The 72,089-nt window shown below is 35.4% G+C and overlaps 1 long non-coding RNA gene across 2 annotated transcripts; it reads left to right on the forward strand.

Moving 5' to 3' along the window:
• Positions 1–6,781: 6,781 nt before the first annotated feature.
• LOC107200970 lies at positions 6,782–34,890 on the forward strand. 2 transcript variants are annotated; one of them, XR_004495794.1, is made up of 4 exons: positions 6,782–7,054; positions 17,026–17,205; positions 32,646–32,800; positions 34,366–34,890. It is a non-coding gene; the product is annotated as an uncharacterized LOC107200970 (long non-coding RNA). The 2 variants fall into 2 exon arrangements; XR_004495793.1 differs by lacking the exon at positions 34,366–34,890 and adding an exon at positions 33,459–33,557 and having other exon boundaries at positions 6,783–7,054.
• Positions 34,891–72,089: the final 37,199 nt, after the last annotated feature.

Here is a 72,089-nt window from a genome sequence, read left to right on the forward strand (position 1 = left end):
ATTTTTCCTGTGTACACTTGCAGCAGATTCCATCTGACAGTTCATCTGAGAAAATTGGGCCTAATAAGAAGGGCAGAGGTCCTCAGCTAATGAGCAAGTAGAGGTTCTGATCTATTAGGTTAGATAGAAACTACCCTGTCTTTGAGACTTAAAATATGGGCTTTGGCCTTGTTTTGAAACATTCATGAATCAGTACCTTAATCCTGCAGGACTGTCCACCTGAAATCAGTGGAACTATTCACAGAAGTAAAAGATGTACTATTGGACCACAGCAGTATGTTCCCCATGACATCATTAAGTCATTTGCCACCTCTCAGCCCCACTTCCTCAGCATGCTGGCTCATCATCTGGGGAGGATGAGTTAGTCTTGCTTAGCCCTTGCTTAATTTGAAAGAAATGTGCTGAGTGAAGGTTGATTCTTTATAGTGGCAATCCCTGACTGATAGAAAATCCACCTTTATCTTTCTAACAAAAAGTTCTGTTCTAAGTAAAGTCATAGCTCAACATGCTTCATATGTTTAGGTGAGTTTTTTGCCAGAAAAGTCAATATTATTGAGTTTATAAATTCCATTTCCAGAAAATATTAATGAGAATGCCTGTGAAAATTATAATTATTATTATGGGAAAGCAGGCACACTCAAAGGAAAAAACTCCAGAAAGTTAAGTATATTTTGCAGACTTCAGTAACCATGTACAAAAATTAAATAGTGAATTAAAACTGCAGAAAATTTTTACTATGTGTAACAGCTGCTAAGAGAATTTCGGCCCTGTGCTGCAGTCACATTATCCTGGAGCTGCACTGTTCACCTATTTTGTTCTCTGTGTTGTTATCATTTCATAATATGTACTGACCATGAAAAAAACATGTTAAAATCTCACAGGCACTTACCTCCACTTAATCTCTCAGAAGCACAGCCACCAAAACAGTAAGTATTTACGTTTTGTATTATGTGAATGCCAGAATTTTGTGCTATCAGTTTCTTGAATGAGACTTGGTGATTTATTCTTATAATCTGTCACTCTCCTAGAAAGGTGGTTGATGTCATTAAAGTTATCAGTATTTCAAGGGGAGGAATGTAAAGAAAATGCAAATGGAGCAAGGCTGTTAGTGGTATCACTGACAGAGTGATGGTAGGCCCATTGTAATGAAAGACTCCAAAAGTACCAGCTGAACTGAAGACACAAACAATGTGCTTATAAAGGCTTTTACAGACATCTCTTTCTTGAGTCAGGCCAGGAGGAATAATGTGAAGGATACTGTTGGTATGTCACCTGCAACTGCTTCCCCATCACTAAACATGCTTGGACCTCCACTGGTTGCACTGCTACACTGAGCCCTTTGGTTAGGGAAGAACATGAGATATTACTGATATTGCAGGTAGCAGATGTTCCCATAAGAAATGATTATATGTTCTGTAATTATTTTAAAGACCAGTTGTAAACAAATTCGGCATTTTTTTTCCATTGTGGATTCTCATGCATTTTTGTGTTGTATAGCCCTGCACAAAAAGTAACCATTCAGCTGCATTAACTTCCACTGCCAGTATAGTTCTTCATGGCACTCATTTGGGTGGACATTCTTGGCCTTTAATCTAAGATTTAACTGGTACAAGAAGGATCTGGCTGGAAGAATGATGCAGACATAGTTTCCTCAGAGGAGTACAATTTCTATCTCCAGACAGAATTTTATTTGTACAGTTCATGTTGATATAATATGTAAACCACAAACAGCATAGCATATTTTTTCAGTGTAACCATCTAATTATGGTGTTTGCTACATAAAAAAATGGTACAGATCCAAACTGAAAGTTTTGACTGTCATCCTAGCTCCTGGATTAACAGAATTATTTACTGCTGGCCTGACTTGTTATCATTAATATATACTATGATGATTTTATGGGTTACCGGTAAGCAGCATAGCAGTAACTCCTGTATTCCTTGGATGGCACATAATTTTACAAATTATACAAATGCATGCTCAGGGCAAGTGAAAATAGCTAATGTGCTGACAGAAGATTTTATTTTCTATTGCACAGCTTGAATTCTTTCCTGTTCAATGTGTGACAAAAGAAATCCTATTTTGTGGCTTTTAAGTCCAAGAAGTGCAAATTTTGTTTTCAGTTAATTTATTAAGCAACTCTGATCTTACAGTGTAAGATCATGCTATTACAGCTGACTCTATAAAAAGTACCATGTATTTTTCATCTTGTCATCTTTACCAACGTGTAAGAATTTTTGTTCAATCCTAGATCATATGGACTCTCTTTTCTGAACCTGCTGACTGACATCTACAGCAGCCTTGCTAAGGCAAAGTAAATGTCATGAGATGTTTTGTTCTACCGCAGACACTGGCAAATAATTGGCATCTGTTTTTTGTTGTCTAGCTGCTACTCTGTTTTCTAAAACAGAAACTTCTATTTCTTGTCTAATTCTTTGATGAATTCAGTCTCTTAGGAGACTGAAAAAATTGCAAGGAAAAAACGTGAAATATTTTGTTAAAGGAAACCTAAATAGTTTCATAGTGACTTCTGTGTAATAATTATCCAAACTGGTTGGAACTTCTTAAAATAAACCAAATGAAAACTCAAGAATGTTTATCTTGACAACTGGAAAATTCTTCAGCTGAATAATATTTCTGTGTTTGTCTGGATATTTTTGATTTCTGTTGGAATTCAGTTACTTTTTTCATGAGCCTTACAGTTTTACCAAAATACAGCATAATTTCTGTGTACACAGTAGGAGATTTTTCAATTGTATCCAACTTTGGCTAACAAGATATAAAATACTTATCAAAATACATATTCAGCTCCTTATTACTAAAGCTTAAAGCAGATAAAATAGCACTCTGACTTCAGGAATTCTTTTGGCTAAGGATATGACATTAATACTCATTAATATGGTTCCAAATGTATTGCCAGAGTAGTAATAAAATTAACACCTAATTTTTTCATGGAAACTAAGCCAAAGTGCATTTGATCTTCTGACTACTTAGCAGTGTGCATGATATGTAAAATATCAATATAAATACTGAATAAAAATATTAGCTCTTTATTTAGTGAAGACAAGTTGCATCTTATGTTGTGACCTGATATTGCTCAGCTGTATAAGAAAAATGTGTGATTAAGGGCTAAACAGCAGGATAAGAGAAGAGATCAGCTTTTGTTTTCACACTGAAGTGTTTCCATAGTTTATCATAAGATACCAAGTAACACACAGAAAATTAATTCCAGTTTTTATATTTACTGTTTGCCACTAAGGTGAAGTCTCACTTTGGTCTCTCTCTTTGAATTTTATGGGCAATATTTACTAAGAGTAATACAAAAATCAGATGCATCTTCTGCATTATTTACACCAACAGTGGAATCTCCTCTCAGCAGACTTCTTTTCAGTAAAATTACAACTCTTGAATTCTAAGCCCCAGTTTTACAAAATAATTTATAAATTTAATCATTGCTGTGAAATGAAGATACAGTTTTAGATGTGGTTCTTTGATTGTTTATAAACAATATAAATTAAATATATAAATATTTTGAGGATAAAAATATCTATATGTACACAGATATTTGCTTCCAGCATCCCAGATCTCCAAGCTTGTTTATATGGAATAAGCTTGAATTTTTTTGTGGAATCACTCTCCTTTCACATATAGTATACGTGATATATTTCTCTCTCAATCCCATGCCATGGCCTGTGTGTATTTACTGGGTTTTTTTACTGTCTAGAACTGATTTTACTGATTTAGAACCCAAACAGCTGCATATCTTTATCAAGATACTTTACTGCAAAATTGAGGTCTGGGGCAATGACATGTTGGAAAAAAGCACAGTCATTCTGTTAGTCATAGAGCTATGCAGCTAGCAGAAAAATGTGGAGAAGTTTTCGGATTTAGAACCTTTATTAACTGCATCATTTATGACACAAAAAGGAAATAATTTCATTTACAGCACTGTGAATGTGTATCACTGAAATAATAAAGTCTTGCTGAATTCATTCCCAGTCTCTCCCAAACCTCATTATTATGATTTTGGTCAAGAACGACTGGATGAGGTTTCATTTCAACTTCATAGTTGAAAGCATTTTTAGATTCCACCTTCTTCATCAGACTTAGTCACTGTACTTAGTTTTGCTGTATGCTGTGCTTACCTCTCATCCTGTTTTACTTCCTTCTTTGTTAAAAAATGCATTAGAAAATTATTATGTACTGTGCCAAATAAATTCTTGTGAAATGTTCTCCATTGTAATTTCAACTCTTCTAATATCAGAACATGGCCTACAGAATTTCAAACTGATTTGATATTTTGAGACTTTTCTGTGTGTTTTACTATTCTGGTTCTTTATAAGAAGAATAGAGAAGGAAACTAAAACAAATTTGTTCTGAAGGAAGAACAAGTGCATCTCATCATTTTTATAGAAACTTTTGAATATATTATGACTTGTTGTTTCTGTATGACACCTGAAGAAGAGTTAGTCTATGTTATATCTCAACTTTAGAAACTGATCTACAAAAAAAAGCTTGATGACCCTTTAACATTCATTGGTGCAACACCACTTCCACTGTGATAGTGACATCCCACTGTGATTTAGAGTAAACAGTGTTTGAACTTTTATCAAAGCATAAACATACTGCTACCATGCTCTCATGGAAACAGGTCCAACCAAGCATTGTCCAGTTATGGGGCACCTACGTAAGGATGCAGATCTGTTGAAGTGAGTCCAGAGGAGGACCATGAAGGTGATGAGAGGACTGAAGCACCTCTCCTATGAAGACAGGCTGAGAGAGCTGGAGTTGCTCAATCTGGTGACGAGAATGGTCTGGCACCTTCCAGTGCCTAAAGGGGATCTACGAGAAAGCTGGAGAGGTATTTGTTACATTTAATTATTGGACAAGGGATAATGGCCTTAAATTGAAGGAGGGATGGTTTAGATTAGACATGAGGAAGAAATTCTTCACTTATGAGGATGCTGAAGCACCAGAACAGGTTGCCCAGAGAAGTGGTGAATAGCCACCCCTGGAACTGCTCGACGCTGAGCTACATGGGACTTTGAGCAACCTGGTCTGGTGGAATATGTTCCTGCCCATGGCAGGAAGGTTGGAATTTGTGATATTTATGGTCCATTTGAACCTCACCCATTCTCTGATTCTATGACCATTGAAAAGTTTCACCTGTAGTACAATTTTCCTCTATGTGAATGCTCTGACCAACTGAAGTTTACTCATTCACATTTTTCTATGAAGTACAAATCATGAAAGGACACCATTGCTGCGCTGCAACAAAGTAATTATTAAGCAGCAGTGTACATTTAAAGAGGTACAGTGGAATAGCACAATTCAGTGAAAAGGCAGAAGGTTTCCACGTTTCTTCTAGTTTAATGTAGTAGAACTGATTCTATTGAATTTTGGGGTGTTGCCACTTAATTTTTTTTTGTAAACAATTTTTGGGAAGTTATTTTTATAATACAGGACCTAGAATTTCTTGCATATATTTTGTTGCAGTGTATGAGATGTATATTGCAATTCTAGCATTTTTTTTCTCCACTGCAAATATTGTAATCCTACAGTATCTAAGAAATTAATACCCCTAAAAATTCCTTTTTTTTAATGAACTCAGTGAAACTGTTATATACCATGGTCTACACACCATGTTATATAGCATGGTCTTATAAGGTGTCTCTCCTCGGAGGATGAGGACATCTAAATCTTATGGCTGTATTTCTTCCTCAGCAGTGAGTTTATATGTGGTTCATATGAAATAGTAAAATCATCAGGATCAAGAGCAAGAATTTTCACAAGAAGTGTGCAGTTATGAGGAAATGTATCTTTAACATTTATAAATGTTCTAATAACTCTTACAACAATTACAATATTAGAACAATATAATGTAATAGAACACATATATATAATGTATATAATATTATATAATATAATATTATATAATACATATTATATAATATATATAATATAATAGAACAATAATTCTAACAAGTTTAGAATTTAACAATTCTAAACTTGAATTTAAAGTTCAATTTATCTTGAACTGAAATAGTTCAACACAAAGTGTATTTGGTGATTTTGAGAAATCCGGAAACAAAAAATTCTGCAATTTCACTCCCCAAAATTGAAGTGATCTGTTTTATTTTCAAGTTTTCTCTGCTTCATTTGAGTTGTTTTGACTTATTATTATTTTATTATTTGACATGTTACTATTTCTTTCTACCAAGTGAAATGACTGATTTTTGCCCCGAGGTAAATTGCTTCATTTTCTGATGTCTTTTTTTTTGTAGATCAGAGTTCCAATATGGCCATGCTCTTGAAAGGGAAGCACCTAATACACAGCTCATTTATCAAGGCAAAAGTGTTTAACTATGACCCTAAGCACATGCTGCTGCTTGTTAGTTTAACTGAAGCTACACAAACATGATAAAAGGTAACTGACCTTTATTCTGTGCTCTTGGTACCTGTTTGATGATGGTCTCACTTTGTCCAGAGGTTTAACAAGTGTTTACTTTTTAACTAACTCTCTGATTACATGATCCTCTTTTCCCTGACTCTCTTCCTTCATCATATGATACAGCTTTTTCTTAAGTCTCTGACATTTCAAGTGAGGGTCACTGTATTTATGCAGTGCCAAGAACTAGGAACAGTCTTATGTGCTGAGTGTGCTCTTCCCCGTTGTTCTGCAAATTAGTCAACATGAAACCAAATAGTGATAATGTGTTGTTATGATTAAGGTTAATAAGCTACTGATTATCTCCATAGACTACAGTTCCAGACACATTATTTAAATGGAATGCTTTTTTGAACTAGCTGATAAAAGATCCAAATTTCCCCCTGTTGTGATAAAAGATGTTCTAAGCCTTTAGAGAGATAGGGAAACATTACACAACAGGAACAATTTACTGTGTTCAATACATTACAGATATATCTTACGGTGACGGTAGCATTCTATAGCTCCAGAAAACATTGTCTGGTAACAAAAGGATGTTCCTCTGTGTCTCTGAGACTAAGCCTCCTGAAAAAACCAGTTGAGTTAAGAAACCAGTTCTTACCCTTTTGGTGAGTACAGCAAATTTAACATATTATTGCATTCAGTTAACCTTGTTTTGTAAGCTTGATCAACTTACAAGGCCACTAGTTTAATGTCATTTAATCTTCACTAGCATTAACAATCCTTCAATAAAACCACTGAAGACAGGACAGTTTAAAAGTATTAAAAAAAAAAAAAAAAGTCCCAAACCCAGCCAACAAACCTAACCATAATTTTGGCTGAATTTTTATCAAAACTGCCAGTGTGACAAAACTTTTTAACCTTCAAAATTAACAAAAGTTTTTAATACACAAAGTTAAATAAAAACCCTTGTAACTTATATGTTCATAAGACACAAAAATCTCAGACCAGATATAAATTTCCATTTTAAATGATTATTTTTTTTTTTGGCCCACTAGTACTTACACAGCTCATTTCAGATCATTTGCATGCTCAGAAAGATTTAAAAGAATAACTTTTCCTTCTCTAGTTCCTGAAGAAGATACTTTCCTTTGATTACCTCAGTCAAATCTAGACTTCTCTTAATGGCAATGGTTTCTGCTGCATTTTTCAGTAGACCCAGTGTTGTAGTTCATTTATTTAATTTTGTTAAAGGATTGTTAAAGCTTGTTGGTGTGTTATTGTTTCCCCCTATTGATTGTATTGGTTTGGCCCCAGTTGTCAGTTATGTAAACCCCTCCTATTTTTCCGGAATGTTCCCTGGCAGTCACCTTAGCCCTGCCCCTACTCCCTATCAATCATTGTAAACCCCACCCCTTCTTCCAGACCCTTCTGTGTCAATCATTTTTCCCTCGAGGCCCCACTGGTTAGTGTATCTTGCTCCCTCCCTCTGCGTATTCCTATTGGCCCTGAATTTGTGATCTCCTCCCCTTATTCCTCCCCTCGAGATTCCCCATTGGTCCATGGTTTGTACCCGCCCCTGGAGGTCGGGCTGTACTTAACTCCCTGCATGGCAGTGTTTGGGGTTGTCTCGGGCCTGACCCCTTCCAGAGTGGGTCCCTTGTTTTCCCCGGCCTGATAAAACCATTGCTGGGAACTTCAGTCTAAGAGAGACTCCTCTACTTTCTTGCCTCCACCCCTGATGCCGTGCACCGCAGAGTTTGGGTCGGCCCAAGACTCTGGAGGTTTCGCTGAGAGAAAAGGCTGATCCCCAGTGATTCCCCACTCTTGGTTCTTGCCTGTGCCAGAGTGCAAAAGAACACCGTAGAGCTAGAGCTAGCCGGAGCTCAGGTGCAGTGCCGTGTCAACCCAGGGGAAAAAAATAAATCCAAAAAACACCACAAAAGAACAGCACAAGAATTTGAAAAGCTTTCTCTGACTTTTAAGCCAAGTGTTCTGATGGCTACCAAGTAGGTCATTACTGACAAGCTTGATTTTTATGCTTTATCATGCCAGTTGACACTCACATACCCCCAAGAAGAATAGCTGAACATTGAGCTAAGAAAGGGCGCTTGTTCTGCCATAAAAAGCAAGGTGCATGGTGCAAAAGTGCTTTGACAATCAATTATTAAGAATCCAGAGATGACAACTCCTATACACATATGTAAGTCAATAACCTTTGAGCAGTTAATCCCCAGGGATCACAGCAGACAGTGGCAGAAAGGATCAAGGTCAGTGATAATGATGTCAAAGTGATGGTGAAGACCAAACACAATCTAGTCTATCCCTAAGAAAAGAAAGCTTGCAGTGACTTTGTTAAACTCTGTAGCGACACACATGATAAGAGGCAAGCTAAATTTCCAAGTTAATTTCTTGCCTTAGCTTAGAGAAGTCCATCTTGCTTCCTTTTTGTTAGAGAAAAAGAAAGCAGACATGTCAATTACTAAGCTCTCAAGTTCCAACTGTTTATATTTCAAATGTCTCTCACTTGTCCTCTTTATCCTTGACCAGCACCATAAGACATACATATGAAGTCATTCAAAAACCCAGGAAAAATTGGAAGTCTCATATTTACCTGTCAAACTGGGGTTTCTAAGCATAGAAGAAAATCCTGGCTGCATACTTATATCACAGGTTGTTTGTGTGAGAGGGAATTAAAAAGATATTAGTTATCCTGTGCATTTTTAAAGGTGGGTTGAAAATTTTCTTTACCTTGAGTTATATTGGAAATTAAATATTTTACTGTTAGTAGTGGAATGCAAAGTTAAAATTCAAAAGCTGGTACTGCAAATATTCAGTTCTTCATCTGCAAGATAGGCACTTCAATAAAAAATATCACACAATATGTACCTCAGCATGTCTCCCCTATTTAGGCAATTTATTAAACCTATATATATATTTACTTATACAGAATAATTAGCCCAACCATCCACTCTGATGACTGAAATTATCCCTATTACAGTTAAGATCAAGAAATATCCTTTCTAAAACGTCAGTCCAAAATTCATAGGTGAAAATTAGGGCTGCAAAGTTCACATATTGACAAGAATTCTGGAAATTATATGCAATCTGAATTTTCATTCACATTAGTTTTTAAAATATCTAGTCCATTAAAATTCCATGAGCTAGATTAGGTGTAAAATCAGGTCTTAAAATCTATCAGATACAAACAATCTACCATTTTCATTAAGATAATTCTTTCATTTCCTCTAAAAAAAAATAATTTCATATAACAAATCTGAAAACTTGTTTAAAACCTCAAATTAAAGTGGGGGAATTTTTTTTGCAATTTAGAAAATACAAAGAAAATGACATTGTTTACGAGGAGCCAAGAAGTGTGATATCACTGCAAGAAGATTAAAGAAGACACTTGGTGTTGTGTGACCTATGCATTTACAGTGTTGAAATGTACATACATTAAATGGAATGTAAATACATTAAATACAAATGTATGAACTCAGAATTTTCTGTAAACTGCTTTGGGCTAGGAGGAAAATTTGGAGATGTATCATTACATGTTTATTATGTGTTTACATTTTTTTTCTAAAACGGCAGGCAATATTAGTCACTGACACGGTTGAAAGATTGGACTACACAGCTCCCTTTGAGTTCGTGATTGACTACAGCCTTTTAGGCCTTCTCTTGTCACAGGCCTTAGCACAAATGGGATTTGGAGACACTGAAGAGACAAGACACTTTGTTTGCATTGGCAGATTTTGAGTGTAGTTGTGGTGGGAATAGAAGGGCCTCCTCCCTTGACAGCCCTCTTTCTCTAAGGAGTGGAAAGAGAACGGAAAAAGACAAGCCTACTGCTTGGACACACTGGGGATATAAACTTCTCCTGAAGTATTTCAGAGTTGCTCCCTGGAACAAAAGGGGAGCAGGGAAAGGATGTCTCTCGGGAGTCATAATTCATGTTCCAGTATGCTTATTGAATGGGGCAGGTCCTTGAAAGATTAATAGATTTTAAGGTCATTTATGATTGTCTTGCCTGGCTTGTGTGACACAAGCCATAGAATTTCATCCCTTCAGTGTTGCTTTCCAACCCATTAGGATTATATATTACTCCAAGTATATATATACTTAATGATTCTCCAGTAATAAAAGAAATAAAAATTTAATGGCCATAAACACAGCAACTTTTCTAGGGCTACTAAAGACCAGATAGTGTAGCATCGCTTGTCAAGTTTTAAATCATTTGAGAGAAAAAATACATACCTAAAAATACTCTCAAGGCTCCTGGTAGGCTTTCTTTGTGTAAATTGAAGGCAGTGAAGGGAAACAAAGCAGCCTGTCCTATTATCTCTCTATTTGGGGAAGAGTATGGATACTCTTCCCCAAATAGAGAGATGGGATTTCCCCATCTGTGCTGGCAGTGCCCTTTGCCGAGTTACTGCCACAGATGTAGGCAAAGGGGGCACTGAGAAGGAGTAGAAGTAGCAGTATTATCATTGTAGAAGATGAATGTAGTGGCACTTCTAATTTATTTAGTATTCAGGATTTCAACTTTAATTAGGATTCTTTTGTCACATCATTCATCAAATGCACTTGAAAGAGATGGAAATTAACACCAAAGTTTCTGTTGCCTCAGGCATGCTTTTAGTACTTCTATTCGTTTTGGTTTATTGTTGTTCAGTTCAGTGAAATAGTTTAGTTGTGATAGTTCACTTAGCTGTAACTGGGTTTCAAAAGAGATTGAATGAATAAATGCTCTTAAAAAGTGCTGGTTTGTGAAGTCCCTGTAGCTCCTAACACCCTTTTCATTAATAATAATAATAATAAAAAATAATCTCTCACTCACTTTCTCTTTTTTTGATATGACTTTTTAAGTTGTTAATGTAACACTGTATACCAAGTTTTATCCTAAGAAGTAATTTTTTGATACATTTGTTGCTAGAATGCTAGTAAATCGCAGACTTAAAAATTACAAGTGTTTAGATGAAATAACTTGCTGAAATCATTTCAGTTGGGATGAAGCTCAGCATAGCTACAAAAATATGGTCTGCATGGGGAAAAGTTTGTATTACTTATTACTCCAGCTACATGCCTGCGAAATTTACACTGTTCTGGCATAACAGGAGCTGTGTTGATATATGAGTGCTCCTTACACCCAGAGCCTCCAGCTCATGTAGCAGAGGTCCAGCCAGACACTTGAGTGAAAAGAATGTGAACCTATATTAAAGTCTGAGACTATGCAACACACCAGGAAGGTTATTGCTGTCAGCACAAAAATTGTTAGCCTGTGTCCAAAACTCATGCTTAGTTGAAAATCAAAAGGTTTATTAAGCAAGTATTTCCAGGAGCTCTGTGATTAACGAATCCTTGTTTATGCTGCTTGTGAAGATGAACTGCATAATCTAAGCAAGTGCAAATTCTGACTATAGGTTTTCCTATAGTTTTGGATTTTGAAAATTTCTTACTGCATTCTCTGGTGTCAAGTAATGTGTAGTTCTGTGTAGCTTTTCCATAAGTAGCATCTCTCTCTCGCCCTCTCTCCCTCCTTCCTGGTTGCTGAAGTTAAAAAAAAATCAGTAGCAAAATTCAATGAACTTCGCCCTTTTTTGTGCCGTCTTCTTAATATGTACCTGAAAGTTAAATGGATAAAGGAGTAGAAACGCTTACAGATATCCATTACTACACAGTATTTAATGGGAAATGTTGCTAATACACAGCTGGTAATATTTTGGGGGTACTTAAAACTGGCATTCTTATTAGCAAGCCTTTAAAATAGGTCTGCAAAGTCTTTCCAGGTTTTCATCTGCATTATATGAGCTAGAAATTACATTTCAATAGGGCAGACATTCTATTAGAAAACATTTGATGGTACATGTTGGATGTGTACTGAAGAGTTATAACAATCACAAGCCTAAAACACAGTCAGTGCTGTGAAATTAAAGATATGTTTCTACTCCACAAAATGTTTAGCTCCTTCTTAAAGGAGCCATAAAGTGATAAATAAGAAACATTTGAGAAAATTAGAATTACCTATAAGCTCATCCACCTCCTGGCTGAATCAGGTAAACATTTCATCTAACATAAGTGGGAGCAAGATCAATCTCCTTTTAGATTATATTGTACATTATATTATATTATAGATATATGAGGATTTTGAATGCTGCCAAAAAATCCAGACACTTTGTACACCGTCATTCAAATACAAGAAACTAATGAGTTTCAGTGCCGTTTCTTTGCCCTCACTGATTTCTGAAGTATATAAACCCTGAAGTATAATACAGTATTTCTAAGAACTCTAAATGTACATTTTAATTATAATGCTGCTAAAAATAATAGTCTACATGTTTAAGAAAATTCAGCTAGTTACAGATTGTTTCAAATAACTGGTACACTGAAACACAAATATTTTGGTGAAAAAATCATGGAGATCAGTTTAGTCTTAAGGAAAAACCTTGGCAACAGGAATTGGTGGCTAAAAGATCTCCATTATAATAGGACATCACAAATGCACATTTTGTGGGTGCCTAAAGCCAGTTCTGAGTATAAATAAACTGTAGCTCTGAGAATATTATCTTTGCCTTGTACTTCAGAGCTGTCAGTCAGTATTTTTGATCATTAGCCATCTGTGATTATCTTAATTTTTGCCAGCAGGAGAAGGAACTCTTTTCCACCAGGGAGCTCTGTTATTACAATATAATTTATATGTAAAGAGCTCATTTCATTAGAGGGAAAAAACCACCAACTTTTTACATAGGTTCGGTGGAGTTTTTTTAGTTTAAAAGAAACTTTTAGCATTAATTATTTTGCTTTCTTGATTTTTGTTTTTGTTTTTTTTAAATTTAGCATCCTTGGCATGGTCCATGTAAAAACAACTAGCATGATATTAGTGGATTTACAATAATTCAGTCTCTATTTTAGTCATTGTTTAACATCCATTATGGAAGATTAAGAAACTGAGCCAAACACAGACCTGAAGCATTTAACTGGAGAAATTTCTACTTTTCAGTTTCACTCAAAATTACTGTACTTGAGAATCTAACTATGTCTTTACCACATGCCAGTTAAAATCCTTAAAGGGTCATCTTAGATTTGCCTCCCATCTGTCTGTTCAAAGAGTGATTTTATAGTGACCTTGTTTTTAGAATGAGTTGCTGAAGTGAAAATGCCGCACCTCCCTGATTTACTAAAATGAAACTCAGCCCATTGTTGTAGTATAAACCTCTATTTTTATTGGTGGTGTAAATGCTGACATTATAAGCTGACTAAATTGGTTCATAAGGACAGTAATATAAAATAAATCCCTTTATAAACTTGGCTAATTCTGGCTTTTTTACAAACCATCCGTTTGTCAATGGTGCTAAGAACCTCTTGTCACTATTTTCACAAAGCCTCGGGTCTTTGTTCTCTTAAAATTGGAAAGTGTTCAGGTGAACTTCAAAATAAAATCAGAGTCAGTATGACTGTCTACACATGATGCCTGTGTTTAACATCCTCAAAAGACAATGGGGGCCTGTGTACACCAAGAGGACACTGTGGTTTCATAAGTGTACACACAAAATTTCTGCTTCATGCACCTAACTGTGCTACAGATGATGTCTGTAGTTTTAGTTTTCCTCTCACAAATCTGCAAGCTAGTTCTAATAGCAATGAAAATTGACTACTGAAATTGAATTGTCTTTTTTTTGATATAAGTAAACTTTGAGGCTGTGTCTACATTACATTGTCAAACTTAGGTTATGTTTTTGACTTCTGAATTTGAATCAATTCCTTGATCTATCATATAAGGTCAGATGAATAGTCTCAGTCAGTTATACACAAACTTCAGCAGTAGCAGAGCATTGCTGGTCTACTCTATCTGATCATATGGATTTATGACATAGAACTATGCTGCAGATAACAGCTCATCCAACATCTTTAATCAGTAGAATGAGGTGAATTTTAGTAAAAAGTGTGAGAATTAGTTATAAAATCTTTCTAATTAAAAGACAAATGCTCACATTTTGAGAGCATAACTTTTTTCTTTACAGTTACATTAAGAGGCAAACTGCAAGGAGGAAAAAGATATATGTAAAAAGAAAGAAAAATATTGATGCAAAATTTAATTACTGGTGCTAACATTTACAGCTGGACTTAAGTCTTGCATTCCCAGCTACCTGGGGTTTGCACATTCAGATCACCTCACTATTGTACCAACTGATTCTTCACAAGCAGATCTCACATCAAAGTAAAGAGGAGCAGCTGGGACATTCACCTCAGAAGTGCAGGGAAGCTCTAATATAAAACACTAATATAGACAAACACCTTCACTGAAATTGACCCATGAGTATATTGGCATAAGGATAGGAATAGTTAATATTCATTTATGTTACAAGTATATTATAACATAAAAAGTTACACTTAAAAGGTTTAATTAAAGTAATATTACATAAGCACCTCTGAACATATGATAAGCTTTTGATAAAATACCTTTTGAAAATTGTAATTTTCAAAATTAAATAAATTGTAGCATGTGAATTGTATAGCTAACAGAGTAACAGAAGAATTGAATAGTACAAGGTTTTCTACATTTTTAAAATAAAACTACCTTCATAAACTGTCCTGGTTCAGTTAAACAACTTGGGGCAAGCTGAAAGTAATTCACTTCTTACATCTTTATTGCCAAACTTGATTTGATTTGATTGAATCTATATTTATCCTCATGTGGCTCCTGGAGCACTCGTGAACTTTCATAATTCCAGTCTATCAGGATAAATCTGCAAGTAAAAAAACTCACTTTTATCAGCAGGTATTCAATGAATGGCAGGTGGCAAATAAAGCACTTAGAGAATTGTTTTAATTGCATTTCTCTCCCATATCCCAGAACTTGAGAAAGTTTTAGAAAGCTGGAGAGGAGCAGGATGGGTTTGTTTGCTGCTTTGATTTTGTTCCAACACTGCATGATTTCAGAAAAAAAATTTGCTGAGAGAATTTCACTGCCTTTCATGTATGGGTGATATTTAAACTGGCACAATAAAGGGCATATTGTAATGCAGCAGAGACGTACATCACAACAAATATGATAGAAAATAGTTAAATTTGCTTCATCAAGTATATAAAGAGGCTTTTAACCTGAGACAGTTGGCAAGGAGTGAGAAAAAAATCATTTTGTCTTGGAAGTTAAATGGAAATTTAAGAGGTTTAGCTGTAGCTATGTTTTCTCCAATTAATTTATTTCATAAAATTTAGCTAGTACTGTGCTACAAGAAAAGAATTAACCGAAAAGTTCAGTGTTCAGCTCAAAATGTTTTTTTTCTTTACACTGTTTTCTTACATGTTCCTTGTTTTGTGTGACAAAGAGAGCACAAAAGAGAACACCTACCCTGCATTAATGAGTATTTGGGGTTGGGCTGGAGATTCCAGATCAGAGCAAACATTCTTCAGTGAATGAAACTGCTGAAATTTCCCAACATAATCTTTGTCTATGAGTGCAGCAATTTTGAAAGCCACCTAATTTAAAAATAACCACGCTTAATATCTTTATTTTCAAGGATTTTGATTGAGATGTCTAGATTTAACAAATCTAGCCAGTGAAATACCAGCTGTTTTTACAGGAACATGTGAAGGAATGTTTTGGTGTATATTTATAGCAAGGAGCTTTATTGTGTAACAATTTTGTGCTGATGAAGCATCTCTATAGAGACATAAAGAGAGAGTACAGTCTGGAGGTATGAGCAAACTGAGGATCAAGGGTTAATAGTGCACCAGCCTTGTTTAAGCTTCTTTGCAAAGTGAGGCGAGTGATACTTGGTTGTTCTTAAGAATACAATGCAAAGCCTTCGGCAGGGAGGTTAATTGTGATGCAGGAAAATTAAAGGAAAATATATGGATAAACGAGCAACTAAAAAGAGGTGAAACTAGAGTTCTCTCAAGTTCATAGTTCACATGGAGACAGTGAGACTGAGGCCTGTTTCACGTTTTGAGTTTTAATTGTCCAATACTGAAAAGCATGAATTTTTGCAATGAGCAGTTGGTGTTAGAGGGCATTTGAAAGAGCTTAAAGAGTATTCACCCTCTACAAGGTGTGCTATCCAATACCAAACAACAAAAAATGGTTATCTGAGAATAGTTTTCTAAAATCAGGAACCATCATTTCAGGCCAACACTTCAGGGCAACTTGGAGATTTTCCATGAAGATGAGATAGGTATTGGCTCTAGTCTTCTCTGTTTTCTTCCCTCTGCCTCCACCCAGCCTTATAAAATTCTGCATGTCTCTTACTCCATGGAGTATGTAGGTATACTGTGTCTTCTGTGGGGAGAAGTACTCCATTTGAGTTTTCTGAAGTGATGTTAATATTTTATGCATTTGTTTAAGATCTAGCCATTAAATTTCCTTGCCTTTAGGCTTTAAAATTAGATTAAAAGCCTTAGAAAAATTATTTTGCTACAACTTAACTTGGCCATCCAATGTTCATTTGCTTGCTATGTCTCAGTTAACTGATAGGCACTTAGGAAAGATCTGGGATTCTATATCCCACAAAAAAAAATCACAAGAGACAATTTCCTTGAGAAAGCTTGATGATGGTGTCCTTTTCCTCAGGTTCTGAGTGGTAAAAGATGAGTGAAGAGATGAGGACTAGTATATTTTCCTTTCCATTTTCATTTACAGGTATAGCCCCTGAAGATGGAGGTGGGTTTCTCCTGTGGTTCAAGTGCTAACCTAGGACTCAGAAGAGAAGTGTTCAATGTCCTGCTGTGCTACAGACTTCTGGAAGAAGAAGTGTGATATTTCATTTCACCACCTCTGACAAAGGCATTATTTCATCCCTATTCTAGGGATTTTATTCAGGTAAACAAATGTAAACATTAATGTCCTTAAGAAGATTGCATTTAAGGTATACTTATGTAAGAATTCATCAACATGCTTCTATATTTAATAATTTTAGATAAAGACTGTAGCTTTTATTCAAGTTTACAGTTTTCACTATATTAGGAATTTTCCTTGACTATGGATGAAAAAAAATAATTATTACCCTGGAACTTAACAAGATGCATTTATTCCTATGTTATGGTAAAGGAGGAAGTTCAGTTCCAAGGCCAGTAGCAAGCAAATGTATTATTTAAAAAGGAAAGAAAATACAGCCTTCTGGGCATTCATTTGCTTAGAGGAGTCCTTTGTATTTACAGTTCTAGAAAAAATATTTCCTTGTAAAACATTCAGTAAATACTTAAAAGCATACAACATTCCTGCTTACTGAAGGGAGGCAACAGAGATTACTCAAAGGAGAACTGAAACCAGAAATAATAACATATAATGGGGAAAATTCCTGCCACTGTAGTTCAAGAGAAAATAGTCAACCTTCAAAAGATAATTAAGAACTTTGGGGGACAGCAATCACCTTCAAGGGACACTCTGGGATATTTGGTTTCTCAATTTGAGTATCTCAATTAGGTATGTAAAGTTCAGTCATTATGATTTTGCCCATTTCCCTCCCACCTCTCTTTTATTCTACCATTGTCTGAAAAATTTATCCAGTATGATAAACTGCATTATCTGTGACTCTCTTTTATCTCCAAAATCTTCATGCTCTCCTCCTCCAAATTTGTTGCTAACAGTTCCACTAATGAGTCACTGTGAAATCATTTCACAGACGTATTATGAAATGCTCAGCATACTCAAGAGCAGAATTATACACATTTTATGGCACTGTGGGAAGTTTTTAAAGGATTTGAATTATTTCTTACTTCTGTCTTTTTCTTACCTTAATGAGAAGAAGTAAGAAAAAACCAAACAAAACAACCACCCTCTTTCCCACATTCTCCCTTTCAATTTCTCCTCAGCAAGACTACAATTCTCCAGAGCTGATTTTCCTAATAGAGTCCTCCCTGACTATGTTGGACAAATGTCATGTCCCCTGGCTCTCTCCATCTTGTAATGAAAATAGACCTATTGCCAGCTACACCTTGCTGATTGCTTCCTACCTGCTGCTAAGGATAATTTGTGCAGTGTAAATGAAGGCTTCAGTAGTTGCTGTAGGGAAAAAAAGCTACAAAAAGGGACTGCTATTCAGCACTCACAGAAAATAGCCAATAAAGAAACAGTTCTGATTAGCTGAAAATGTTTAAAGTGTATAAAGTATATAAAAGATCTTCAAATTTTCACAGTCTTAATTATATCAGACATCATACAGAAATGTTTTGCCCTGGAAAATGCATTACATACATTTGCATCTTTTAATTTGCCTAATTCTATGTCGAGAATTTTTGTGTATTTGTTTTCTTCATTGTTCTGTCAAATATTTCCTACAGGATTGCTTCCTATTGTTTGGAAGTAAGCAATAAAAGGAGTTCACCAATAGTACTGTACAGAATATTGTGACCATTTGGAATGCAGGTGTTCATGTTTGCTATTTTCCCCCAAATATTCTTTTAGATAACCTCTTACCTCTGAAAGAATGAAAGAGACAGAAGCATTATATGTGCATTACAGAAAATGGTGAGTTGGAGACTGAAATAGTGGCAGTTCCAGACAGCAAAGCTGTCTGCTGTGTGTGACCTCAGATCCACCTGGTTTGGCCCATCTCTGCTGTGCAACAGCTCGTGCTGCCTTCTGTTTGTCCCACGCTATGAGAACAACACAATGCCTATGTTGATGCAAGAGCCTTTATCATATATTTTGGCCCATTCAGTGTGTGTAGATAAAGGCAAGAATACTATTTCTAGCCATTGAATGACTGCTGTTTCATTTTCTTAACACTGCCTGGGATTTAATTGAAAGGTACAGGCTGCAGAGGGGGAAAAAGTCACTAAAAACTAGATACCACTAAGGAAATTCATTGTCCTCCTACTGAAAACCAGATGACATTTCCTAGATTAGACACTCAGTGCATTTCCTAGACCAGGAATTCAGGTGTGTTTGGATAATTACATAACCTTTTACCTGCAAAGACTCATACAGCTTTCATTTCTGTCTTCTGCAAAGAGAGAAGAAAAGAACTGCATCGATAATCAGTGTGTTTTATATTCCCTATCGCTCTATCCCTTTCTTATTCTCATAAGTTGGGGTTATCTCCACACACATTTTCCTCTTGTCTGTGCAGAGTAATACTTGAAGCATCTGCTAGCACTAGTTTAAAATACTTTCTGCTTCCTGACAGCTAGTATTTCATCTTGATCCTCTCTAATTATCCTTCCAAATTTGTCTCTTTTCACAGTTTTCACCAGCCTCCTCAACAAATTGTTTAGACATTGTAAAATGCTGGTCCTGCTTCCAAGTGAGACTGCTCTTTAACATGCCTAGATTCCTTCTCCTTCAATTGCTTTAGCTCTTTTCACCTATAAAACTATAATAGTCCAATTCATAATGTTTTTTTCTGAGTTTCAGAAAAAGACCTCTTTACATATACCACTGGCCAAACTGTAAACCTTTCACTCATAGCAGCAGCTCACCAAAATGAAAACAAAGCCACAAGGCAGTGGAAAATCCCCAAACCTTCACACCCACAACTGCAATCCTTCAGGGAGAGAAATCAAGCAAATCTTTCCAGTTTTACTGAGCTCCCAGAGGACTTGCAAGGTCCTGGAAGATTTGAAAAACACTAGTGTCTTTTGGGAATTGATCAACTTTCTTGCTTTTTAGGCTTCAGTCTAGTAATCCAACAATGTTGGAAGACCTGTGGGAGAGTAAGACCCTCAGCTCCATCCTTCGTTCATACTCTGGCAGGCCAAGCAGTGCTTGTGGGGTTTCCCAGTTAACTCCTGACTTTTCAACATGGCACAATTCATCAAGGGTTACGGAAAAAAATTGTTTTATCAAAATAAGGGAACTTTTTACATTTGTTGTTCAGTGTTTGATAAGTTCTAAAAAGGAAACAAAAAACAAAGTAATTTGTTTCATGTCTCTACCAATGAGCAGTGCCTGGGAAGGACATCACTTCTGAAGCAGAGCTGTAATCAGCATTGCTCCTGCCTTGAATAGTGTGGAGTGGTTCATCTTTGGTTTTGAGGGTCTTCTGAAGTTTCCATAGTCCAGAAGGCTTGAAGTGTCATTTCAAGCACGGGATGTACATTTCTACGTAATTACATTTCTGGGAAGCTCTGGGACCCAGCAGAGTGGAATTTTGCTTCCATTTCCAGACATTCTTGCTAATGAGAAAATTTTTGTTTACCTGCTGTTGGCAGAATGGAAAATTCAAAACAGTAGTTGTTTTTGTTTGGGATTTACAGCAGTTCTGTCCATCTCTCAAAGATTAAGATAGGGAGACATTTTTAAAAGGTAGTTATAGTAGCAGTGGTAGTAATGATAATAGTAATAATAATAATGATAATAAAAATAATAAAACCAATAATAACATCAGCAATAACAAATAATAATAATGAAATTAAGCCAGTGAGTTTTGCATGCATTGAGAGGAAAAGAACAGCAGCTGTCAATGCTGTTAAGAATAATTTATATATTGTCTATTGTCTGGTTTCTCCTTCTGGGTTTATAAGTGTTGACAAGTTAACATCAGGGCAAAGGTACATTGGGCTGTCAGGTTTCTATTTTCTGCTTCTTGCTCTTCCACAAAGTGCTACAGAGATTGATTGATTTGATTTTAAAGAGTTCAGTTACATCACAGTGACACAGTCTTCAATATGAATTAAAAGAATAAAATTGTTTGTTTAACTTGTTTTTGTGTTGACAGGATCTTTGCACTCCAGGCAATCACTTTGTTTTCCTTACATCTTTGTTCTTTAGCCACCCAAATGTGGAATGTCACTCAACCTTGTCATATGTTTTTTTCTTGATGCTCCTTATTAGTCCCTACCATTCTTTTCAGGAATCTAACAATTGTGGATACCCTTTGTCAGTCAGTTGCTCAGGTTTTTTTGCCATTTTAAGCTTCCTCTCCTTATTTTAACAGTTTCTTAGTGGACATCAGCTTTACTTCATAAGGTACCAGTTAAGCCTTTGAGTGATCACTAGTGTGATCATCTAATGAAATTTCTCTAGACATCCCAAATGAAAATTGCACATTTGAACCCACAGTTCACCACCACCCACAGTTTAATTTTAACACAGCTCTAAATTTTTTGAGGGAATTAGGAAGTGATAATACCATTAGGGATCTTGCTGAGCTTCAGCTAATTCTGAAAATGAGATCTAAGTGTTTTCAGAATAAAATTTAGCTAATCATCCAAAATTTTGAGCATCTTTCACACACTGAACTCTCCCACTGAACCTTTCCAGTCTCATCTCTTGCACATACATTTTTAATCTCTGTTTTACTACACCTTCTATACTCATTTTAGTATGGCATTCAAATTCGTATGTGTATTGGCTGTTATTTTAATATATACAGAGAGCTGAGATGAAATATCAAAAGGAGCACACAAATAAATGGATATAATCCAGAACTGAAGACATCATAAACCGAAGGTTTTCAGGCAAATTATGTATGATATAGGAAGACTCAGACATGATGTGATGAACTAGATTAGATTTCTGAAAATGGTCTGGAAAAAGTTTTGTGGAAGCAAAAATTAACAGGGTTACTTAGAAACAGAAATATTAAACAAGTATTGCTGTTTTGGTTTGTTTAGTATTTTTTTCTCTTGAACTGAAAGGCTGCTCATATGTAAAAGAAAATGGATTGTGAAGTCATTAGAATAAAAATGTGTAAAAATCTATTGTATGCATATATGGGCCCTTATTCATGTATTTATTTAACTATTAGTTAATAACTCATAATTATTAACCATTAGTTAATAACAAACTATTTAGTTGAATCTCAGTGATGTAAGTTAGTTTTATCAATTACTTAAGCATCAAAGTAGTGTAGACTGGCTAGTAGTGGAAATGCAGCTAATCGTTGCCTTTTCTCAAGAATGGGACCTTGAAAGGCTAGGCTTTTTCAAAATGACAGAGTTGAAAAGACATTTTAATCCTAGCAAAACTCTACTGTTTGCAGCTGCATTTTTGCTGATTCTCTGAAGTCAGAGTTAATTGATAGACAATTTGGCCTGTAGACTTTAAATAACATACTGAAAATCTCTGTTTTGGGGAGAGGCGGGTTTAAAGTTAATTATTCCCCCAAATGACTTTTTCCAACTGAGTAATAGTGCTGGCAAGAACATTGCCATTAAGTCCTTATTTCTGTGGATTTCTTTTTTTTTTTTTTTTTTTCCCCTTTAGTGTCTAAGGCACTGAAACTTAAAATCCTTCTCCTGGGATGGGATATGCTTCTTGTCCATAATGAAATATACGTGACTGATTAGCTCATTCTTTTTATTTTGGCTACCTGAACTTCTCCAGTTCACTTTTCAAAGACAGATTAGAAATCTGGGTTAAGTAGGCACAATTCCTAAATAGGAATAGCTAATTATGGGATTCCGGTTTTGGTTCCAGACTTTTTAGGCTCTTCAGCATTTCTGATCTGTAGTTTTATATTTGAGTGTAAACAGCTTTTTCATTCTTCATGTCTGTGACTTTCTTTCCTCTCCTTTAAACCAGACTCCCTCTGAGCTGGAAGGCAGATTTCATTGAACACCTGAGACTCTTCACTCTGGCCTTCTAGTTAATCTTCTAATGTTTTTTTCCCCATAGTGTCAGCATTTATCTCTGATAGCTTGCAGTTTTGCTCATTTATTTTGTTTTTCTGACATTTAAAATAATAATTCAATAATATTATGAACCAGATTAGAATCTATTTTCTTCACATCTTTGCTTCTTACGGTAAATTATTTCCATATTTCTGAGTAACAGCTGTTTCTTGCTTCAAAGCAAGATTCGATTTCTATGGCACATACCACAGCTTCAAGGAATGTTTTTTGCCTTTTTTTTTTTCCTTTGCACTAAGCTTAAACTGAAAATACACGTCAGTTTTAAGGCATGCCCTGTATATAAACCTCTGTAGAATTTTCTAGTTCATCTGAGGTTCCCTCTTTTTCCCCTCAACTCTGATCATCAGAAGGATATAAATTCTGCAACATGCTTTCTCTGAGTTGCTAAACCCTAGACTCTTTTGATTTTTGCCATTTATGTGTCCTCTGAAGTTGTATTCATGTTTCATTTGCTTGAAAACTAAGTGGGAAATTTACAAATAGATATTCATGTGGCTGTCTTAAAAGAAAGGTGGTGGTTAAGACAATACATTTTAAGATGCTTTAACAGAAGTTAAATATTAATTATCTAGTCTAATTTAGTCTGATGAAGACATAACCCTAAATTTAAAACATGCACCTATTGAAATATGTATGGGCCTACTTCAATATGCTTAGTGTTTTAGCATGAAATGGGAATTAATTAAATAATTCACATGTCAGATGTTTAGAGATAACAGTTATCTATCATACTCTTACCTATTGCAAATTTGTTCAAATTATGAATGACAAGGCATAAATGTTAACTCTTTTAGGAGAGGTATAATAATATTTTCTAATTATTTGTTATTGTCTATATATTATAGATACAGATGTACATATATATATATGAGACATATGTATAGTTTCATGTTTGCTATTGATTGATTGCATTAAATTACAACTTCTGAAAGTCAGGTTTTGTTATCAAATAACTAGATGATTGTATTTACAGCTATTCACAGGGGATAAAACCCACTCAATAGCATCATTTCCAAAGAAGTCAACACTATTCAGATTCAAAAACCTCTATTTTCTTTGTCCACCCACTTCTGAAAATAGGCAAAAGTCTGATACTTGTCTGCAGCAGTTTTGGTTTCAGTATACGTTAAAAAGTAGCAGTTCTAAATTGAGTATATGTTATGAGTTTTATGTTTCTTATTTAAGCCTCCTCAAATTTGTGTAATTTTTAGCCAATACCGATAATTTAAGGCCTAACCTGTGACTTTTAATTTATCAGGAAGCCTGAGTTTCCCAGATCAGGTCAGTGTTTGGTAAAAAAACAAACATTTTGCTTTTCTTATTTGCATTCATTTGCATTGCACCATATTTGCAATTTGTAATTAATTTTGTAGTCTATCTTTTTCCTGGAGTACTTCTCAGTTTATTATTATTATTATTATTTAATATAGCCTGTGGAACACTGAACACTGATTAAGTGTTGTATGCTCTCTGTTATCTCTGAAGCATAACCGATGAAGTATTGTGAATTTGGCACTGTGTAATGTAGCATTTTGCTTGCTGTGCAGCACTAACAAACAACACATCAGTAGTCATGCCTGTCTCTCATTTAAATGCAACCTCAGAGTCACACTGCGTGTTACAAATATCTGGGAGCTGTGTGATTAGTTAACATCTTTTGCATAACCTTAAAATTATAGCAAGTTCTCAGGAGATAATTAGCTTTCTGGATACCTTTAGTGAAATGAACTGTGCCTTAGCAATGACGGGTACTATGTGTTCTACTACTCCAAGGAAGGGTGGCACAAATATCCCCTTAAAAATAGGCTTTCTTCTCCATTAAAAAATAAAGTAAAATGAAAGCTAGAGATAAAGAATTCCTAGCTTATTTATTTCTTGCTATCAGGATTGCTTTTGCTCCGTATCTTTTACATTCTTTCCTCTTTTGGCAACTCTTCTGGTATAAAAAAGGGTGTTCAGCAGGCACCAGGCTCCCTTACTGAAATCTGCTCACTTCTGTCCAGAGTTCATGTCTCATATGCTAGGTGGGAGTAAACAGACAAAATACATCACAATGAAATAATCAGGAGGATGTGATACGATATTTTTCCTTAGCAAAAGCTTGAGTCTTCAGTTCTTTGTATAGATTTATGGAAAGCAATGTTTTCCAAACATTCTCCAAATGTTTTTTGTCTCTTGAAATAATTCCCTAGCCGTATCCATGTGCAACATTTTAAAGCTTTTGATCCTGCTTTGAAAAGGCTATTCTAAGCCTTCAGTGTTTACAATATTCTCTTTTAGCACTGGAAGTATCTGTATAATAACCTCAAAATTAAAATGTTTTGGAAGCTTCTAAATATAAGTTATAACTGCAGCTGTCAGGAAACAGGATTTTGACAAAATTGAACTTGTTAAAGGAAAGTATCAATTTTGATTAAATTTGCTTGAAAGGTGTTTTCTAATTTGAAACAAAACATTTCAATAGGCTAACAGCTTTCTCTACATTTATTGGAATATAATGTTGCTGTTGGTTTCAAAATTATTTTTCATTTTGAGGTTTACTGGTAACTATGATATAATTTAAACCAAAGAACTGAAGTCTTGAAACACTTTAACCTTATTTCTCTTGAACTTTAAATGCATTCCCCTCACCAAAGAAGAGTTTTGTAAGAACCTTCAAATTTTATTTTGATTCTATGTGGTGAAATGTTTTTCTGAAAGGCCAATTTTAAAATTAAATTCTAGATTTCATAAATTCTCTTAATACTTTTTCTGAAATATAAACAGTTGGTTTAGCTACACTGATTGTGCAAAGATGTAAGCCTGCACATATCTTTAACCATATTGATCAAATTGAGAAGCTCTCACCAGTTTGGTGGATTTTTTAATGCAGTTATCTTTGCCAGGGATTGTATTGCCCATCTGATTTGGTTGTCAGTCGATAGATTTACTAGCCACCATTGCTCAAAAGGACTTTTGTTAGGTTTCTGAAAGTCTAGTGAGGAAACAATGAAGACATATAGATAGGCCCAAAAATCATTGAAAATTCAAGGTATACCATTAGAGGAACTGAAAAAGAATGGTCTGTAAGTGACAGAGGGAAGGTACACATAATCAATTTCTTGGAGCGACAAAGTAATAATACTCTGGTGAATAGCCTACTTTTCCAAAACAAACAAGCAAAGGAATTATTTAATAATATCCAGATGCTTGACTGAGGATCCTACAGGCATTCCTAGGATCACTCTCTTGAAGCAAGGAATACGCAGCTTTTCAGTTTTCCCCTCTCTACAAATAAGTATAAAGCCAAATTTGCCTCCCCATGGCAGAATCCCTGGTTAGGCAGTCAGGTTCCTTCCACAAGGTACAGCAGGAGTGAGACATCCCAGAAATTGAAATAGGTTGTAAGATGTGTGAGGCTGCCTGCAGCTGAGGAATTAATGAGTGGACAGGACAAATCACCAAAGTCTACAGAGCTTCATGACTTCTTCTGAGGCTCAGAATTCCCTCATATAAATAATTTAAAGCCTATTGCAAGGTACCTGATATGTGCTCACTTAGGCCTGTAAAAATGCAACAAGAAGGAAGAGCAGAGCTGCCCCATGTATGTGTAATTCTCAAGTGAATAGTTAATTAAATTGTGAACAGAGGACTGGCCCAAGACTTCCAAGTTCAGCTTACCCAGGTCCTAGGATGGTATTCTTTACCAGGATCTTCTTCAGAGTGCTTTCAAATATTACTCTTAAAGCTCAAATGTTCTGCAGAAGACAATTGAAGATTTTCTGAGTATGAAAGAAAGGGAAGAAAGAAATGGTCTTAACTCTGTAGCTGAGCACCAGCTTGTAAAGTAGATCTGGTTTCAAGCCTTTTCCCTCAAAATAGTTTCTGTGTTTTGTAGGAGGGACACAATACCATTAATGAGAACTGCATTCCAGAAGTCTCTCTATCGCTGCTATTCTCTTTTTGCATTTGTGTAGCCTACATATATTATATATTAATTTGATTTAAAAAAAAAAAAAAGAAAAAAACCCAAAAGCAAAAAAACCCAACAGAAAACCCTACGTAAATCCCATATTTGATATTTAAATGTCTACTGGGCCTGAACCTGAGGGTATCAGCTATTGAAAGTTTCCTGTTAAAATCGCTAGGCCAATCATCTCTAGTTTTCAGAACATTTACTTTTTCTACCTTATGTCCTTATGTGTGAAATGGGAATAAAAGAACACCCTTTCCTTTTTTTTTTTTTTTGAGCTGGAGTTTGTGTTAACTGTGGTAATTGAAGGTTCCTAAAATCATTTTACTCATATTCTTCACCGAGGTCAGCAAGCAAGTGCTAAGTGCAAAAATAATTCTCTACTTTCCAAGCTGGAACTGACTTGCTAAACTGAAGGACACATGCTCTAGTCCATTACCCATTACCTCCATAGTCCTCCATATTTTACATTCTTGTCAATAAAAAATAATGTTCAGTCAGAGTGTGAAATTTTCTTCTGTATGAAAGCCCAACAAAAGGCTCATGCCTCACCAGCCTTCCAGGAGAGAGTGACACCTCAACAGAGCACTCTGTGCTAATGGTTAAAAAACGAGACATTCAGAGCCTATGTGTCAAATATGCAGGGCAAAATTCTTGACCCTGACTGTCAGTCTTGCCTGGCTGAAGAGGGCACACAGGGCAGAAAGCTGCTTTTGGCTGAGGCAGGCGAAGATGAATTCTGCTTGAAGAGATGGCAGAGTTGATAAAGAGGTTGTTTACCCAGCCTGGAGGACCTTCCATTAAGATATTGAGAAACCATGATTTTGTATTTATTTATTTTGTTTTACCTTCAAAGTATCCTCCTCTGTGCAGTGTACTTTCATATTCTCTCTAATCAAATTTAAAACATTCATTGCCTTCACTGTAAAATATATTCCAGTGTTTCTGTAAACTACACACACAAGAATGGTTTGGGTTCCCACAGAGTGCTCTCCAATATAAGGTTAGTCAGAAATTATTTTTCTCAAACAATTACCTAATTTTTAAGATGATCACAAAATAGAACACTTTTCCAGTTCCCCTCTTCATTGTTAAGGTCAAATTTGTGACACTTTTTGGTGAGAGTGAAGCAGAAAAAGTCTCACTTTTTGTAGCACATGTGTAGGACATTTCTGTCTGAAACTGGACAAGTAACGCTAATTCATGTAATTCCTTCTGTCCTAATTCTTAAGGATCAAATGAAAGAAAGGAATCAGTAAAAGTAGCTTGATACAGGTGTGTTACCTTAATATTCATAGTGTCCTAAAGAACTTAGGCAACTTAGGCAGTTGTCACATTTTATATTTTAGTTTCCTTCTTGCTTGGACTGGATTTTTGAATGAAAGTTGAGTTAACTGGTGGTTAAGTTTCATGGTTGTTGCTCATTTCATGTGTGAGATGTAATTTCAGTAGACTTTGTCTGAGATTTAAAAATGTTTAGCCCTTCTTCATAACTTTATTCAAACTCTCTAGTAGGTATTAGGTGAAATTTGTATTATGAGTGAGTCAGTTATGTTAAGAGGGGAAAAAAAAAAGTGAGTAGTAGAGTCCCAGATTAGCAATACCACCATGCTTTAACCTGGATCTTAAGGGAGTTTCTTTGGAACAGTTCTGACTGCAACAGGGTGTCCTGTCTTGAAGCAAAAATAGTAGTGTCACATGTAGGCTAACCTGGTCACCAACTGCTCTTCCTGAATGCCACTTCTGCTGTTGCAATGGAGATGTTGTTTTGGCCACGTGGGGAGAAGATGATTCACTGCAAAATGCCATTTGTGGCTAATGATCACCTGCAGTGTTACAGGGTTTTCACAAAGGTAAAGCAAAGAGAAAAAAGCCACGGCCCAATTAAGATCTCCCTGGTTTTTGATCTTAAATTGGTAGTTCAAGTTTTTGAGTTTTGTTAAATGATCCATCCGACTGCACAAAAAAAAAAAGTCACAATTGGTTCAACTTGCTGAAGGAGTTTTTTTAATAGAATGTCATTAGTTTTTAAACTGATCTTCCCCTTGCTAATTTCAGCTGTTTGAAAACTGGGCCCTAAGTTGTCTATTCAAAATGCTCTTGTTTTTGCAAAATAATGATCTAAATGATTTATTATTCAGTTTTTAGACTGCTGTTTTATTTCTGTTGATCTTTGTTTTTCTGCTTAATTTCTATAAATTACTGTACAGTTTCCCATAAGGTATAATTAAACAGAATTGCTAAAGTTTTAATTATTGTGTATTATAGATGTTGAAAGCAACATTAGCACTTAGCTTTTAAAAATGTGATAGTATATTTATAAGAGAGCATTTATAAACACATTTACATATAGTTAAGATGAAAAAGGTGTTTGAATTGTAGTCATTAGCATTTCTTCAAACATATGGCATACCAGCAGAAGCCATGGGCCATGCCTTCATTAACTGAACACTGTTTCATCAGTATCTCAGCTTCCTGCTGTGCCACCCTGTAGCGTACCCTTCTGTCCCTGAGGTTTCAGTGACAAGGGACAATATGTCCCCAAGGTGAAAATCTGGGAAATAACGCAGATTAGCCCTTAGAGGAGTTCTTATGATTATTTAATCACACTTAGGAAAGAAGTACACTGTACTACAAAAGAAAAGCATTAAAAATCCTACCAGCCTACAATTTTCCATGTTGCAGCATATGATGGGTCTCTTCAGTGCACCATCAATATAGCTGCAGTGGAACACAACAGCTTTATCCTGCTTTATTATAAGGCCAGCCTTTTCAAAATTTGTTCATATAATGGGTAAAACCTGTGTTGGTGCTAATAGGTACCATAGGTCAATTATCATTCATTGTTCATAATGTTCAGGTGATAGATCAAGATTTAACTTCTTTTAACCATGGTACATGCAGCCATTTTATTTCCTAATAAAAAAATGGAAAAGGAATAAAAATACACATATAAATGTCATGGTCATATTTTATTTGTGTATTTCTTAGGTATATAAAGATAGGTTAATATGACAAAGAGAGACATTTGTCTTAAGTCATTAAATTGTCTCATATACTACCTCTTACATGATATTCTTTGCTAAAAAAGTATATATTTTGGAAAGCTCTTAGTAGAAATTTAAAAAAAAACATATTTCAATTGACAAGATGCCACTTTTGAAAGTAATGTTAGATTTTGGGCCTGAGGGTGGGTTGGTCTTGTTTGTTAAGATGCTTTTTTTCATTACCTTGCAGTCACTCTTTTCTCTCTCATTGTGACAGAGAAAAGTTATGGAGTGGAAAATAATTGTCAAAAATATTTTCTCAGTTTCTTATGGACATTGGTCTGCTTTCTTGCATTTGTATCTCTGTTCTGCAGGAAGAGCTTTATGGAAGTTAGCCCTCTGTCTTTGAAATCCAGTCAGTAAAATCTGATTTGGTGAGAGTGAAGAAAAAAAAGTCTTCCACTAAAAGTGTAGGGAATAGATATCAACTGGAGACAACATATTTAAAACTTATGTATTAAATCAGCTATTGAAAGAATTATATTCTAATATGCAAACATATGCTACAATATATTCTATTATTCTGCCTTCAGAAAGTGTACTCTTCAGCATGCATTTAGGAGAGGAATTTAAAATCTGTTACAGTTTAACCTAGATAGATAAAGTGTGGATTTAAAAAGCATGAGATTTAAAAGCATCTGATACAATTAAAATATTTTTATATAATTTCTCACAGTTTCTCTCAGGCCTACATGTCATTATGACAGGTTTAGAAACATTTTGGTAGGTAGTCAAAGTAAAACTGTTTAAATTGGCATAATTTTTACCTTTATTGTTTTTTATGGGAAGAATCTGAAAATCTCTTGTGACAATATCCACCATTAATCAATGGTGCAATGGAAAGCTCTCATTAACTTTAACCCTCCGACCCTGACATTATTCTACTCATCACAGCAGTCATTAGCAAAATGAAAAACAATCAACCAGCGTATCTACATTCTACTAATATTAATGCTTTCACTCTATTACACATGAATGTCAAATGTGACAAAAATCACTGAACTTCAAATATATACATAGCAGATTCTGATATATATAAATCACCAGTTTTTGTTATTCTCACTCAACAGCAAAATCAAAGTTACAGTGCCAAGGGGGCCCATACCATTTGCAATCTGTAGCATTTCCAATGTATTTTCAGCAATATTGTAAATATTTATGGAGTTTATAAAGACTCTATGCTTCCTTCTGTTTGTGATGCATCAACAAGACACAGTAGGATATCATAGGCAGATATTTACTTCTGGGAATTCCCTTTTGGACTCTTTTTGGTTGAAAATGATTCCATGACATACAGTACCACAAATCCCCAGAAATGTACCATGCTATTATTGCCAGCTGAGTTCTTCCAAGTAAAGATGACATCAGCCATCTGTCATGCTATACTAATCCTAGGAAAGAAAGCCAACTGAAGAGAAAATAAATACCTTTTATATCTATTAGCCAAATATTTATATTAAAAAATAAAACTCTTTAATTCTTATTAGCAAAGTTAATTCTTGTCAGTGAATGACCTTTTCTGAGTAAACAACGTATCTAAAATGTCTTTGTCTTTTTATCTACCTAAACTAAGTTATGTCATGAGCATATGTTTGAGATTCTGGTCTTTTGCTACATATTGGTAGATAAGAAAATATGATTCCAAGCAGTGATTTTCCTCCAGACCTTCTAGATGAACTCTGCCAGCTACCACGTAGCTGCGTCAATGTTCTGTACTGCTCTGCTGAGGTAAATGGAAGTTTCCCAGAATCTAACAGTGCAGGAATTACACTCTCCATCACAAGAAATGCTGCCAATCAATAAGGAATGTGTCTAAATTAAAGGCAACATCATAATAAAATGTTTAAAAAGCCCAAAGTGTGTCAGGTATCTGCTTCCCCACAGTGCAGGGAAGTTGTCAGTGAGGAAATCTTTTGGATAAGCTGCAAAACTATTTTACACAGAGGCTAATCCTGTCCATTTATGTGTTATTTCTTTGTCACTCAACAACATATACTTGAATTTCAAACTAATGTCGTCTTCAAAAGCTCATATAAGAATAAAATTAAAGCTAGAAAAATAAATTTCAAAAAATTAAAAAAAAATTAACAGCCACCTAGGCCATTCCCTGATAAGAATGTAGTATGGTGCTGTTGTAAAAACCACCCAAAAGTACATGCATGATTATTAAGTGCTATTGTCATTAATGTTTTTCACATTGTAAATGTTCCTTTTGCTCTTTTAAAGCTGTAGAAGAAGCAAGATAGAACTGAGCATTCCCACACAGCACTACAAACACAAATAAATATCTCACATCTCTCCACACTCTCACATTCAAAAAAAAAAACCAAAAAGTTTTTTTTCTTATCTGCCATTCAATATTGTAAGCATTCCTTTTAAGTCAATAGTGCATTTTGGGATGTGAATTCATACAAAATGGAAAATTAAAACAGTAGAAGTTTTAGAATTAAAGGTGTGTTTCTTGGGCTGTAAGCCTTTTGACTACATAGTTTAGAATAATGTGATAGATGGAATGAAATTCTTGTTAGATAATATATAATATAGGTCAAAAAATTACTATACAAAAATTTTCTTACAAGTTCTGCTTCCTGATTTTCTTAATTGGTTGGCTCTTATAATGGCTCCAGTTGATTTTTGCAGAGACTATGAGTATTTTAAACCAGTGAATTTCTTATCTCTTTGCAGGTTAAGGAATTACTTAACAGTAACAGCATGACTGTGTTTTGATTTATTTTTTCTAAAATATTGAAACAGAAAAATAAGAGAAAGGAGGACGTTGCTTTTGTATTAATAGTTCCTCAAGATCTTAAAAAGGAACATCTGATCTTGGGAAACAAGAGGTAAGTAGAAAAAAAAAGTCAGTAATTGAATGTATAGATTACATATATGCCTTGACACCCAAAAAGGCAGAACATTCTTTAATGTCTTCTGTAGAAAACAAGGGCAAGTTACAATTCTGCATGGTAGTTATAGCAAATGAAATTACATAACTTTTGGACTGATTACTTGAACTAATCAATTTTTTGGAGGATGAACTTCAGCCTGGATTACCACCACTCTCTCTCCAATTAAAACACTGTTGAAAAATAAGATGGATTTTTAAAATAACATTTTTGCGACTTCAGCTTATTTACTGAGTCAAGAAACCAAAATGTCTTTAGTTATCACCTGTCTCAATAAGAGATCTTCTCAATAAGAGCATGTCTGCTTTAAAACCTGGTAAGAGCTGAAATTAAAAAAAAATAAATTATTATCTTGCACTGTAAGTCTTAGCAGTAAGCCACTTCTGAACCCAGAAGACTTTTAAGGCTCATTTCTGCAATGTAATGTTTATTTATTCAGTGGAGAAACTGGGAAAAACCTCTGAACTTTTATTAAAAATAAATCACAAGAAGTAAGTTTAGTCATTCTTTGATTTCCAAATAAAATGTATGCCATATTTTAAGTAAAACATTTTTTGTTAAAAGAAATTTTATTTCCTTTGCATTTTTGATTTAGGCATCTGTACTTGCTAATGAGAAACAGGTAAGAAAAAGATGTCACCACTCCCTTTCTCCTGGGAAATAAAAAACAAGGAACGGAAACTTGGAATTTAAGGAGGAGTAAAAGAATGATTTTTTTTCTGAAATAATAACAAAATAAAGAAAATACTTATTTTTCTCAAACAAATCTTTGCATTATTATTTTTAACCTTGCCCAAAAAAAGACAAGTCTCTAGTTTTAAATTGATTCTTCTCCATTTTTGGGTGCTATGATCTTTAGATTCTGGTTTCCATTTGAACTGCTGAATTTTAATCTATTTCAGTAAAATGCAAAGTCTAAGTTGTGAAGAGGGCAGCAACAGTCTAAGAAGCCTATCAGTATATGAAATTTATACCATCATGAAAATGACTGGTTTTAAAAGGAAAGAAAAATGATATTTCTGGTTTCTTTTTTACATTTCCCTGGAAAGTAGCTAAAATGAAGACTAAGTGGGTAAGAAGAATGTGTAAGTGAATTTATTTAGAACGAGAGTGAAAAAAAGAATTGTTGGGTGGATGCAGAAAGAGGGAAAAGAAGAGAAGATTACATCAACTGTTAAGTAGAAGGAAAGATATACCATCACCCTGGTGTGATTTTGGTTATTTTTTCATTAGGAGGCACTCATATACTAAAAAACCTCACTAGACAGATAAATAGCAATGTGCAAATATATACTTCTACATAAATTTAGGAGGAAAAAAGGCATTACTGAAACCTGAATTTCTTTATTGAATAATTTACTTTGTCATCATAAATGTATTTCTATATTGCCTTGCAGTATAACTTCTGGAGAGATGTGTTGGTAAAGCCAAGTCCCAAGAGGGATGGCTGAAGAATGATCAAAAGCTTGGATTAATTCTTTTTTTTTTTTTTTTTTACTTAGGTTGTTTTTATCATTTTGTTTTGGTTCCTGGAATTTCTTATTAATTTTACAAGTCCTGTTATAGACTGGTTTTTTTGAACTTCCTTCCTGCTCATTTAATTTAATGGATGAATAAAACTTTTCCACAGAAATTACAATAGCAGGAAAAGTTTATAAGACCATATGCAGCAGACTTTGAGAACATCCATGCCTCTAATAGGTCTTTGATAAATTCTGACAGTTGTCAGTCTTCTAATGCAGAAGTCATTTGACACTCTTATTCTGTATTGAGACCATTACATATCAGAAATAACAAGTGACTACTGAATCTCGATTTGATGGTGTCCAAGAGCACTCCTGTGAACTTATGAACTAAAGCACAAAAAAAATCACTGGAGAAAAGACATCTGGGGGAAAAGTAAAACTTCTTTGTGTTTGGTGAGTATCCAGGACTCAGCTTTCTGTGTTGTTAATATATTCATAAAAAATTGGAAGCTTTGTTCACTGATTTACCTGAGTGATAAGATTTTAATGCTGATTGTACTCTACTTGTGCCAGTATACGGTAAAATAATAAAACCACTTTCGATTCCTACACTCCAGAGAAAAATTCTAAGACTAAAAGACTGTACTTATAATTAATCTGATTTCAGCAAAATGGGATGACAGTAATATGGTGATGGCAAATCCACCATGATGCAAAGATAACCTAAAAGGATAACCGCAAAGAGTAAGGTTAAAAAAGATGTAATGCAAAGTCTTACCACAATTAGCCTGGCATGAATTGGTCATAACTGATAACACAGACTAAAGCACATATTGTGAACCAGTTTGGAAATATTTGTTCTCAGTCTGGCAGAAGTTAAGATGGCTGCCTCACAGAACTGAGATTTAATAAAAGTATTTCCTCACCATAATCTGCATGCCAGTTCCTTTGCTATCATGGGTACTTGACTAATTTCACATAATCTCTTGTATGGCAGTGTGAATATGTTATTTTATAGTCAAATATTGATGTATGCATATAAAACAATGACAAAAATTATCTCTGTGATTCAGAAAGGATGACAATTTTTATTTCAGATAGAAATGGCAGTCCACTACACTTCACCACCATCCAGGTGCAAAGCATCCCACAAAAGATTGATTGTACAAGTAATGTCTGAGAAACTGTAAAAGATGATAACATTTTTTGGGTGAGTGGGGAGTTGCATCATGATTACCTTTCCCATAATGCCATTTAATGGGGTTTTTGTGTGTTGCAGTGATTTCCAGATTACTAATATTTCATCATATATGAAAATTATCCAATACCTCAAATGTATGGGCTGTTTAATTAAAAACTGTGAGCAGGATTACCCTAATTGAAGGGACAGAGAAGATTTGATTTCATTCTCAGTTAAAAAGAGTATTTTCCTCAATTGTTAAACAAAGTGGTGTACTAAATATGAGAGGGGCCATTTTTCAAAGTCTTTCACCTAAACTTGTATTCATTGGTTTCCCTCAGGTAAAATCATATTAGATGCAATAATATTGCACAGTTAGCTGCAAAATATATGTTTTAATTTTCCCAAAAGAAAGAAAACTTGATGAGGATTGCTTTTGATAAATGCAGCATATTTGCATATTGTAAAATAAAATATGCTTCTTTGCATGGGATCATATAACAGCATATATTAAAAATTGTATTTCTTGGGAGCAAAGGAAAAAAAAAATCCCTGAACTTATCTGCATATTTTAATAAATAGACAGAGGTGCTCTATTTTCTTTAAGCATCTGAGGGAGCTGCCTTTATGAAGGTCATTCTCTTGTAAGGATTTTTAAAAAAACCAACTTTTTACCTCTTGCATATATGAACAAAAGGATTTAAATATATATATAGCAACTTTAATATAGGGAAGTGTATGAGAGTTTGCAACTGAGAATGGTAGAACAGTGCAATAACCATTGCAGAAAACATTTCAAAAGTGCTTTCATTCTAACCTTGAGTTTTCACTCTTAACTTTGTGTAGTCTTTAACTTAGAGGAGATGTTTTTAGATGTAATCTCCCTGCACCCTTGCTGTTTACTTTCTGTATAATACTTCGTTTTAATTTTGTTATTGTATACATTTAATGTTGCTAGATTTTATTTGGGACAGTTTGAGGGAAAAATCACTGTCTTTAGACTGATAAAGTAATCATGCAGCATTGTTTTCCTAAGCATGGAAAACTGATAGTGACAGAAATTGAAATGCATTATGTTATTGCAAAGAGAAGTACCTTGGAGTGGTCTGATGAGTGAACTGATGTTGATTTGACAGAGTTCTCAGCTATTCAAAGCTGCATTCCCCATCTGAACGGTGTGGTTTTTTACAAGAGTGTTCAGCTTTGTTCATATTTTCTTTGCAATGGAAATTTAATTGCTTGCTATTTCGGTTGTAATAACACTGGGTTAGCACTGAGCATTTTGGAAAGAACTTCACTGTTAGAGTGGGTTATAGAGATGCATCCTATGGGTTATCTGGAGTTATCAGCAGGCAGTGCCTTTTGCAGTTAATGATGTGCCTTTCCTGTATGTCCGTGCCAGGATTTGGTGATTCAGTGGAATATATATTTGGAGAAGTGGATTTCTGCTCCAAGAACCAGGTGAACCCTTTCAGGCCTGACTTATCATAGGCAAGATTGCTTCAGAGAGAGAGCAAAGAGTGTGTTCATATTTGATATCTATTCCCAAAGAGTTCTATAGAGTAGGAATAAGCAGGCCAGGGACATTGCTATAGAGGTTGTAATTAAGACCAGCCCTCCTGTGTGAGTGTGGAACTCAGTAGAAATATCTAGCATAGAGGGGAAGTAGAACTTTAATGTAGGAATAAGCATTTTAGGAAAAGGATGCTGATTTATATTGCTCTGGTCTGATAGTGACATACACTAACTAAGTAGCTAGTGAGCCTCCTAATGTTTCTCCCTTTCATGGTGCTGGAACGATCAAACCCTGTTAACAGTCTGAGTGCATCTTCAGTTAAACCTTATAAAACTAGTAAGTATGATTTGAGGATTCATAGTCCACTCGCACCCAGTTTGATATCTAGAGAGTAAAAGGAAAAGCAAATAAAACCATATTCCTTTAATTTGCTTATGTAGAAGCAATTTTAAGTAAAAGCTGACAGAACTGAGAACTGCTGTATGAAAATTTGAAAGGCATTTTACTTGGAATGTTTGCTATATCCTGTTTCTGAGGAAAATCAATTCTACGTATATGTTGTAAACATTAACAGATTATCAACAGAAGAACATCCGTTCAAAGCAACAAATGGCTTCAATTATTTTCAAAACCAAAATTTAGGGGTTTGTTCTGTATTTGTCTTTCTCTTTAAAGCAGTGTCATGCATAATTTGATATTGTGTTGCAGTTTTAAGTACAAACTGCAGTGGTATCTCAAATACGTCCTTTTCTTCTCTGTTCCATTTTCATTGTATCTGACCAGATGCTTCAAGTAATTATATGTCTGACACAGACAAGTAATAGTGACAAATGGGTGATCCTATCTCTCTTTGACTCTAAAGGATTGTCAAGACACTAGTTGATAGATCGAAGCTGAATTTAAAGAAAAAAAATTAAATATCCAGTCCTGTGTAATTTATAAATCAGGACATTTGGTATTAATCTGCCTTCTTCAAAATGAACCAGTTTAGGGGAAGATGTCCACATTAAACAGAGAGATACTCTATAGAAGCCACATTATACAGTTAAGCAAACTTGGGTTCAAGTCCAAATGTTAAAATGTTCTTTATCTAACTAAAAAGGAGGCTTTTTAATAAATTGCAGGAACAGTTTCCTGCAATAATCTCCACATGTACTTTTTATAAATGTAAACACTAGCTGTTGCTATGCCCTGATTTTATTTTAACCTGAACTGTATTTACTATACCTAAGGATAATTCACATGTAGCAAAGAGCCCTAATATTTGTATTTTAGAATAAATATTATGAATATCTCTCTCAGGGGAAGAAAATGTTTAGATAACCTGCCTTTCACACGGAAAAGCTGGCTGCTGAACCTTCAATCCAGCAGTTCTTCCCTGTCTTTCTAACTGAGAGACAGTACTACATATAAAAATTCAGTGCCTCCTGGCCATACTTAAGAAACCCTATTTCTTTGTGAAAGAGGGAGAACGTATGGGAGCTGTAAATAAATAATGATTGCCAAAGATCAGAGGAATTTTTACACAAGACCAAAGCAATTTAAGCTCATTCTTTGATACAAACCATTAATAATTCAACATAGTGGTAATTTTGGTATTTCTAGAATTCCTAACAATTGAACTGATCTCCAGGTTGTTAGCAGATCAGTAAGAATTATGTTATTAGTAGCTGACTTCTGCTGAAGTCATATGATTCAATGTTTAATTTAAGCATTAGGTATGACTTTCTAAGAGGCCCTGGATATCTCTGTGAAAACAGCACAATACTCATTTGGTAACAACACACAGCTATTTAACAATTAGCTATTTCATACCCACTTGTCAAAAGCAATCACTGAACTACTCTTCTTCAATTAATTCAGGAGTTTGATTTAAAATATGATATCTTAACAAAATAGCATGCTAGACATCAGAGAAAAAAGTCAGCAAATCCCTTATCTCTTCCAATAGGAATATTGAGAATAATTATATACTCACTGAGGAAGGCTTAATCCTATTATAAACATACAAAAATCAGTCCTATGTTAATGGGGACTCGTCCTCAGAATCTGACTCCAAACAAATAAAGGGTGTGAAACATGGACACTGACTTCCTTTAAGGGAGGTTATTTCACTTGTACATCCTGCCAAGTCTCAGGTTTTATGAGCTGGACCTCTAAGAGAATCCTTCTGCTTCTGTCATGCCTACACCTCACACACTTGTAGGGCAGTAAGGCCCCAGGCCCTACTAGTGACCACACCAGCAGAGAGAGCTCAGCTGACCCCTTGCCCATCAATCAGAAGGGACCATGTGGAGTTTTGCAAAACCAGGTGTGAAACTTCCTAGTGAAGTGCAGAAACCAGGCATCATCCTTCATCTTACCCTCGCTGCTTCTTGCAGTGCTTTGAATATTTTTCTCTGTGATGGGGCTTGCCTTACCCATCAGATAAAGTAAATCTCAACAGCCTTCTCAAGCAGACATCTGGCCACAGGTGTGACCTTGTCTGCAGAACAGAGAAGGGGTGTCTCACACATCATAAGCCAGGAACACTGACAGGACCAGGCATATGAGATGGGAAAGTTGAAATGGCCAAGCTTTCACGTAGGAACAAAACAGCAATACTCAGTTCAGAGTGCTATTAAGTAAAATAGTGATACAGGAAACCTTTCTAATGTATAATCATTTCCTGGTAGCAATCCAGTCTTGCTTATTGTAGATAATGTTCTTTTACTGGGCTTTTTTCCTCAGCTGATGTAAAATATATAATGCCATTATATCCAGTGGAATACTTGATTTCTGTTTTTTAATTATTTTATTCCATTTTTAAAATAATATGTAGGCAAAAAAGGAAAGGAAAGGAAAGGAAAAAGGAAAAAGAGCATAAAGGAAGCTGGCAAAACAGTGAACTTCCAGATGTGCATTAGTTTATGCAGACAGGGTCAGTTAACATAATTCTGTTCTGGCGTGTGCATTCATCTTCTGAACAGGGTGGAAATTCAAGAGAATGAGCACCTGATCATCCATTACTAATAAGTCAGATATGCCCTGTTATTTAATTTGCTCTTTCATAGTTTCATACAGTACATATTGCTTAACACTATACCAGTCAATGTAATGGAGAAAGCTCATCTTCATCCTTTTCACTTTCCTTACTTGTAAATGGATTTAGAAAAAGGAATGTAGTCTATTATTCAGAGATGGTTTTTAAGATGGTTCACAACAGGTTAATGAATGATGTCTAATACTCATATTAGACCAATCATATTAATAACAGAGAAGAGCACATGAGGGTCATAGTGCTAATTGCATAGGAGGTCCAGCCAGAAGGCATTTTTATCTTGGAATTCAAGACACACCAAGTTTGACTAATCACCCACAGTGTGTTTGCAATTAAAATAACACTATATTAACCCTGCCAATGTGAGGTATCAATATTTTATGTGTGGCTTGACAGTTCTAAGCTGAAAATTTGTAGTGCTTGATATTGCACTCACATAGAAAGCACACAGCTCTTGCTCTGCTCTAGACTACAGCCAAGGATGCTACACAGGGGAAAATTCAGAGGTATTTTGCTCCTGAAATTTAATTTTCTTCTATTATTTTTAAGAATGACTCTATTATCATCAAGAAGGGGTATTTTTTTACCATAAGTTGCTTTATACACCACAACAAAAAGTCTAGGGTGTTTTAGATGTTAAACACAATCCTACACAAATCAATGAAAAAACTCCTCTGATTCATTTAGCTCCATCCTGAATTGGAAGAAATTAAGAAGAAAGTTTCATTTTAGCATGACCAAGGCTGATGCACAAAGGTCAAAGTAGGCACAAGAACTGCAGCACTAACAATAGGTTCATGTGTGAAGCAGATCACCTGGTTTGTTTTGGCATGGGTTCAGAGCATGTGGATTCTGAAAATGATGTGAGCTTCTGGTTTACACATGCAAAAAGAAAAAATCCATCAACTCCACAGATCTCCTTGACAGTCTGTCCAATTTTCCTGTAGGTCTGGTTTTCGCTGGGCACCATTGTCTGAAACCTACTCAAGCTGAATCCCTTACAACTTAAAGAGAATAAAGAAATTCTGTTCCTCTCCCCCAGATTCTGGTGAGTGCTGTGGGTACTCAAATACCCAGATCACATGCCCAGAATCATTGCGTAACTTTTTAGATTTTCTTTAAGAGAAGCATTTTTCTGAAAGCCAGGTGTTTTCTGAGTTTTTCTAATTCTACTGAACTTGCTACAAAACAAAATAAAAACTGTAAAACACTTGAAAAATGTCTGTTCACAATGAACAAGCACTAGCTTCTTTATTGTATCTCAGGTGTTTCATGATATGTTTTTGTGTCAATTTTCTTTTTCTTTTTTATATTATTCGTGTTGGTACTCTGAACACTTTCAAATGTTTGTCAATTGATGGTCTCTACATAATAGGTACAATCCATATCTGGGTCAGACCTTCCAGTTCAGGTACAATAGCTTAGCTCCCTGGAGCTAAGATTTTTTTTGTGTAATAGATTTATAAAGAACTGAAATGATGCCAAGTAGACTTAAATGCTTTTCCTCAGCTTTTGCAAACAGTTGTGCTTCTGCTTGGATGTTTTTCAGATAAATTTATATGAAGTTATTTCAGTTTTAAAGACAATATTGAGAGAAGCCTATGAGATATAAACCTAGTAAAGTATTTTCTTTTTAGGCCCTTATATTCTTGTACTTCTTCAAAAACACCTTCCTGAAGATTCCTGTATTTATTGTTATGATCAAGGTCTTTAATCTACAGACAACACAGCACAATGTAAACTTTGCTGTAAAACAAACAGAGACAGCAAACAAAATTCTTACAGATCAGAAGTTACTAGGTCCTGCTGAACAATAAAGAAGGGTTCCAATTAAAATCTGTCAGAAACCAGCTATTTACTTTTGTACACATAGTGGTTTGAAAACCACTTGGGTTTTTATTGCCCCAAATCCAAACCCATTCAAAATGGAAACTGGATGATGAATCTTCAGTTTTCGAAGGACTATGTGTATGTATTTTTGTTTTTAATTGCAGACATCCAGAGCTAACCATAGGGTCTCTTTCCTTTGACTTCAGGGAAACTTTGCAAAGCTATCAATTAAATCTTCATGCCTCCCCAGTAGATTTCAGACACAGTGAAAGTCAGGCACTGTTCAAAAAATAGGCTGGTCAGGTTGGATACCAAGACCCTAAAGTAGCCTGAGTGAAGTTCTGTAAGGACAGTGAACATCCCTGTTCATGTAATTCATCTTTAGAAACCCAAGTTGGATCATGACTCAGCGGTGGGATCTGATTCTCTGTAAGGTTGGTCTTTGGGTGCTTTATCAAACTGAAAACTTGAAATTATTGCACTTCCAGAAAGGTGTTTAAATATTTTCACATAGGAAGTCATAAATCACACATACATCTAAATGGTTATGTGTAACTACTTTACATACCCAATCAGGACTGGCAAGTTCAAAATATCCTCTCCATCTGAGGATAAGCACTTTACAAATCCATTTTCCTGCTGAGGAGGGACAGCAAAGTAGGAGTATTTTTGACCTCGACCCTTCCGTTGTCCATCAGTGCTAAACAGCTAAAATATGAACATCAGAGGTTGCTCTGCACCCTGACAGAAGCTGGCATCCTTAAGTTCCTCCCCAGAAAAGCTGTGGTGATACTGTACTAGAAAACCACAACAGCAACAAAGGATATATTAATCTACTAAGGAATATGACCATTTCAAGAAAAAGTAAAGAATCAAACACCAAATGCAATTCATGCAGGTAGAGTTGATGTTGCACTATGAGGGCTGAGGACTGTTCTTTATTTTTTCAGGACAGAGATATTATTTTATGAATTTTGGCCTGGTTTTGTTCACTTTTTATTTTTTTTTTTAAATAAGACTTTTGTTGAATTGCAAAAGCCAAATGTAAATCCAAAGTTTCCAACTGCAGTTCAAAGAATCATTGGAGAATCTGCAAGATATACAACTGGTATAATTTTAATTTCTGTTTCTAAGCAGAGATAATTTTCACTTCCAGTCAGATTAGATTGCCCATTTGTGCTTTAACATGTTTTATTTTTCCAATGAACATTTACTAAAGTTTTCTATTTCTGAGAGGAAATAGACTGCATCACCAAATGAAGAGTTTAAATCTCCAGAATTGAATGTGAAGTTTCAAGGGCTACTATACTATACTTGCACATACTATACTATATATTACTATACTATAGTGCTGTGCAAGGTCTAAAGCCAGTAAGGAGAGAAGCCAGAAGGAGAACTGAGGGAAAATTTGCTCTCTGTGTTATGTGCACATGTGTACCTGCATGTGGCAGCACCCTCAGACTGTTGCTGATGGTGAGAGTCTCTTTACAAAGGAACCCAGAGGATGGCATAGCAGACAACAAATGGGCAAGTACTGGGTAAAAAGATGAATAGGATGGGTAGAAGGCACTGGATATCTGCATATGCAATCACAATGATAGTGTACTCGAAACATTTCAGAAAGTAAGAAAGGGTTTGGGATATCTCTCGTCTTAAATGAACTGCAAAAAAATACATATATATATATATATATATATACAATATTTTTTTCTAAAATATTCTACTCAGGATATGGAATTATTTCAAATCTCCTCTTTGTTGTTTTTGTTTAATTTTTTTTGTTTTCACTTCATTTTGTTTTAATTTTGTTAATATTGGGAAAAGAGTCCAGTAAGCAGTAAGTAAGGAAAAGTGTTGGTAACATTTCACCTATCAACATATACTTATCTTCTCAGTCTCTTTAACCACAGTAGTGCACCAAAAGAGAGCATACACCAGTCTTGAGCTAAGACACTCACCATGTGACTGTTGATGAGTTGATGGCTCTCCAAGGTGCCTGATGAATTAGGCATAAGGGCTGCATCATAAGGAGGGTTCAGTAGCATGAGCTCGCTCTTTTGCCATCCAGATCATGCATCCCCAGACTGCAGGATGACTAAGGACAGAGGGAGGGAGGCCAGCCAAAACCTTGCTCAGTTGTTGGTGGAGGCACAGAGCAAAGCTGGGCTCCCACTGTGACCTTTACAGGGTGGTAGACGTGGAACACTGCAGACTGTTCAAGCCCTTTGTTGTTAGCTCTGCATGGAACTGAGTAGTATAAATATAGAGAGTCTCACAGAAGTTGTTTATCATTAGAAGTTCACTTGTTTTCGTTCAAAGTATTTCTTAAATGTTATTTAAACTTCTGTGGTCTGGAAACAAATCCATATGTGAGTGTGGGTATTTTTCTGGCCAAGAAATACCACAGTACAAGACCAGGCTCTGGGCTTGATTCCCCCCCTGCAAATACTGATGTATGCACAGTGGATGCTGCTGAACCTCACCTTGTGTAATCTCCAGCAGTGTCCCTTCTGGAAGTGAATCATGAAAATTGTATTCCCAGAGATCCTTATTATACATTTTTCAAGGAGTTTCAGATTGGGTTGATACTGCTCTGTTGCTGTAACCCAATGTCTGCCTTCCTGGAAAGAGAGCGGGTATCACTGGGGATCTTGTACATCATGAGAAACCAGAAACAAGTCTTTTTTTGCTTTCTTCCCACTTCTTTCTGAAAATGTAAGTTGCTTATAAGAGCTACATGGCAATTTTGTTAGCAGTGAATACCCTCTATTTATACACTATATAAATATATATAACCTGTAATGGTTTTTACATTAAAATTTAATTCCTAGTCATTATTAATAAAAATTTTCCAGGCTGTCTAGTAAGTTATAAGAAAGTTATCTTTATCTGAGCTTCATCTAAGGAATATGAAAAGGAGTTTTAGGTTTAAAATTAGGCAGAACAGAGGCACTTGAAACAGCAGTCCTTTTAAACATACACACTTTCTTCAGGGAAGAAAGACTTGTAACCATTTATTTTATTAAGAAAAAATCCATAAAATTTGGTTACCTTTTAAGAACCATAGAATTATAGATTTTTAGAATGCTAAGGCACCTTAAAGATCATCTAGTCCCAGTGCCTCCTGCCATGGGCAGGGACACCTCCCACTAGACCAGGCTGCTCATGGCCTTATCCAGCCTGGCTTTGAACACTGCTGGGGTTGGAGCATCCACAACCTCTCTGGGCAACCTTTCCCAGTGCCTCAGGACCCTCACAATAAAGAATTTCTTCCTAATAGCTAAATTATTAATATAAATGTCTGTGAAATTTTCCTAAATACCTACATTATCCCTCTTTCAGTTTGTACCCATTACTCCTTGTCCTGTCACTAGAGTTCCTGGAGAAGAGTCCTTTTCTGGCTTCCCTTTCAGATACTGGGAGGTGGCTTTGAGGTCTCTGTGCAACCTTCTGCTCTCTGGGCTGAGCAGTCCTCATTTCCTCAGTCTATCCCTGAACTGTGGTTCATTGTTTGAACTACTCTATTCTATGCCTAAGTCCTTAGGCTGAAGTTTTGTGGGAAAAGATTTTGCTTTTGCTCTGATGAACTCGCAGTTCTGGATGAGAAGTGTGGGGGAGAAAAAAATATTGTTTGGAGTTAAAAAAACATTATTTTTTTACGTTGCTTTGGATTTTTTTTTCCCTTTGAAATATGCCTTTAAAATTATTATGGAAAGAAAATTTAGGACAGTTTGAAATGAAAATTAATATGCTTGTTTTGAAAATAATGAGGACATACTTTTCAACTTAATTTGTATTATTGTGAGAGAGATGCCTTGTAAGGTAATAATCTGAGTATTGCCATGCCTTGCAGAATAGGTTAAAAAATCTAAAGGAAAATTTTTAACAACTGTGGGGTGAGTTTTTTGTTTTTCTCTGTTGGTTTGGGTCTAAGTGACTTGGAAAACACATTTGCTTTAAATTTTAGCAAATGCCATATGTCTATGTTGAGAACATGGATTTCTAAGGATTAAATTCCAAGTATTTACATTGCTGTGTCTGTATTGTCTTAAAATAGCTAGAAAGCTTCAAGTATATCTAACAGATGCTATATTTTCTTAGTATCTGACTTGTATATCTAACATATACTTAATAGTACCTCTGAAGAGCTAACTAGGCTGAAGAGGCATAGGAATTTTGATCTCTAAATGTAAGCTATCACTTTGCACCTTCTGTTTGTTGTCTTCAACTTTATGAGTATTTTAATATTACAATGCTCCTGCCTTCCTCAACATACTTATTCTTCTCTTTACCTCAAAGTGAAAAATTATCCTAAAAAAAAAATAAAATAAAAAAAAGCAAAAACTTTGGGCTTTTCTTCATTCCACTTCAAGAAAGATACAATAAAATATGTGGTCATGAGGTGGTGGGAAGTCAGGAAGAGCCTTTTTGGCAGAAGAGCAATCTTGAATTGTCTTACATAGGTTACAAAACTGCACTTAGCTATCAGTGGTTGAATTCTGCCTACCTCTTTTTAGAGGCTTTGGAAATCTTTCCAAGATTTTAGTATAATATACTGTCTCAGGTGTTGACTTTGCCTGGAGTTAGACATCTGTCTGTTGTGCCCTTGAAAACAGTTCCTTTTCATTTTAGCATAAACTTAAAACAAACTCAGTAGAAAACTCCAGGATCCAGAGGTGGTTTTTGTCAGGATGACACAGTTTATATGTACTTTATGACACTCCAAGAGCAATTAGGATGTTCTGAGTTATATCAACCTGTGTTTGTGTTTGGATATTTTCATTCATGGATTTATTTTAGGATTGTACACTGCATTGCAAAGCATAATATTCCTTACTCCAGCTAACTTAAATTCATTTGATGAACATGCAATCTTAGCAACCAACATTTTTTAAAGTTGTCTTTTGGATTTTGACCCCGTGAGAAGTATTTATGCAATCTAATGTAGTTGTTCTGAATAACGTCCTGGTTAGAAGCCTAGGGTAGGCTAAAGTTAGGTGTTTACACTAAGCAGAGTGACAGAGGCATTTCCAAAATAGTATTCACAGAAGTTAGATGAATAAAAACACTTTGCATAAAGATTTCCTCATCATTTAGCATAACTGTACTTACTGAATGCTTGCATTTCTAGGTAAATATGGAAGAAAACCTAGCAAAAATCTTATTATGTTCAGAGGAATAGCAGTGTAAGCCTTCCATATGTTTTCTCTGCCTGTGCTTTTATCTAGGGAAGATATTGCATTTAGCAGGTTTTCACACATGTATTGCTGTGCCTCTGGAATTCAGTCCCCTGGGTAAAATTATGATGGAGTTGAAATGCCTTTCTCTTGTAATGCTCTGACACTGCCTATAGCCTAATGCAGGAGTAGTTTTAGGATTCAAATTCTGCCTAAACCACTGCTCAGGAAGATCATGTGGCTGTTGGCAACACTGGAACTGAAAGAACGATACTTCCCAGAAGATTTTTTTTTTTTCTCCTGTCCTTGGGCAGCAACAGTGGATTTTATGAACACATAAAATGTGTTCATAAAAAATGAGTTTTAAATTATAGCCTAGTCTCTCCCCCAGCCATATGTAAAGTAGGGGAGTTCTGTGGAAGGAGGAGAATGGACTTTATATTGAATTCTGAACTGAAGGTAAAGCAGAACAATTTTTCAGATCCATTTTACTTCAAAGAGTCTGTAAGTCATTGTGCCAACCTATGATTTTCATAAAAGTTTAAGGTACTTTCCTTCCAAGAAAGGAGTTTAGGAGCTACTTGAATGGTTATTGATGTTTCAATGAAATGCTAAAATCATGTAAATCTCTATTCTTAATTTTATTGATAAAATGCATAGTGATTCAATTGCCGAAATGAGATTTTTGCATTCCTCTCCAAGAGACATACTTGTAGCATGGCAAAAGTGAGTCTATATGGCAGAACAATGTCTTAAGCTCACTTTTAAGATAACAATGTCATATTGTTCCTAGTAAGAGGAAGTACATTATTTTTTTTTTTATGATAAAATTTTTTAGGGTCCAATAGTCCAAATATTTGTCATAGAGCTGAGATGAAGGAAGGAGGATTTCTTCCTTCTCTTTATTTGCATGGAGATAGGACTGTGAACCAAATATTTGGGAGAGTATATTTTCAGATAGTTCTCCCTTAATCTCTTCTGTTGGAGTAGTCCTACAAAGTATTCAAATATTCCTGGATTCAGGGCCTTTAATTCAGGATTACACTTCCAGAGGATTTCTCAGACTGCCAATATAGAGTTACTTTGTTTTCTTTCTTTTTTTGAGCTGAAATTACTTACCTATTTCACTAAAAGTTATATTGTTTTTAGGTCCAGTCATCAAAATGAAGGTTCAGTTATTCATGTAGTCTCAGTCATCCTGAAAAAAATTCTGTTACACCATAATGAAATTAAAACAATAGAATTCATATGCTGTCTCATTATAAGTATATAAAATATAGGAGTCCTAAACTGTTCCAGAAATAAGTAGAAGTGTCACTACAAATTCTTTTTTATGTGTGAAGATTTTACATTAGTCTGTAGCTAAAAAATCAGAAAGAATAGGAAACTGTGATCACAGAAGAGAACTCTAATAGCATATTAAATCTTGGAAAGAATGTTTCTTTTTATTGTGTCTAATACTATTCTGAGAGAAAGAGTGGGATACCTTTATTAAACTAAAATAAACAGCATTCATCCATAATTCAGAGCTTAATGCCATGATTTCAAAGTGCCAAAAAGACTATCCTGAGTATTATTTTAAGCTGTCTTCTAAAGCATGGTGTTAGTAGCAACATTTCTGTCTAACTCCATAGTCTTAGCAAGAGTTGTTGCCTGCTACAATATCTGATAACTTCCTGTACATTCAAAACACCCTCAGCAGGCACTTCTTCCCAGCACAACTCACAATGTACTCTTATCATGGCATTTTTCCTTAGTGGTTTTTTCCCTGCCCTTATTAAAACATAAAATAGGGTAGCATTCTCCCTCAGTTGTGCAGCAAAAGAACCCTTTTGTATCTCTGGCTACCATGATGATACAGTAGCCTGGTTGTTGACAAGATACAGGTGGGAATTTTCTTAAGAATGTTTTTCTCAGAATACACTTGTTTCTTGAAACTGAAACTTTTTTTTTTCCAAGACAGTACGTAGCTGTTTAAGGAGGCAAAGATTTCTGATCAGTAAGCAATAGATGCACTGACCCACTATTCATCATTAGGAGATTTAAATCCATGAGCTGAGCCTGGGGACAGATCAACATTTGATGTGCCTTTATTTCATGAGGTATTGTAGAACCATATCAACTCAAATTCATAATTTGGAATTTAATGGATGGCTCAGGGAGGTCTTCTGCATATTTACAGGTAGAGTGGAGCATAGCACGTAGAAAGCAGCGTGGACTAAGCAGAATCTCAAAGCAGTGTGGCTGTGTCAGCCTGCTGCTGGACCAACACGGCTCACCTGTGCTAGGGTCTGCACCGTGATACCTGTCCTCTCCTCTCCATTGCAAACACATGGTCTCTGTAAACATCACTAATATGTCATCCTCAGTACACAGTGGTTAGTAAGGACAGAAAATGATCACAGGTAGTGGTGCATTCTGGTCCATAGAACTAAAAAACTAACAAGAGGTCAAGACAAAAAAATCTTAAGATCTAAGCTTGAGGCTAATGCTTTGCTTTTGAGGCTATTCCTCCTTTTACTGGAGTACTGTCCAGCAATATCTTGCTTTGAAGATATACACAATGCCACAAGGTAAAAAAGTATAAAACACAATAAATGAACTGATACATAAAACATTCTTCCAACATCCCTAGAATTAAAGAAACATTATAAATTTCAGTTCTTTCCAACTTTTCTGGCAGAGGGACAGTCTCTGTTTCTAGCCTTTTAAGTTTTAAGATGGATTCAAAACAGATATTGGTTAATTTGGATCAACTTTGACTTGAGTGTTGGTTTAAAAAAATACTGGGTTAGATTCTCTGTTAGACAAAGCACATACAAGTTAAGTGACTTCTTAAGGATGTGCGATATATTCATGACACAGCCAGGAATTGGAACGACCTGATTTTCAGAACTAATCTGTAAGCAATAAATAAGCTCTTAATATCTAAGTTTTAAGCCAAGGCTTCATCTTCTTGTCAGAAGTGACACTATATATTGTTAAATTTTCCCTAACTTGACTGCTGGGTGTCCTCTTTAAGGAGGGCCCCAGCAGTGTTATTTCCAGCTCACAACTGGTTTAAAACCTAAGAGGAATTGGCAGGATTATTTTTTTTTTTCCCACTTCTCATGTCCTTCTACCTAGCAGTAGAACAATATTCTACTTACAGGGATGGTAGCTTTTAGCTTAGTGTTATGCTATCCCCATACCTGTCTACCTCTCCGTACCTTGCTGGAAAGCCAAGTCCGCAAAACACCCCTGACTAGCTGGTGAAATATTTTTTTTCTTTTGTAAGGACAAACCTTTTAGGCCTAGTGAAACTCCTTCACATAGAGGCTCATCAACTCCAGTTTGTCCCTCCTTATCAAAACCATGCTTTTTTTCCTGAACCTTTAAGTGTGTCTTTCAAAGATTCAACCTCCTTAAAATGAAACAGGGCAGGGGAAGGGGGATGTGTACCCACCACTGACAAAACAACTCACTTGTTTTCTCTGGCTTTTAGCTACAAGTTGAGACCTTAGCTTAGTTTTTATCTCATTGGATGCTTTGGCATGAAACATCCAAAATCTAAATTGCTGGACTTATTCATGGCATTTCAAAGAGAGCATCATTTGGGCCATACATTAGCAAGCAGGCAAGTAATTAATAATAACACACGTGGAAGCAAATGAATATTTTGCTTGTTGAAAGAGAATGAGAAAGTCAGACAAAGACCTGGGCTCTATGTCCTTGCCCTCCACAGCAGCAGAAGAAATAATGTTATGAATAGCATTTAACTTGAATTTGTAGCAAACTGCTGCTTTTATCATAAACAATTGCCAGATGGTATACATTATCTTCCTTTTTTCTCCTTTCACAAAAGCAGCATTAATTGCAGAGCAGCCCAGGGCTCCACTCAGCTCATCAGTGTGATAACACTTCATGACCCTGATTAGCCGTCAGTCTACTCAATTAAAAAGATCATTTAGACATTCACCCAATCATTTGCCTATCGAGCCACCTGGGCCTCAACCAGGGGCTCCATTTTTAACATTCTCCTGCCCTCTCTCATCTCGCTTAGCTTTTTTACATATCTCCAAAAGACGTAATTGAATTAAATAAAGCGTCTCAGGGGCAGCTGCAACATCTGCTGTTTGTGGTATGTCAAGCCTTCAGCATTAAAAACAGTTACATATGCTCCAAATTAGCAGGTCGCAGAGATGAAACAGTCGATGATAGTGTTTTTGTGCCAGCGTGAGAAGCAGCTCACAGCTGTGTGCAATTTACAATTAAAGGCTTTATCAGAGCTCAATTGTACTAGTGAATCAAGTGGTGAGAGGTCAGTTAGTGAATTAGACCAATTAGAGCTTGTACAGTTAAATTATCTGTCTTATTACCTACTGATAAACAGCCTTGTCATATCTTTACTCAGATGATGAAGCTTGGAAGTGTTTTGTGAGGTGATACTGTATTTTTGTGTGTGTGTGTGTGTGTGTGTAATGGAACTCAGAAGCTCAGCAAAGTTGGTCTGATGCAACAAGCATGCAGTCTTAAACTGGTGAGAGAAAAAAAACCCAAATACCTGCAGTTAGAACCTCAAAGCAAAATTCAGTTAGAACAAGAGTTAAGATTACAAATGTTGGCTGTGTTTCAATATGTATTTTTCTACTTGGCAAAATCTAAATTCATGAAGTTAACAGTGGGAAATCTTACACTTTTGATTTCTAGGGTTTGTTTTTTAATTACTGTCTTTTCCTCTCTCATTCCCTCTCTGAAAGAGGGGGGAGAGGCTAAGGAGAGAATCTAATAAAGCCAGGCTCTGATTTTTATACTGTAAAATAATGCAGTAATAATGGACAAAGACAGAAACTGCTGCTTCTTAATCTCAGGATTTACATGGTTCTGGAAGTATCATCTGTAAGCCTGAACAGAGATGACTGAAGATGGGTGAACTGAGTAAAGGTGAGCCATGGAAACCTTTTCAGAAGTCTTATGCATATATGTGTGTTGGTTTATACCTGACTGTTAATGCCATGTCACCCTACAATGTGAATGAGACATGAGCTGCACCAGCTACAGCAATGCCAAATTTATGGCCACCTGGCCCTAAGAATAAGGAATTTACTTCCTGGGGCCCCATATATTTGTGGGGGGGAAGAGGAGTGCAGTAGAGGGATAGGGGGCATTAGGATTAAGGTTGTATGGCAATTTGACAGTGTTGCATGTCAAATTCTGGCTTTCTAAGGCAATGATAACTAAGGATCAGAAGCATCAGAAACCTTTCCTTGCAAGGGACTATCTGTACTTTGCTCTTGAAAATAATGAAGTAAAGCTCATACCTTTCTTTTACACTGGTAACATGTTGATGCCATTATTTTTTAGAGAAAATCCTAGAGATTAGATCATATGCTCAAATACCTTCTCTGCAGAAGGTAATCAATGATGTATTAGGCCATAGAAATGGACTAAAAATATATCTGCTTCTATAACCCAGTAGTCAGGGAATTTGGCTTAAAGAAGCATTAAGCCCATTGCCAAAGTCGTATTTCAGTCTTTCACATCATCTTGTCATTGGATAAAAGGCAGAAAAATTATCCCCTATAAATTAGTGTTTGGTATCACTCTTCCTTTCATTCTTCACAGTAGCACAGCTTTGGGAGGGAGAAAGGGAGGAAGGAAGGGGAACACCTACAAGGTGAACAGGCTGGCTCATAGGTCATCAGACAGTGGAATAGCTGGCACACACAGGGTTAAATCTCTGTGAGCAAAGGACTGTTTTACAATAAAGAAGATTGTTACTGTAATCAGACTGTGTTCTAAGGAACTCTTCTATATTGTGTGGAACTGCACTGTTTAGGAATGTTCAGATCCAAGAGTAAACTGAGATTAAATGCTAGCCCTTTATTGAGGAAAGATTCGGAGTGGGTGGGGAATGTACTTTTATTCCACCCTAATATTTTCTTGGCGAAAGCATACATCTTTGGGATGGCCTTTTGATCGTGTTTAATGCATGGCTACTATGTTTTCAGGCATGCAGATTTTGCAAAATGAGGAGGGCAAATTTCAAGCAGATGTTTTGAGATGTCTTATTAAATATCATGATTGAAATAAATTAAGAAGGTTGTGATGCTGAGAATGAGGGTTCTCCAACTGCTTTCTGCCAGTGAATAATGTTGACTAATTTTCCACAGATTTTGGACTTGCATTTAAAGAAATTCTAGTCATAATCAAAATGGCCCTCTTTGAAACAGCAGATTTAACATTTTAGTGGGTTTTTTTAAGTGCATTGATCTCTTTGCCAAGCTTTAAAGGTTTAAAAAGGCAATTGAAAGAAAGAGAGAAGTTTTTGAACTTGTGGATGAAAAAAAGAAAGAAAAAGTACACTTTTTGAGTGTAAATGAATATATTTTTCCACATTCTTACCCTTCTAAAGGAGTAGAGGGCATTTAGTTCATTCCTCAAGTGGAGGAGAGAAACATGGTCTAAGTATTCTCAAAACTGCTGAGAATTGAATATACAGTGAACACTTGGTCAGGACCCTGATCCTCCTGTAGTGCACATGCTGCTGGCAGTTATTGAAAATCTTCATCCTCTCCTCCTGTTGCATTCTTCAAACTTCTGAGTGACATTTGCCCTTGATAAGGTCAAAATGAAATTCAATCCCCAGATACCAGGATTTTCTGTTTCTAGATACTGAATTATACCTGTTCCGTAAACACTGAAAAAATGGCTTACAGGTGATATTATTTTGGTTTTTTTCCTTGTCTTCATTGTATTACAGTTGATAAATTACTTCAGTCCCACTTTTAAAAGACAAAGGAGTTTCTGTAGCTTTCCAAAAGTGATTTTGAATTTTAAGTGTTTGTAGCTTTCCAACAGAGGTTAAGTCCCTGGGTAAATAGCTCACTGTTAATCATAAATGTGACATTACTTACATAATTCAGTCAATCTAAAATAGGGAAAAAGTAGAAAAGTTGTTTACAAGCTAAAGTATTGCAATAACAAGACCATATTATGTTGACAGACTGATTTTTTGAAAATTCTATTCTAAGTACAAAATCAGTTTATGGAGAATACAAGATCTAAAAAGGGAGACGCTCAGTTATCAGTGAATGATAATTACTCTTTATCATCTGTTTGCTGAGAAAACAGGAGCAGTTAGGGCATTGCAACTCTTACTGCACTTATTAACCTCAACTCGGAAGCCAAGCTCTTCACAATACAAGACACTGAAGTTAATCATGGGTTTGAAAACCCTGCTAGATGGGGTGCTGTCAGGATAATCATCTTCTGACATTTAGTTTTCTACTTTATTACTAGTTTTAGCTCAAATATTTAAAAATAAAGTAATTTTGGCCACTGCTTTATTTTTTTCTCTCAATTTAATTTTTTACTTTCTACTTTTCTTCCTTACATAATAAATTAACATGGCTCAATTCAGCTGTCCTTACCATAGAAAGTCCTGCTTTTCCTAGGCCTGTGAGCCATGGCATGTGTTTGTTTCCCTGAAAGAACCAGTGAGAGTGCCCTTTTCTTCCTGGTTGATCAGTTTAAGCAGCATCTGTTATTGCAGCATGACCTCTTTAACATAGCCACAGGACTTATATTAGTTATAAGGAAAAATTTTTTTTACAATGAGGGATGCAAAATACTGGAACATATTTCCCAGGTGGTAGATGCCTCGTGCCTGGAAACATCCAGGGTCAGGTTGGACAGTACTCTGAACAACCTGAAGTAGGTGAAGATGTCCCTGCTAGTCCCAAACTATTCCATGATTAAAACTGATCTGAATTGCTCATGAGTTGCAGCTGACTTGTCTTGCTGTCTGGGTGTCTCCCACCTGTGCACTGAGCCATGCTCCTTCTCAAGAGCGAGTTAAAAAAACCGGTTTGGGTCAACTGGACATTTAACAACTACTGCAGAGGGATGAATATAAATGTTTAAATCATGAATATAAATGTTTGAAGAACTGGAGCACAAATTGCCTAGTGGTATTTGTCTCATAAGAGAAATCACCCACCCAAGGAGTTCTTCCAGGATGCTTTCAGTAGTCATCTTATTTTTTACATATTCTGTGAGTGTCTTTTTAAAATCTCTGTTCAACCCTTTCCCAAACAGCATATCATTTGAAATCTATGTAATAAGAATTTCAATAAAATAAGACATTGAAGTAATATGGTTCTGATACATGCATTTCTCTGAAATGGTAAACTGTGACTCAAAAATTTGGATTTCAAGTCCATTTTTATCCATTATACTTTGGTAAAAGGATATCTTCTTTAAACCACAATAGTACTTCCCCCGCCCCGCCCCCCCCCCCCCCCCCTCACACATTCTCTGGATATTATTTTCTCTGGCATAAAACTGTTTTGGTTTGTATAGTAAATCTGAGTTGCCTGAGGTGGAGTGAGGGCAAAGTCTTTGTCCCCATTCCCTAAAGGCACTGACTATGACTATGAACAGCTTTCTTTTTCAGAAAGTCATAGTGATTCCTTTCATTGTTAGTCTACTCTACACTATTTTCCTGCCTTGTCTTAGCTGTTAATATCGAAGCAGATAAATCACCACAATTTATTATTCAGTTCAACCAACATTTTCATTGTTTCATTTAAGACACAGGCCTCAATTCTGCTTTTTTGCTGTCAAAATAGCAATTTACCTGTCCTGGCTCAAGACACAGGGTGATCAGACAGAAACAAGAACCACAGTTGTGCTAAAGTCATTATTCCCAGCAATGGATTTCTTGGTAAGCCCTTGGAAATAGTTGGCTGATGGTTGGTGCCAGAGGTTTGACAAAAGTAATGAGCTTTGTAATAAAATGTACCAAAAGCAGTATTTCTAAACTGCATCACTGATACAATAAAACAAAATACCAAATGCTTTTCTTGAATTAGGAGAAGCGTTACTTCTTGCTTATCTCTGTTCTTCTACTTACTCCTTTAAAAAATACAGAGCAAATTCAGAGCTGCCTGTACTACATCAGTCCCACCAAAACAATCTGCATTAGCTGGAATAGTTCTGCAAAGGTGTGAAAATAGGGGAGTTGCTTAAAAGCCCCACAGCTTTATTGGATTTCTGATTTGCAAACGTCTAACTTTCAACCTTTATACTTCTCTCTTTTCCCCTGCTCATTACATAACATAAGAGGTGTATCAAAATGTTTATTAGAGTAAGTTGCAGGTCCCACAGTAAGTAAATCAATAAGTTAAATCCTCTGACTACTGGATAGATAACTTGGGGAACAATTACCTATACATTTGTAAAGTTCATCTGGATACACTAAATATAGAGTGCTTTTTCCTGCCAGTCTTTTAATCCACCTTGACGCCCTGTTCAGCCATTAAGAATAAAAGAAAAATGCAAAAGGTAGAATGAATCTAAAGAGATCTTTGGGCTTATTGCACTTTTTAGATCTAATGTTTTTCTTAGAATGCTATTAGAATATAATTCTGTAAAAATCATAACTGTTCAGCACTCTTTACTGCATTTACTCTCACAGTGAAAAATCTTCAAATGTCTACTGATTTTTTTCACCCTAGGTATTTGCTTGAGAAGGAAATCTCTAACTTTCTGTGTTAATTTAGATAAATATGGGGTTTGGGTTTGTTTTTTTCTTTTATAGCCACAACACCATACCTTCATATTGCTCATGAAAGTTTAATTCTTGATCCATTATTATTTTTACTCTCTGTTAATAATGTATTAGATGTGCTTATTGCCTATCTGTGGATGTATAGATGGGTACACTTTGGTTAGACCAGTCAGAAGTGTTGCTGAGATCACCCTCACTCCAAAAGGATTCTAATGCTTATTGGTTTCATGTTTTAAGAAAAATGAGTCAGTGCATGAAGGAATTTTATTCAAGATGTACTTATTAGATACGTTGCCTCAGTGAAGGTTATAGTTTCAGTATTGATCAAACCACTCTCCCCTGGTGTACAGATGATTAATTCCCTATTAACTCCTAAGAAAAGACTAACCTAAAGTGTACATTTTAACGAGTGGTGCTGCTTCCTCCAAAGTGCACACAACCCCCTTCATTAAAAGTAACTCCCCAAATGCCTTTTCTGTGCATATTACCTGCTTATGTTGACCTATCATTTCTATTCACATAATTCTTTTTCCTGATTTTGCCAAATATTTCTGCTTTATTCATGCTGTAAATTATATCAGACATGGGTTTTTTGGATTTTATGTACCTCTTCTTATAGCAGTGTGTTTACAGCTGGTTTCAAAAGCCAGATGAAGTTTCTAAAAATTGTGATCTGGAAAATCTTGACGATATTAGAAGTTTCTGTCTTTCTGGCACCTATTAATTAGTAGTCAATGAGAACAACATGTATATAAATACAGTAAGTTCTTGCACTGACCAAGTCTAACACAAGTTAGGACCTGTGTTTGTGGATTCCTAAAGCAAAGTGACTGATGGTTATTCTGGGACTCTCTCAGTTGCACCTGTTGTTATGGATATGAGGCCTAGAGGACAACCTGTTCTCCAGCCAAGTGATTTCATGTTTCATGTAACATTTGAAAGACCAGTAGTGGCCTGAGTACTATCGCCAGAAAAATTTGTAATAGAAATATCTCTCAGAAGATGGAGAGGCTCTTGATTCTAAGTGGTTTTAGTCATTTTGTCTTGCTGAGGGAGTGACAGAGGGGAGAAGCTGGGATTTCAGGCTTTCTGCACATGCTTTATGTATGGGAAAGTTCAGAATCTTTGTGGTTTCATTCTTCTGCAGCATAGGAAAAATAAATCCCAAAGTACCATCAGCCATGAGGACTAACACTTTCAGCTGCAGGCACATTTCCTGATTGCTCACCAGTTTGTCACCCATCAGCTGATGCCTGTAAAACTATTTCTGCAAGATCTGTGTTTAGAAGAAAACTTGATCACATGAGTGAAAACTCAAACACAATATTCAGCTTGATTAGTACTATGATAAAAATACTGCCAGTCTCTCTAATATTTAGTTTTAAATTACTTCTCTAAAAGGTATCTAAATTTGATAAAACTTCTGTGACATTGGGTATGATCACAAATTATTCTTATCTGTGAACCTTAAAAGCACACAGTAAGTGTATTTTCTTGCAGAACATACATGAAGCTGCGGGTTAGTGTGAACCTATTACTCATCACTGTGACATCTCATGAGATGCCAACACATCAAACATTAGGCTAATTACTAAGTCAAGATTTTCTATGGACATTTCTGTGAGGGTTCCAGCTAGTCTCACAAACAAGGATTATTTGAGGGCATCAAAGGATTGGTGCATCCTGCAGCAAGAATTAAATAAATTCAAATTGAGATAGATTTACAGTGAAATTACACTGGAATGTAATGAAGAAGAGAGGCCTTTTTATTTAAATTTTATGTTTTTCAGTATCCCCTTTTTCTGACACACTGCTTACCATATGTTACTGTTTTAAAATGTTGAAGCTGAATAGTATGGGAAATTTTATGTAAAATGGAAGTTTAGTTCTTCAGTTAGTAAAGATCCTAACTTGTGAGATGAGTATTTTTAGTTGTGAAGTAAAATTAAGAGGGGCCTACCTCTAATGACAAACATTTTGAATGATGCCAGTTTCTTTTCTTCAGAACTCTTTTAACACAAGAAGTTTAGAACTAGTTTCATAATCCATGACAAATAAATTGGAGGATACAATGAAAATGTTTACTTGTTTTGAACAGTTTGTTTTACTTGTTTTGAATATTATTTTCTGCTTTTATCGAAATATTTTCTACAAATAAAAAGTATTTTAATTTTTTTAAAATATTTGAACATTCAGATTTTCTTGATTTGACAGCACTATTATATTTTTTGGTGCTATGTATATAACCTTAAAAGAAGGCTTCTAGAGCAAAAAATTGAAATGATGAGTTTCTGATAAACATCCTGAAATATTCCATGATGTTTGTTTTAAGCATTTTAGATTAACAGTCATATTTAACATATTGTGAACATAAAAGATGGAAAATCTATATTGAAGACAATGTAAGTTGAAAAAGATGCTGCCTTAAATTGTTTGCAATATATTTATATATATATTTCACTATTCATTAATTTATTTATCATTTTAATGGTAGAAAAAACCCAAAATGTCTTCAGTTTGCTTATTCATGGCTTAAACTCCTCTTTGTTCCTGGAGTGTATATATGATTTTTGAACAGAAAACACAAATCTATATATGTGTATATTTATATACATACGCATCTAGATAAAATTTCCATAATTAGAAAGACTATTCATGGCAGTAATACATTCACTGCCTTACTTGTAAAACAGCTTAACTAATCATGTTTTTTGAACAGAACTCATCTGTAAGTCCGTCTTGCTCCCTGTCTAGCTCTTGCAATAGAAGAAGGCCTCAAGCCTGGTCAGTAACTGTGGTTTCCTGTCCTAACATCCACAATGAACAGATGAAGGACAATAGAGGGTGCATCCCCACCAATCTCCCTTAGTGTCTGCTTTTGGATATGGTTGTCTGTTTTTGTGTTTAATCTCTTCTTAGACATGTTGTTTCCTCCAGCCCTGTCTTTGGCAGGAAGTTACACAATCAATACTCTTTGCATAAAGAGAAACTTTCTTGTTTTAATCCAAGTTGAAATGAATTTCAGCGGGTGATCCTACGTCTCGGTAGTTATTCTGTCTCTTTCAAGACAGCTGCACCATGCTCTTAGTAGTTTATTTATTCTCTTGCTTCTTCTGACTCTGATATGTCCTGCAGATATGAAGAGTGCTGCATGCAACTGACAGTGACAGCATTATATTTTATATTCATCCTCAGTTATATTCTTAATAATGCCCAGAATTTTATTATTGGTTTTTCTTTTTGGCATCTGTTGGACTTGGAGCTGATGCTTATAGAGAACTGTCCATGATGGTTCTGAAATCTTCTGAGTGGAACCTCTCCAATAAAAGGTTTTCATGTATCCAAAACAGAGCAGAGGGCTTAAAGAAGTAAAAATATAGAACTCTTTCATAAGGAAAATCTACTGATTGCAAGGCAGATTCTAACAGTATATTTGAAAGGGTGTTTAGAAAGAAAGTAAAGCTGCACCCTTTGTAAGTATCAGTTCTGTCTATGAAAGGGTAATATTTAGATAGATAATATATCAGAGTATCTGTACTTATAAGGCTTTTCTCTGAGGAGATTGCAAAAAATTATTTGACATTTAATCCTATCAAATTTTCACTGTACTATACAGAAGCCTTCTATTTGCCTTTTGTGCAGGATGAATGGCACTTGCTGTAGCCACATTACATCATAATAGAGCATTTGGTCAATGATCGGTGTTTTTAAACTGCAGGATCAGTTCAATGCAAATATCACAGAATAATTGCTTAACCTATCTTCCCCTTGTTCAGAGCTCTTCAGTGTTAAGTATAAAATGAGCCAGGGTTATGATTTCTGCCAAATCAATAAAACCAAAGGATTTGTGACCAAAGCCTTAATTGTCTTAACAAGAGCATGTATGCCTCTCAAACTAATGAATCATCAAGTATTATTGGCTTCTTTTCCCTTAAACCTTTTGAATAATGCAGATTTTTAAATAGAAGGGTAAATGTTATGTGTGTTAACAGTTTGACAAATTAGCTGTGATTTTGTACTTTGGACTATGACACTCATTACTGGACTTGTGTCCTGCCATTTCCATGTGTCTGTGATTAATGTGTCAATATCAACTGATTCTGCATTTTTGCTGGGTTGTTGTGTGGGTTGTTGGTTTTGTTTTTTTTTTTTTAATATCTGCAGTGTGTACAATCCAAAAGCTTAAGTCAGAATTACTAATCACATCCATCAAATAAACAGATCTTTCTTAATATTAATTCCAGACACTTGCCCAGTGGTGAATTTATTCAGATGTCATGTAAAACCTATGAGCTGGGGTAAATTTTTGTGCCTGAGATTCTTGTAAGAGCAGCTATGTTGTGAGGAAGTTGGGTCTCAAAAGAATCAAAAGAAGTCATGGCCTTCATGTTCAGAAAACTGTATTCACATACACAAAAAATCTATCAGGATTGGAAGTGATTCTTCTGCTTACTGGTGAGCTGTAGCAGAGGAAAAAGGAGGAAAAGCAGGTGAAGATAATTTACAACAGAAAAAAAGAGTCCAAATATTCTTTCCAAAATTGACAATGGGGGTGATGGTATGTTTCTTCTACATGGCATTTTCATTTGCAACTTTCATTTTTCTGACTTAATTTAAAAATGTGGCTATGCATTTTTTTTCCTTTAAAAAAAGTGCTTAATATCATTTAGTAGTACTTTCTATATTAGAGTAAAATAATGGATTGATATACTTTGATAAGTTAAAGGCAAGACAAGGGTCTCAATGTGCAGCCATGCCTTAAAGAAGCCTTCTCTTTTGAAAATTGCTCAAAGGTGTTGACTTTATGATTATGAATGCTAGTCCTTGCATAATAGCAAATTTGTGCTAAAGTCTTCAGCAAAGTGTTTCAAACTATGAGCAGCATCTCTAAAGCACATACTCAGCACTGGTTAGGTTGCACCTTGAGTACTGTGTCCACTTCTGGATCCACCCAATTTAGGAAGCACTTTGAGATGCTCAAACATGTCCAGAGAAGGGCAGCAAGGCTGGTGAAGTGTCTGAAGGAAATCCAGAGAATTCACAAGAAGCATGACTTAAAAGATATTGGCGCAACAAACCCTGCATGTGAAAAATGCATAGGTGGAGATCTTGGTACTAGTGTTAGCTTCCTAAGGGCAGTGAAATATAAGAAAGTTTAAGTGATTTTAAGAAAGAGATGATCCACCAGATTTATAAACAATATAAAAAGTATGTGGCAGGAAATCACAGTTTCTAGTACAGTAACCTAGAATTTGTAATAGATTTTCTTCCTAATCCACATGTCTCTGTGAAAATGTACCTATGAGAAGAGACTCATTTATTTGTGTTAACAAGTAATTTTCAGCTAGATGGTAGCTTTGGTGAATCTACCCAAACTTTATTGATGCAAGACCTATATCCTTTTTCTCTGATACTGGTAGAACTGTTCTGACAAGTAAGAAAGTAAGGTCATCTTCTGGTGTTTACTGACATGCATAATGTCATTAATTTCACTGAGGTGCTTTGCACAGGGAAGTATCATTCCTCAATTTATAATGCAAGTTTAAACAGTAGCAATAATCCCAACTGAAGTTCCAAATGCAATTAACACTATACATAATCTGAAACACTAATGATGTCTAGTTCATATTTTATCAACTGTTGATATTCAAAGCTCGTAAAGGTCTCATCCTGCCATAAACTGTTCATGCTTAATTATTTTCAGTGTCTACCAGATACATTCACTCCCAGGTAGATGATACATAATGAAGCAGATCCCTTACCAGATCATTAGTTCTCCGTAAAATGTCATCTAACAACTCACAGTGGTACAATCCAGAGATGGCAAAGGTCATTCATTATTTGTCCAGCTTTGCAGGACAACAGACAATGTTAGAGACAATCTTAGCTGGCACTGGAAATATATATAGAAAAGTTTCTCTAAAAGTGCAGGTTAACTTCCTATTATTTGTTGAAGAATATTGCAGAAAGCAAGCCTGAAAAATTGCAAGGTATTTGCAGAACTAAGAAATTTATAAAGAACTTTGCTAAAACATCATTGCTAGAGTAAGGAAAGACATAACCTCCTAATCATAAATAAACCATGAAGGTCGTGGTCAACACACAGATGACAGAATGCGACTGAAGGACCACTTCATTCAACTCAGCCTCAGGCACTGGAGAAAAATTGTACTTAAGTGTACTGATATGTCAGAAGGCAATAAAGAACCAGAAATACCATCAACTTCAGGATGACAGTCGCAGAAACTTGAACTCTGAGAGCATTGATCTTATGTGTAAAGGCAAGAAGAAAATGATTGCAGTTGACAGAAACTGTGGATTTGAAAGACAAATCTTAATCCTAAATCACAAATAGTGAAGCTAATAGTGTTTGTGAGAAATGTACTGTACATACATATCACATCATTGAGTACATAACACAAGTATGGAAGTTCAAAAATAAACCACAAATAATCTGACAGCAGAGTTTAATAAAAGATTTTATATGAGTTATATGCTTTCCAAGAGAAAAGTGAAATATTTAAAAGAGAATAGCTTGAACTCTTGAATGGCATCCAGCTTGTTTTACCTCTGAAAGTGCCATTGCCAGTCCCACTAAAACAATCTTCCAAAAGGGCTTAAAAAACATCTTTTTTCAGAAACATGGCACTGCTTGTGTATTAATCTCATAACAACCACAAAAGGAGGAAAAAAAAGTATCCCCTACTGTGGCAGTGAGCCTAAATTTTCATTCCCCAATATCCATTATATTTACAGCAGAGCAGTATGTCCTGATATGGCTAAAGCAAAGAGCTTTGCAGTTCCTCCATGCTATAACCAGAGTATTTATCTCCTAGTCAATTTTTCTTTTATTTCCTGCAGGGAGACATATGCAATCTTTGATTTGACAACACAAATAAAGTGAGCATTTTGAAAAATTTAGAAGCCAGTAAACACAGTTCAGTTTTTTTTTTTTTTTTTAATGATTGCATCAAACTATAACATCATCATTTTAAGACAATGATGATTAATTGGACTTTAGGGTCTACCTCTTTCCTCTCTAAATTTAAATTAATCTAGATAGATAAAAATCATATTTAAATTCTATGCAGTTCATGCAGTCACAATTTCAACATCAGAATTTTATGCCTCAAAAAATGTAGAGATTCTGTACATGTGGAGAAAAGTGAAAAGTATGAGCTTTAACTGCTGCATAATTTGTCTTATATACAAAAACATTAATTTTTTGTGGGTTTTGTGCTTGTGGTCTCTTCAATATTTAAAAAGTTTTCTTTGGTAGCTGAATTCTAATTTCCTACCTATTGCTATTTTAAGTACATATAGTAGCAAAAATGTATAAACCAAGCTGGGAAAGAGTTGACTTTCATTACTAGAGATTTGACAGAATTGCTAAATGCACTGTTTCACAATTTAACAAAACAGGGGTAATTGTGGAGGATTTTTTGTCATATTGCTGTAAATAATTGAGTTAAAGAAAAAACTCTCTAAATATTGAATGAAAAGTGATAGTAAAAGAAAAACACAAAGGAACTGTGGAAAATATATGCTTGACATAAAAAGTGGTGTCTTCTACAAGACCAGCAGACTAAAAGCTGCGACTTCAGCAATACACTTCAGCAGGTATTTCTCGTAACAAATTAAAATATGCTTGGTATGAGCTGTGCAGAATGATTGCAGAGCTACTGTCAAGCCTTGTACTGAAAGCTAATCAACACAGTTCAGTCAGCAATCACTGGATGGAGGAAAAGCTTGAAGTCTTGCAATTATGCAATTGTTTTATTTATTGAAAGAACTACTGTCCTACACAGAAATTCAGAATTGATAACACATTTGCAGTGGACAGACAGCTGGTCCCTCATTTTTCAAATCGTGCCTTTGTATATTTATATTTTCCCCAGTGTAGGTTCTTATTACATTCACAGTGTCTTGGTGTGCAAGTCTAATTTCATGGAGAAAATGTCTTGGACATATTAATGAATTGTTGCTGAAAAGAGATGGAAAAGACAATATAGAATAATTTTCAGTCAAGTCAGTGATGCTAAACAAGAAGCACTTGTTTAACTTGTTAACACTGTACTTGTTAACACTGACCTATGAAGCTTCACTCAAGTTGCCTTAGCTATCAGTACTGAAAAAATGTGAACATTAGAAAATTTATTCCTGTCCTTGTGTTAGCCCTAACAAAACCTTGTCCTTGTCTGGCATTAAAGGAAACACTTGAATTCTGAGCATCTAAAAATTCTGCAAGCTGAGATATACTTTATGGATGATATGAGAGTTAGAAAGACAACTGAAAATAAAACCTGTTCATTTCTCACTGCCATTTTTTTCCATAATAGACTCACTAAACTGAGTTTTGTTTAACTCTGCTGTTTAAACATGGTCTGTTTGCTGAAAGTCACTAGAGGACTAATAATCACCTTGTATGCTTTAGTTGAGCAGTTGACTACAAAACCAGAATACTCCCTATTGCCCATACCAAAGTAAATGTTTTGAAATTGTATCAGGATCTAGAAGAGCCGGGAGAAATACATGTGCTGATAGGTCTCTCCTGATTTTCAGCTCTCATTAAACTTTGCAGGATTTTAATGAAATTAATTTGTTTTCTGTGGTTCTGCCCTAGCTGCAATCTTTTGCAAATCAAGACTTTGGTGGCTGCTCTGACAGGAGTGCACAAAAATCCATTGAAAATCAGTGCCAGTAGCCCCCTGCCCCTTCACCTTAGCTTAGGCTCATCATGAAGGATCTTTAAAAGTGACAATGCTAAACCCTAACCAGAAATGAATGAATAAAACTAAATAGCTCACCTGATTCAATATTTAATGCAAAAAGAAATAAGTAATCCCTCTTCCCCCCACACCTCCCCAAAATCTCACCATCCAAATCTTACCCTTCCCATCCTAATTGCTCTCTTTTGTCATCTGAAATATTTGAGAACTCATTCTAGAATGAAAATAGTTTTGGTCTGTTGTTTCAGAAGGAATTTGGTTTGGTCTGCTTTGATTTGGATTAAAATAGCATCTTTCTGATTTTTTTTTCTTCTCCACAGTCAGAACATAAAGATCTAAGGTATTCCAAAGCCATATGAGCATATTTTTACTTCTTTCAACTAATTCATGTTGGAACATCTGAACAAACAAAACTGAATAGAATTTGTCTGTATCTTTCAAAACAAGAAATTGTTTGAAGATTTTGTAAGGAAATTGCATGAATGTGAGACTGAACTGCAAAGAGAATAATTGTGACTATATGAGAAAAGAAATAATTTATCAGAAAGTGTGCAAAATGTAAATAATACTGATTTATTACAAAGATTAAAAAGATCACTTGAAATGTTCTCCAAAAAATTCACCTAGAAAATACTTCCCAGCTTCAGCATTATCTCAGTGTTCCCATTACCAGAACTGAAATTGATCTCCTTTCAAAGGTTGTGTTATTCCTTGCCTTAGTTCTTTCTTGATAGGACAGGACTTGGGTTTACCAACAGAGGGCAATAGTCAAGCTAGGAAAGACTGCATCCATCATTTTTGCAACTTCTAATGAGTCAGAAGGACACATAGAATCCTCATCTGCTTTTATGGATATTGCTGTGTAATTGCAGTGTAATTATGGCACACAACAGCTTCAGAAAATTATCTTTGAAGAAAACAGCTGGTTCTCTTTAACAAACAGAGATGAAATCCTGTCAATTAAAAAAAAATCTAGAGGAAAAATACTAAAAATATATGCCAATAATAAACAGGCAACAACAACAAAAAAAAGAAATAACATAAAAAATTGAAATGGATAAATCTGAGAAACTGCTATGAAAAATATGACTGAAGTATAAAACATCAGAAAATTACAATGATGTGAATGTTCTTTCATTACATAGTTTTATATTACAAAGCAAACAGGCTCATTGAAAAGATTTCCATTTTCTTTCTTCCACTCATGAGTAGTACGTAAGAACCCAATCCTGACAGCCCTTCTGCATGCTTTCCTCTTGACAGAAGAAAATCCCCTTGGTTTCAGTGGAATTTCACAGCCTGATAAGTCCAGCTCGCCAAGCCTTGCTCTGCCAAAGAAATACTGATGGCTTTTGTTGGGGGGATGAAGATGGGGGCCCAGGCTTGGGTGCTGGCTTGGCTTGGCTGAGAAGATATGCCCAGAGTTGGGAATTTCCACTACAGCCCTGAGGAAGAGCACAGCAGCTGGGTAAAGTAGTGAGCTGTGGGGAGAGGAGCTGCAAGCAGCAAGCTTTAGCAGCCATTTAGGGAACGAGACCAAACCACCTCCACCACAGGCCTGGATGTGCACCAGCTGACACTACCAAAGGAAATGGATATGGATTTGGTGCGCTTCTGTAGCGTGGAAACAATAAAATAGAGAAAGGGAATGTTGTAAAACACTTTTTGGTAGGTACAGCAAGTCTTTTCGAAAAAGTTTTGAAATCTATATTTTCAAATCTATCTAAATATTGATATGTAAATACAACAACTATTATGTAATTAAACCTGACTAAAAAATAGTCCAAAATAACTGTTAAACAATACAATTAGAAAAATAAGTTTTGTGGCAATTCTCTGTAAGCCCTAGAGCTATGGGGCTTTCAGTACTGAACTTGTTGCTTTCCTGATGTTAAAGTAGGTAAATTGAGGGACTGGGATTATGTCCTGCAGATTAATTTGCATGTGTGTTGTAGAGCTCTGCTGTAGGCAGCAGGCAGACAAAGAAGAGAAAAAAATATACATCAATTACTAGTGGTAATATTTGTGTGCCAGGAAGAAATTCACCATTAGTGAAGTAGGTTGCACTAAAATAGTTATTGAATGGGGAAAACTCTTTTAAGCTTGAAAGCATATGGCCAAGGTTATGCAGAAGAACCGTATTTGGCATATAGAATGATCTGTGAAGCATTGAAAAAGAATTGCATTTAATTTATCAAAGTCTTATTTTATCAATTCTTAACTTGCCGACATTTATAAATGTTATGGACACTTGAAATACACAAGAAGTCTATAACTTCTATGTCGGTATTGCATTATGGAAACATCTTTTGTAAGTCCCCAGTTAAGGATGTACTTTGCACTTACAATAGGGTTATTAATGATATATTTCCAGTCAATTTAACAGCATAACTAGTAATTAATTAAAATAGCATATCATATATGAAAAAATAAGCAATTCAGGAAGACCTGTTTAATTTTCTCAATGGTGCATGTCTTTCTAGTTTCTTACATTCCACTTCCTTATTTGTTTAAATTTGGTAGAAATGGTGATCAGGCTGGATAAAACCTCCAACCAGAGACAAGAGTTCACTCTCACGTATGTGTATTGTTCTCTGTATCTGATTCAGTGCAAGACTTGCCCAAATATTTGTAAAGGCTGGTCTCTAACAGTTGAACCATATTGTGGGAAGTCTTACTGCTCCATGGAATGGAAGCTTTCATTTAGTTCATGAGTTTTGAACAGCAGAGGGTTCAAACTGGAATGGAGTGTTGGTAGTATAGACAGCTGGAAGTACAGAGGCAGTGCACTGAGGAGAAGCTATTCAGAAACATGCAAACTTACCTGTAGTCTAATCAATAAACTGAATAGTACCTTCTGGATTGTTATCTGTGACACAGGCTGAGGAACAAATAACTTTATGCTGTACCTCAGAGAAGCAGGTGTTTGTTGCTGCTTTTTATCCTGTCTGATAATAATAAAAGGTTAGGAAAAGAGTCATCATCGTGGATATTTCTTGCCAAGCGGATAAAAAAGATAAATGAGAAAGATGGCTTTATGAAAAGGCAGTTGGAATGTATTATTGTACATATTGGAAATATGTACAAATAGTCTACAAAAAGGAAATATTGGCAAATAGTGTAACTGAACAAAATGTTGAACATATATGAACTTGTGTTTTAAAATGCTCAAGCCACAGCTCCATTTTATGGAACTAAATAAACTACAAGCTATACCAGTAATCAATTGTATGTAGACAATCAAGCAAGTTTTTTTCTATGAATTCTACTGATTACTGAAAGGAATTGTTAAATATTAAAATTAAATATGGATATTAATTTCTAGAGAAGATACCGCTGTTTTTAAATCAAAGTATTTAATTAATAATAGCAGAATTTTACCATGCAGATATTTACATTTTTCTTTAATGTGATTATGAAAAATTAATTTTTTATATGATAACAACAACTGGCAGATAGTTTTATTATTTTCAAATAAGGAGACATTGCTCTGGGATTTAGTAATTTCAGGATGGGCATGAAGTTAGACACTGGGAGGAAGAACAAGGAATTTGTGGGCATACCAGAGTTTGTTTATCCACAAGGATTGCATAGGTTGTGGTTAAGTGAATTATACCACCATAACGTTGTGGTGTTGACACAGAGAATAATTGGTTCACATAAACTTCATTGCTGTTTGTTCCTTGGTTGGCTTTCTAGAAAAAGCTCAAAACTGGAAACATTGAGAGTGAAAGCAGCTGTGCATGCCAGATTATATTCCATAGACAGCACCTCTAAATGCAAAGGGACTTCAAAGAAAGGAAGAAAGAATTTTCAGATGACAACTTTATGTTTTGAAGATTTGGTCGTGATACTTCTTTAAAGATAAATATGACTAGAAAGGTGTACCTGTCTCAGTAATAATGATTAGTCATATTGGTGACATAGCAGTATCTACATTATATCCAACCACAGGAGTAGGAAATATCCTTAAAAGTGATAAGCAAATTGATAGATGCTTAAAATTTCTGAATAGAACTTCAGTAAAATAAAGACTAGGTGAGCCGTGTGAATCCCAGATCTATTAATGAATCCAGGGTAGGAACCTCTAAATTTTAGGTGTTCTTATGAAGATACCCAGGTTACTGCATGTGTTATAAACTAAGTTCTGTGCTGTAGGAGCATATTTTTTTTCTCTTGGGTGAGTATATGGGAAAAGGACCACGTGTTTGTTGGATGTGAGAGCTTTCACAATGGCCAATATGTTTCAATTCCTAATTTTATCCCCTTGTTTTGCTACAAACTAGTTGTGACATGGTTGCTTTTAGTATGGTAGCATAAGATTTTATGGCCATTTTTGTGAAATGCTATTCATCTCTGTGTTTCCAATTATGACACTAAGTGTAATAAAAATACACCCATTGGAAGAACATAACTTGCATGGGCAGAATTTTGGAGGGCTTGATACCTCAAGGCCATGTCTTAGATTTATCTTTCATCATGTGGGAAGGTGGAGTTGCATAGATACAATTCACTATCTCAAGTGATGATGACACTGTCAAGATTTTCAGTCTTCTTTTTGGTAGTTGGTTGGTTTTTAAAAGCTTTTTGTTTTATTTCTGCTTAGTTGTAGTGAGCTGTCAATTTTTAAAAATGTTTTCTTTATTCTTGTTTATTTTGAGGTCGGATAGAAAAAGGACTCTGTGCACAGTATCTGAGAAAAGCAAAATGTGTACTTTTCAGAAGTTCAGACATATATATGAGTAGTTGACATGAATTTCATAAAGGTCAGACTATTGAGAATTTCACATCCCCAGAAGTGCCTTAATCTATAGCTTCAAAATAGATGTATTTGAGGTAAGACATTTCTGTTAATCATAGAAGTCTTGTATTTCAATAGTTTTGTTTTGGGGGAGGTTATTTGATAGATATTAGCGACTGTGTTACTTACTGTTATCCTCTGGAAAAGTACACGGAGTTTATTTCCCTGTTTGCTAATCAAGCTTTGCAAGTCACCTTAAGCCTCATTGCAAATTTAAATTATATTTAGATGACATAAGAAGATAACTATCACATGTTCCTTCCATTCACTTGTTCTGATGAGATTTCTTACTATGAGATATCTTCCAATAATGGTTTTCTCAGCACTTCTGAGTCTGGATATCCTAATAGCAGAATCTTTCAGGTTAAAAATATTAAATGAATGGTAGAATATGTCACTCTCTTTGTAGTACTTCTGCTGCTGGAGATGACTTCTTAGTTGCTGTGAGGGACAGAGTTCTTTTCATTTCTTACTAAAGCTCTCATCCAGATTTACCTAATTCTCAAATACAGGTAAAAAGCAGCTCCACAGATTTAGCTTATATTCTCACAGTAAGTCACAGACTCAACCAATAGTCCATTTTGATTCTCCTTGCTAATTTTTGAAGTCAGACTGGAATGACTTCATTTCCCACAAAGAAGTTTTGTGTTCCTAACCAGAGCTATGGAGTATTCTGCAAAGAACCCCACAGCTACATGCAAGCATGTTCTACAGCCACCTAAAAATATCATTGTCCCAACTCAAAAACTGCAGGCTATTTAAAAACCTACAAGCTAGTGAATCTGCTATTTTAAAAGGGTTTTTTTTTAAATTGTCCTTTGCTGTGAAAGGAAACATGCTACATATGTCAGTGTTTCCAGTGTGTTTCCTGCCACCAAGACCCCCATCTTCCATCCAGTCATTTGTAAGAACCCATAGTTGGCCATGAGCCTGTTTCTGAGAGAGTTTCTTCACCAACATATGGCTGTGCTCAGAATGATTGCTCTGGCCTTCAGTCTGCTCATTTAAACCTAATGAGGTCCACAGAGGTGACTGTATGACTCACACAATGAAGTCATTTTTCCAATTAACATTCTGACAAATGTCTTATAAGTAGAGCTGCTTCAATAGGTTTCCACAGGTGAGGGAGAGATCAGGTATCACAAAATGCTCAGTTACTTTCTTCTGATCTGAGAAATTCCATTCACTCTAGAGTATGACTGTTCACACAACAGATGGATATTTCATGTCTGTGGAGTGTGACCCATTCCTAAATCAAACTCTCTATCTGCAAGCCAAAGTGCTCATGCAAGGCACAAAATTAACCTTAGTCTTGAGTAGGCACTCGTAATGTTCATACTAAAAAGCCTTCCTTTTATTAGGAAGTCTTTTATTCATTATTGTGGGATATAATGTTTGGAAATGTAAGCAGCTGACACCTAATGGAAGACTTTTAAGTAACCAATTGAAAAGCCATTCTTCCTGCCTGCCTATGTCCTTCCATTTTAGTATTTGTGAATGTTTACTCAAACAGCTTTTGTTGCATGAATATGAGAAGAAGAAGGGAATCAGAAAACATCTAAAGGGTATTAATATTTTTTATTTTTACTGGCTAAGCATTATTTGTTATTTCCACATTTTAAAAAATATGAATCTGTTTAAAGAACAAAAGCAAACCCACATGATTTAACAAGCAGTTATGGCTTACAAATTGTGAATTGTCGAAGTAAATTGTCAGCAAATCTCCCCATTTACTGAAATTTGGTACATATACTGTTTATATATACAGTGAAAACAAGAAATAAATTCATAGGGATTCAAAATCTTTACCAGACAAATTGGAACAGAAAAAAGTAATGTAGTGTTTTAGATAATGTATGCCTCAGCTATTACTAATTGGAAATTTTACACTTAAAAGAATAATATTTTGACTTTCTTTGATAAAAGATTGAAAT

The sequence above is a fragment of the Parus major genome, chromosome 2 (genome assembly GCF_001522545.3).
Source record: "Parus major isolate Abel chromosome 2, Parus_major1.1, whole genome shotgun sequence".
NCBI classification, from domain to species: domain Eukaryota; kingdom Metazoa; phylum Chordata; class Aves; order Passeriformes; family Paridae; genus Parus; species Parus major.